Below are 72,089 nucleotides of genomic sequence, written 5' to 3' on the forward strand. Positions count from 1 at the left end.
AAAAGAACAAGATCATGTCTTTGGTGGGAGCTAAATGATAAGAACTTATGTACACAAAGAAGGAAACAACAGACACTGGGGTTTACTTGAGGGAAGACAGTGGGAGGAGGGAGAAGAGCAGAAATGATAACTATTGGGTACTGGCCTTAATACCTGAATGATGTAATAATATGTCCCATAAGCCCCAATGACACGTGCTTATCTATGTAACAAACCTTCACATGTACCACCCTGCAAACCTAAAATAAAATTTTTTTAAAAAAAGTGTAACTGACCCTCTACCTTCTTGGACCCCTATTTTTTCATTGCCCCAATTCAAACCCCTTACAAATCAAGTAGCTTATAATTCTTTGATATTCAGTTCAGATCAATTAGCTTCCATAGGGTCACTCTTAAAAGAAGGCCAAAGCAATTCTAGCCCTCTAGTTCCTCACTGATCATTGAAATGCAATATGACATTGACAATGATTTTTAGAAAGATGAAAAAATATAGACAAACAGCAGAGGTAGAGAGCCAGAAGTGATTACATTTGTCTGCAGAGGCCAGGATGGCTTCTGAAAAGAAGTAACACTTGAGCTGTGTTTTTATTTAAGTAAAAATTGTATTGACATTTAACCTATGTATATCAGCTTTGTTTTGAAATGCATTGAACAGGAAAAGAAGGGAGAAATTGCATAGCATCCAGAAAGAGGAGAGTATTGGAAAACATTGCAGTACATAACGGGTTGCTGTGCTGAGCCATTTAAGTAGTTTAGGATCACTGGACCATAAAGCATGAGAGAGAGTGTAGCAAGAGATGAGCCCAGGGAAGCAGCTAGGGCTTCAGATACTGTGCTAACATGCTGCTACTTACGTGTAAGCAGAAAAGTAAAACAATTATGCAGTATTTATCCTCTTAGAAAGAACATTCTAGCTGATGTGTGAAGAATGGATCTGAGTTTGGTGACAAGAGAGGCGAGGGGACCAATTAAGAGGCCATTGCAGATGACCAGGCAGTGCTGATTACCAAGACATTTCATTGCTCTCTCTAATCAGTAACAATGGTTAAAACATACTATTGTTGATATTCCATGCTGCTCTAGGCCAAACTGCAACTGCTAACCCTAGAGAAATGTAGAAATGGACTCGTTCCAAAGAAGGGGAATAAAAATGTTTTTCTCTGATAGAAGCCATTTTCTTCTTAGAGATAGAATTTGAAATTACCTTTAAGATGTCATCCTATAGTATTAATTTTCTGCTGTTTAAGGTAAGCTTGATATCCCCTCCATCTCTAACACCTCATACTTACAGCATCACTATAGTATATGGAACCAAATAAGATTCTGTTTCAGTTAAAGTCTTTGAATCATAAAGATCAGAAACGCTCAATCACTGGAGACAATTCAACAAGGACTGACATAAAAAGGTAAACTCAGTTAGGTTAGGAATAATCTACCTTGTGCTATGTGAGAAAAAGAACCGTATTTTGGAACAACAGTTGCTTGTACACAACATTTGTTAGTTAGGATGATGGTAAATGAATATACACTGTAACAACTTATCAGAATTCTCATATCTTCACTCTTTTAAAATTCAACTGAGAATGTACGTGTGTTATATCAAATTTTTCATAATTTGGATTTAATTTGTTTCAAAAATTTTGATTACTTGTATTGGAGTTGCAGCCTAAAAGTCAACTACCCTAATTTTCAATTAATCAAAAATTATTACAAATTACAGGTCACATATTATGTAACATGGTGACCATATACAGTTCATTAACAATATATTGTATTCTGGAAAAATGCTTTAAAAAAAAGTAGCTTTACAGAGTTCTTTCCACAAAAATGACAGCTATGTGAGGTAAGACATATGTTTATTAGCTCGATTTAGCTATTCCACAATGCATATACAGATTTCAAAACACCATGTTGTGTATAATAAATATACACAATTTTATAAATAAAATGTTTTCTGACATTAAAAAAATAAAGAACTCTAATCCACAGTGCTAGGAACTATAAAGTCTCTCTCTCTCCCTTTTTTTTTTTTTTTGGTTTTGGTCTTTTAAACATTTTATTTTTATGTAGAACTCAACAGATTTCAGCTTAATTTTTCACATTGCTTTGGCCATGGAAAGATCAACCTTCTACTAGCCTCTGGACAGTCCACTCATTTTTCACTAAGGTAGCTCCACCGTTGTTCTTTTTTTTAAATTTTTTAATAATCACAACTTTTATTTTAGATTCAGAGGGTACAAGTGCAGGTTTGTTACATGGGCATATTGTGTGATACTGAGGTTTGGGGTATGATTGATCTCATCACCCAGGTACTGAGCATAGCGCCCAATAGTTAGTTTTTGAACACTTGCCCTCCTCTCACCCTCCTCACTCTAGAAGTTGCCAGTGTCTATTGTTGCCATTTTTGTGTCCATGTGTTCCGAATGTTTACCTCCCACTCATAAATCAGAACATACAGTATTTGGTTTTCTATTCCTATGTTAATTCACTTAGGATGATAACCTCCAGCTGCAACCAAGTTGCTGCAGATGACATAATTTCATTTTTATGGCTGCACAGTATTCCATCGTGTATATATGCTATATTTTCTTGATCCAATATATTGTTGATAGTCATCTAGATTTATTACATGTCTTTGATATTGTGAACAGTGCTGCAATGAACAAGCAAGCACATGTGTCCTTTTATTAGAATGATTTATTTTCCTTTGGATATATACTCAGTAATGGGATTGCTGGGTCAAATGATACTTCTGCTTTAAGTTCTTTGATAACTCTCCAAAGTGCTTTTCTACAGTGGCTGAACTAATTTACATTCCCACCAACAGTATATAAGCATTCCTTTTGTCCGCAGCCTTGATAGCATCTGTTGTTTTTTGATGTTTTCACGATAGACATTCTGATTGATGTGAGATGATATCTCATTGTAGTTTTGATTTGCATTTCTTTGATGATTAATGATGTGGAGCATTTTTCCATATGTTTGTTGGCAACATGTATGTCCTCTTTTAAGAAATATCTCTAATATAAATCATTCTATTATACAGACACATGCACTTGTATGTTCATTGCAACACTATTCACAATAGCAAATACATGGAATCAACCTAAATGCCCATCACTGGATAAAGAAAATCTAGTACAGATACACCATGGAATACCAAGAACAAGATCATGTCCTTTGCAAGGGCATGAATAGAGCTGGAGGTCATTATTCTTAGCAAACTAGCACAGGAACAGAAAACCAAATACCACATGTTCTCACTTACAAGTGGGAGCTAAATAATGAGAACACATGGACACAGAGGGGGAACAATACACACTGGGGCTTTTGGAGGGTGGAGGATGGGAGGAGGGAGAGGATCAGAAAATGTAACTAATGGGTAGTAGGCTTAATACCTGGGTGATAAAATAATCTTTACAATAAAGCCCCATCACACAAGTTTACCTACATAAGAAACCTACATTTGTACCCCTGAACTCAAAATAAAAAGTCAAAACAAAACTGTCAGTTCATGTTTTTTGTCCACTTTCTAATAGGGTTATTTGTTTTTTGTTTGTTGAATTGTTTTTAAGTTCCTTGTAGATTCTGGATATTAGGACTTTGTTGGATGCATAGTTTGTGAGTATTTTCTCTCATTCCATAGGTTGTCTGTTTATTCTCTTGATAATGTCTTTTGTTGTGCAGGAGTTCTTTAGGTTAATTAGGTCTCATTTGTCTATTTTTGTTTCTATTGCATATGCTTTTGAGCATAGGTCTTACTTTTAAATCTTTATACCATCTTGAGTTAATTTTTGTATATGATGAAAGGTAAAAGGTCCAGTTTCATCCTTCTGCATATGGCTAGTCAGTTATCCCAGCACCAATAAGCATCACTTATTGAATAGGGAATCTTTTCCCCAATGCTTATTTTTGTTGACTTTGTCAAAGATTAAATGGTTGTATGTGTGTGGTTTTACTTCTGGGTTTTCCGTTCTGTTCCACTGGCCCATAGTACCGGTACAAAAACAGACACATAGACCACATGCAGAACTATTCACAATATCAAAAAACATGTAATAAATCTAGGTTTTCATCAACAATTGATTGGATAAAGAAAATGTGGTCTATCTGCCTGTTTTATATCAATACTATGCTGTTTTGGTTACTGTAGCCTTGTAGTATAGTAGTCAAGTAGCGTGATGCTTCCAGCTTTGTTCTTTTTATGCTTAAGATTGCTTTTGCTATGTGGGCACCTTTTTGGTTCCATATAAATTTTACAACAGTTTTTTTTCTAGTTCTGTTACAAATGACATTGGTAAGCTTGATATAAACAGCATTGAATCTGTGAATTGCTTTGAAGAGTATGGCCATTTTAACAATATTGGTTCTTCTAATTCATGAGTATGAAATGTTTTTCCATTTGTTCATGTCATTTCTGATTACTTTCAGCAGTGTTTTGTAGTTCTCCTTGTAGAAATCTTTCACCTCCTTGGTTAGATGCAGTCCTAGGTAGTTTTGTGTCTATTTTAAATAAGATTGCCCCTTGATTTGGCTCTCAGCATGAATGTTATTGGTGTATAGAAGTGCTACTGATTCTTACATGCTGATTTTGTATCCTGAAACTTTACTGAAATTGTTTATCAGTTCCAGAGCCTTTTGGCATAGTCTTTGGGGTTTTCTAAGTAGAACTATATTATCAGTGAAGACAGACGATTGAACTTATTTTCCTGTTCACGTTTTTTTTATTTCTTTCTCTTGCCTGATTGCTCTAGCTAAGATTTCCAGTACTATTTTGTTTTTTGTTGTTGTTGTTATTGCTGTTCTTGTTGTTGTTTATTTCAATAGGTTTTTGGGGAATTATTTTCGTTGTTGTTGTTGTTGTTTATTTCAATAGGTTTTTGGGGAATAGGTGGTGTCTGATTACATGAATAAGTTCTCTAGTGGTGATTTCTGAGATTTTGGTGCACCCATCACCTGAACCATACTATTTTGAATAGGAATGGTGAGAGTGGACCTCCTTGTCTTGTTCCTGTTCTTAGGGAGAATGTTCCAGATTTTGCCAATTCAGTATGGTGTTGGCTGAGAGTTCGTCATAGAGGGCTCTTATTATTTTGAGGTATTGTTCTTTCAATTTCCATTCTCTTGAGACTTTTATCATGAAAGAATGTTGGCTTTTATTGAAAGCTTTTTCTGTGTCTACTGAGATGATCATATAATTTTATTTTTAATGCTGTTTATATGGTGAATCACATTTGTTGATTTGCATATGCTGAACCAACTTTCCATCCCAGGAATAAAGCCTATTGATCACAGTTAATGATATAGTTTGTATCCATGTTCCCACTCAAATGTCTTGTTGAAATAAAATCCCCAATGCTGGAGGTGGGACCTGGTGGGAGGTGATTATATCACGGTGATGGTTTCTAATGGTTTAGCACCAACTCCCTAGTGTTGTTCTTGTGATAGAGTTTTTATGAGATCTGGTTGTTTAAAGTGTGTAGCACCTCCCCTCTCTCTCTCCTCCTGCTCTGGCCATGTAAGATGTGACTGCTTCCCCTTTACTTTCTGCCATGATTGTAGGTTTCCTGAGGCTTCCCCAGAAGTTGAGCAGATGCAGCCATGCTTCCTGCATAGTCTGCAGAATCATGAGCCAATTAAATCTCTTTTCTTTATAAATTACTCAGTCTCAGGTATTTATTTGTAGCAATACAAAAAAGGGACTAAAACAGTTAATTAGCTTTTAGCTTTTTGATGCACTACTGGATTTGGTTTCCCAGTATTTTGTTAAGGATTTTTGCATCTATATTTATCAGAGATGTTAGTCTGTTGTTTTTCTTTTTTTGTTGTGTCTTTGACAAGTTTGGGTATCAGGGTAATGCTAGCTTCGTTGAATAAGTTAGGGAGGAGTCCCTACTCCTCAATTGTTTTCTGAATAACTTTAGTAGAATTGGTACCAGCTCTTCTTTGTACATCTGTTAGAATTCGGCTGTGAATCCATCTGATCCAGGGCTTTTTTGAATTCGGCTGTGAATCCATCTAATCCAGGGCTTTTTTGATTGGCAGGTTTTTTTTAATTACTGATTCAATTTCAGAAGTCAATATTGGTCTGTTCAGGGTTTCAATTTCTTTTTGATTCAGTCTTGGGAGGTTATGTGCTTCCAGAAATTTATTCATTTTCTCTAGAATTTCTAGTTTGTGTGCATTTAGGTATTCATAATAGTCTGTGAGGATCTTCTGTATTTCTGTGCGATCAGTTGTAATGTCCCCTTTGTCATTTCTTATGTGTTCATTTGAATTTTTTCTCTACTTTGCTTTGATAATCTAGCTAGCTGTCTATCAATCTTGTTTATCCTTCCAAATAGCCAAATGTTGGTGTTATTGATTCTGTATATGAATTTTTGGGTCTCAATTTTGTTCAGTTCTGCCTTGATATTAGTTATTTCTTTTCTTCTGCTAGCTTTGTGATTACTTTATTCTTAATTTTCTAGTTCCTCTAGGTGTGATGTTACATCATTAATTTGAGATCTTTCTAACTTTTTGAGATAGGCATATAGCACTATAAGCTTTTCTCATAAAACTGCCTTTGCATATGAACAGACACTTCTCAAAAGAAGACATTTATGCGGCCAACAGACACATGAGAAAATGCTCATCATCACTGATCATCAGAGAAATGCAAATCAAAACCACAATGAGATACCATCTTACACCAGTTAGAATGGCAATCATTAAAAAGTCAGGAAACAACAGATGCTGTAGAGCATGTGGAGAAATACGAATGCTTTTACACTGTTGGTGGGAGTGCAAATTAGTTCAAACATTGTGGAAGACAGTGTGGTGATTACTCAAGGATCTAGAACTAGAAATACCATTAGACCCAGTGATCCCATTACTGGGTATATACCCAAGGGATTATAAATCATGCTACTATAAGGACACATACACACGTATGTTTATTGTGGCACTATTCACAATAGCAAAGACTTGGAACCATGCCAAATGTCCATCGATGATAGACTGGATTAAGAAAATGTGACACATGTAGACCATGGAATACTATACAGTCATAAAAAGAATGAGTTCATGTCCTTTGCAGGGACGCGGATGAAACTGGAAACCGTCATCCTCAGCAAACTATCACAAGGACAGAAAACCAAACACCACATGTTCTCACTCACAGGTGGGAATTGAACAAGGAGAACACTTGGACACAGGGCAGGGAACATCACACACCAGGGCCTATCAGGAGGTTGGGGCCTGGGGGAGGGATAGCATTAGGAAAAATATCTAATATAAATGGCGAGTTGATGGGTGCAGCAAACCAACATAGCACATGTATATCTATGTAACAAACCTGCACGTTATGCACATGTACCCTAGAACTTAAAGTATAATTTAAAAAAACTGCCTTTTCTGCATTCCAGAGATTTTGTTACATTGTGTTTCCATTTTCACTTCTTAAAAACAAATTTTTGATGTATGCTTTAATTTTGTTGTTTACCCAAAAGTCATTCAGGAGCAAGTTGTTTAATTTCTATATAATTGTGTGTTTTTAAGAGATCTTATTGGTATTGATTTATATTTTTATTCCACTGTCGTCAAAGGGTATGGTTGGTATAATTTTTTTAGAATTTATTGAGACTTGCTTTATGGTTGAACATGTGGTTCATCTTAGAGTATGTTCTGTGTGCAGATGAGAAGAATGTATATTGTGTGGTTGATGGGTGTAGCATTCTGTAGATATCTGTTAGGTCCAATTGGTCAAATGTCAAATTTAAGTGCAGAATTTCTTTGCTAATTTTCTGCTGCAATCATCTATGTAATGCTATCAGAGGGATGCTTAGGTCTTCCACTATTACTGTGTGGCTGTCTAAGTCTTTTCATTGCTCTAGAAGTACTTACTTTATGAATCTTGGTGTTCCAATGTGGGAGTGTATATATATTTAGAATAGTTAAGACTTCTTGTTGAATTGAACCCTTTATCATTATGTAATTCCCTTTCTCTGTCCTTTTTCTCTGTTGTTGGTTTAATGTCCATTTTATCTGACATAATAGTGACCTCTGCTTTTTTTGTTGTTTCCTATTTGAGTGATGGATCTTTCTCCACCTCTTTATTTTGACCATATAGGTGTCATTAAATGTGAGATGGATCACTTGAATCAAGACCCAGACAGATGGGTCTTGATTTTTATTCAACTTGCAACTCTGTGCCATTTAACTGGGATATTTAGGGCATTTATATTCAAAGTTAATATTGATATGTGAGGTTCTGAACCTCTCATGAAGTTGTTAGCTGGTTGCTTTGTAATTTCTATTTGTGGTTATTTTATAGGGTCACTGGACTATTTACTTAAGTGTGTTCTTGTGGTGGCAGGTATTATTATTTTGTTTCCATATTTAGAATGTATTTAAGGATCTCTTGTAAGACTGGTCACTGGTAACAAATTCCTTTAGCACTGGCTTGTCTGGAAAAAAACCTTATTTCTCCTTCACTAATGAAGCTTATCTTGGTGAGATATGAAATCCTTGGTTGAAATTTCTTTTCTTTACGAATACTGAAAATAGGTCCCCAATCTCTCCTGGCTTGTAAGGTTTCTGCTGAGAAGCCCACTATTAGCCTGATGGGGTAATAGCCCCTTGTAGATGAGTTCACCTTTTTCTCAAATTCCTTTAATATTTTTTCTTTAGCATTGACTTTGAACTATCTGATGACTATATACCTTGGTAGTGTTTGTTTTGTATAGTACCTTTCCAGAGTTCTCTGGATTTCTTGTATCTGGATATCTGCATCAGAGCTTTAGTATCTCAAAGAGCAATAAGAGTTCTTGGAGAACTTGTAATCTGTTTGGCAAAACAAGGAAGGAAAACATAACAGTCTATCAATGTTTCTTTAATCTAAACCAAAAATGAGTTAAGAAACAACACGTGATAGACTACAACACAGTAATATAAATTTTTGCATGGTTGACTTAGATAAAAATTGCATTTGGAGGAGAATGAGAAAAACAGGGATGGAGTGATTGATTCATAAGAGTTGGCATATAATGGTAAACTCTAATCTGTCCTTTTGATGTCCAAAAGGCATATTCAATGCTTTTTTTAAAACCTACAAATAATATTCTAATTTCAAGTTTCTGTCTAAAGGACCAGTAGCTGTTTGAAACTTAATATTTTTGGCTCACAGGTAATGAGTGCCCTCCCTGAGACTGACTGATTCCTCTCTAGAGGCAGTCTGGGTTGCAAGCCTTCAACTAAATCCTTCCATCTTGGTCACATAGGGCCTTGGGCTATGCTCACAGTCTGTTCATGTGGTGCTTCATCTGCCCACTTCCTCTTTCCATCTGCCTTCCTTTGGTTCTCCATAAAGCAATTATAATATTATACTTGGAGAAAAGCACTGATTGATCTAAATATAGCAATTCTAATCCCTAGAGCCACAAACAGTTTTTGTTAAAGTAATACAAGCAAATGTCCCTTAAAAAATTTCAACCCAAAGGCATTGCATGCCTAACAAAACCCTTTTCTAGCTCTGGTTGATGGATCACATCAATTAAGCAATGCTGCACAAATACAGGAACTGCACATCAACTGCTATAGAATAGTAAAACCATGTTCTTGTCTTGAATCATTTTCCATGGTTTCTACCACCACTTGTTAACCCGTATTTAAACTTTGATAATGCCACAGTATGCTATTTTCATCCTATTTGTTCTACAAATTTTACAATTGTATAATAGTTGCTTGGTATGACTTCTCTTTAGTACTTTATTTTATTCTTTCACTCTCTAATAAGTAATGTCTCTCATGACATTTTTTATATTAATCCTCATAGACACATCACAATAAAAAGTCACTCAGGTCTCTATAATTGACGTACCGTTGGGTGAGGAAAGGTTGTATATGTATTATTATCACTTCTTCTGAAAGTTTCAACACAGCTATGAATGTTCCTGAATAGAACAAACTGTTATAGCACCTTTATGTTCTCCAAATATATTAAGGCACTTTCCCCAAGGTGTCCCATATTTCCAAATCAATATCCACAGATTAGAGGAATTAGTCTATTCAGGCACTAAATCAGGGGTTTTACGTACATTATCTATTTTAATCTCTGTAATAACCCTGAAAGATAGCTATTATTATTTCTGTGTTAACAACTAGAAAATGGAGGCTCAAGAAGCTTATGTTTCTCTCTCCCCCAAGGTCTGATGAAAAAATTTAGTTGGTTCTTGGCTGAAGTCTTTCTTCCCCAAGAACATGTCCTTCCTACTGTTTTCCACAATCTCTTCTTCTTGCATGTTGACAATGTATCATTATGCTGGCATTCAACATATCAATAAATTCTAAACTTTCCTTGATATTCCAGAATTTTTTTCAGAAAAATTTACTTTAAAAACACAGGTAATTGGTCAAGTCTAACAGAATATGATGGATAATAAAAGAACTCAAAATTAATATATCTGAGAGTTTATGAAAATTCATTTATTTTAGTCTATTTAACTTTTGATTTCTCTGGAATTTATAGAAGCCAGACTGCAAATCATTTAGAGAGATAGTATTACAATCAGCTGTATCCACATCTACAACCACCCTCAGCCACTTCTCACTTCTGTACTCATGAGCAAACAGCTTAACCACTCAAAGCCTATTTTCTAGGCTGAAAATAGGCTAATACTGCCTTAGAATTACATAAAAATCACAGTCTGGGGCACAGTAAATACTCAATAAAAGAATCTCTGCTATAAGGATGATAATTATCATCATTCAAACCGTATGGAAATGCATCTTTCTAAAGTACAAATTTAGTCATTTTACTCTCCGACCTAAATGTTCCAAGGTGAAGTTCTAATTTCTTGGTGTGGCATGTAGGACTTATCACGGCCTAACCACTGCTCTCTGAGCAGGTCCATCTCTCAGCCTTCTGCACTCTGTGCTCTTTGTACCAATTGTTGGGCAAGTCCACAAGTTTTTTCTTAATTCCTGTGTATTCTGCCCAGAATTCACGCATCCTTCAAGTCAGGCACTAACTCCTCCAATATGGTTATCTAAGCCCATGCTCTACCTATATATTCCTCAGTCCAGATGTACAGCCTCCTCCTTCTCCCATTATACAATGTGCAGGCCTCTAGCACAGCAATGATCAGTCATCCTCTGGAGTTGCAATCACTGATTATTTGATGATCTCCGACTTAAAAGTTCAGTATTAAATGATTAAAAAGTGTACTCTTCATTATGTAGGAAATTTCCCCCTGGAATTAAACTAATTTCACCTATTTTTGTCTCACTTCAGCTCCTAAACACTAGACCATAAATACATTTAAAGTGCTAATATTAAATTTATTCTTTAAAAAACAAATTGAGACATTATAAGTTACCAAGAAAAAATAATTTTATCTTGAATGTTATGAAAAATGCCTTCACTGTTTTGTTTCAATACTTAAGTAGAAAAATGTCTAAAATTTTTTCATCAGAATCAAAAATGAGTAAGGAATACCAAAATAACTTTAATTAAACACAAATTTTTTAAAATTTGTTTTAGTCTCTATAACACTCATTCATTTTTTATTAACCACTGTGGATAAAGATATACTGTTCTGCATAAAAATAGTTGCTGACAATTTCTAAACACACAATTTATTGTAAAGTAATGGCTAAGCACAGAGATGGTACAATATTGGGCTCTGAGTTTTTGTTCCTTAAGAGAGTCTTTTCATGTCCACTAACAGGTGAAGTTAAAATTTTTAGAATATCTGAGGGAATGGCTTACATGCCACAGACAGAACTGTCATGGGTTGCTTCATTCAATCACTACTATCAATAACAAAACAAAATCATTAAAGTTTGGACAGTGGAAGGTACAAGAATTGATCAGTTAACTCAGTCATACAACTTGAGTGGGAAGAAAATGATACATCTCTTAATTTTAGGATTCTCTCTTAAAATATCCCAGGAAAGTTTTCTGCTAAGAGTAGAACAGACGCTGAGTGAAATGCCTTCCTCTTGTGATAAGGGATTTCTATTTATCCTATTGAGTTTTCCCAGAGAGTCTCTGATCCACCAAGGAAAAAAAATGTGTTTCTTTTTATATTGAAAGTAAAAATTAACTACAAGAGCAGACAATCATATCTTAAAAACCATTTAACTGGTTACATGTATGTGAGTATCATATTTATTTTTAAATGTTTTAGTGTATTGAATATTACCGAGATTACAAAACAGATTACATGTGTGTTTTGGGGGAGGGGTTGTTTTTTGGGGGAGTTTTGTTTACTATTTTTAACTTTTAGGTTCAAGGATACATGTGCAGGTTTTTTATATAAGTAAATTGCATGTCATGGGGGTTTGGTATACAGATTATTTTGTCACCCAAGAAATAAGCATACTACTTGACAGTTTTTCAATCCTCCCTCTTCCGACCCTCCACCCTCAAGTAGGCCCCTATGTCTGTTGTTTCCTTCTTTGTTTCCATGTGTACTCAGTGTTTAGTTCCCACTTATAAGGAAGAACATGTGGTATTTGGTTTTCCATTTCTGTGTTAATTTGCTTAGGAAAATGGCCTCCAGCTCCATTCACAAAGCTGCAAAGGATATGATCTCATTTTTTACGGCTAAATATTATTCCGTGGTGTGGGCCAGGCATGATGGCTCACACCTGTAATCCCAGCACTTTGGGAGGCCAAGGCAGGCAGATCACCTGAGGTCAGGAGTTCAAGACCAGCCTGGCCAACATGGTGAAACACCATCTCTAAAAAAAAAAACAAAAAAAAAAGTATTCCATGGTGTGTATATACCACATTTTCTTTATCCAGTCCATCACTGCTGGGCATCTAGGTTGATTCCCTGTCTTTGCTATTGTGAGTAGTGCTGCAGGGAACATACATGTGCATGTGTCTTTATGGTAGAATGATTTATAATCCTTCAGATAAATACCCAGTAATGAGATTACTGGGTCAAATGGTAATTCTGTTTTCAGGTCTTTGAGGAATTGTCACACTGCTTTCCACAATGGCTGAACTAATTTATACTCCCATCAGCAGTGTATAAGCATTCCCTTTTCTCCTCAACCATGTCGTCATCTGTTATTTTTTTAGTTTTTAATAATATCCATTCTGATGGATATGAGATGGCATCTCATGTGGTTTTGATTTGCATTTCTCTAATGATTAGTAATGTGAAGCATTTTTTCATACACTTATTGGCCATGCATATGTCTGCTATTGAAAAGTGTCTGTTCATGTCTTTGCCCACTTTTTAATGAGACTGTTTGTTTTTTGCTTATTGAATTAACTTCTTTATAACTCTGAATATTAAACCTTTGTCAGATGCATAGTTTGCAGATAATTTTTCCCATTCTATGGGCTGTCCACTCTATTGATAGTTTCTTTTGTAGTATAGAAGGTCTTTAGTGAAACTAGGTCCCTTTTGTCCATTTTTGTTTTCGTTGCAATTGCTTTTGGTGTCTTCATCATGAAATTTTTGCTGGGGTCTATGTCTAGAATGGAATTTCTTGGATTATCTTCCAGAGTTTTTGTAGTTTTAGGATTTACATTTAAGTCTCTAATCTACCTTGAGTTGATTTTTACATATAGTGTAAGGAAGAGGTCCAATTTCAATCTTCTGCATATGGCTAGCCAGTTATCCCACTACCATTTATTGAGTAGAGAGTCCTTGCCTTATTGCTTGTTATTGTCAGATTTGTCGAAGATCAGATGGTTTTAGGTGTGCAGCATTATTTCTGGACTCTCTATTCTGTTCCAATGGTCTATGTGCCTGGTTCTGTACCACTATCCTGTTTTTGTTACTATAGCTTTACAGTATAGTTTGAAGCCAGGTAACATGATGCCTCCAGCTTTGTTCTTTTTGCTCAGAATTGCTTTGGCTATTGAGGCTCCTTTTTGGTTCCCTACGAATTTTTAAATAGTTTTTTTCTAATTCTATGAAGAATGTCATTGGTAGTTTAATAGGAATAGCATTGAATCTGTAGATTGCTTTGGGCAGTATGGCCATTTTAATGATATTGATTCTTCCTATCCATGAGCATAGAATGTTTCCCCATTTGTTTGTGTCATCTCTGATTTCTTTGAGCAGTGTTGTAATTCTCATTGTGGAGATCTTTAATCTCTCAGGTTGTCTGTATTCTTAGGTATTTTTGTGGCTATTGTGAATGGTATTGCATTCTTGATTTGGCTCTTAGCTTAGATGTTGTAGGTGTATGGAAATGCTACTGATCTTTATTAATTAATTTTGTATCCAGAAACTGCTAAAGTTGTTTACTAGGTATATAGGAACTTTGGCACCTAGACTACGGGGTTTTCTAGGTATAGAATTATCATCCACAAAGAAAGATAGTTTGACTTCCTCTCTGCTATCTGAATGCCTTTTATTTCCTTCTCTTCTCTGACCACTCTGGCTAGTCAAACTAGGTCTTCTAGTACTATGCTGAGTAGGAGTGGCAAGCATGAGTATCCTTGTTTTGTTCCAGTTCTCAAGAGAAATGTTTCTAACTTTTGCTTATTCAGTATGATGTTGGCTGTGAGTTTGTCATAGATGGCTCTTATTATTTTGAGGTGTGTTTTTCAATGCCTAGTCTCTTGAGGGTTTTTATCATGAAGAGATATTGAATTTTATGGAAAACCTTTTCTGTGCCTTTTGAAATGATCATGTAGTTTTTGTTTTTATTTCTGTTAATGTGATAAATCACATTTATTGATTTGAGTATGTTGAAACAACCTTACTTCCCAGAAATAAAGCCTACTTGGTGGATTAGCTTTTCGACATGCTACTGGATTCTGTTTGCTAATATTTTGTTGAAGATTTTTGCATTCCTGTTCATCAAGGAAATTGGCCTGAAGTTTTTCTTTTTTGTTGTGTCTCTGCCAAGTGTTGGTATCAGGATGATGTTGGCCTCTTATAATGAATTAGGGAGGAATCCTTTCTCCTCAATGTTTTGGAATAATTATAGTAGTAATAGTATCCACTCTTTATATATCTAGTAGAATTTGGCTATGAATCCATTTGGTCCTGAACTCTTTGGGTTGGCAGGATATTATTACTGATTCCATTATAGAACTTGTTATTGGTCTTTTCAGGGATTCAATTTCTTCCTGGTTCAATCTTGGAAAGTTGTATGTTTCCAGGAAGTTGTATGTTTCATCTCTTCTAGATTTTCTAGTTTGTGTGTATAGTGGTGTTCATAGTCATCTGTGTGGGGTCTTTGTATTTCTGTGGGGTCAGTGGTAATGTCCCCTTTGTCATTTCTGATTGTGCTTATTTGCATCTTCCCTCTTTTTTTCTGTATTAGTCTGGCTAGCCATTTATCAATCTTATTCATTCTTTCAAAAAACCAACTCCAGGATTCATTGATTTTTTTTTTTTTTTTTTTTTTTTTTTTTTTTTTTTTTTTTTTTTTTGAGATGGAGTCTCGCTCTGTCGCCCAGGCTGGAGTGCAGTGGCGCAATCTCGGCTCACTGCAAGCTCCGCCTCCTGGGTTCACGCCATTCTCCTGCCTCAGCCTCTCCGAGTAGCTGGGACTACAGGCGCCCGCCACCACGCCCGGCTAATTTTTTGTATTTTTTTAGTAGAGACGGGGTTTCACCGTGGTCTCGATCTCCTGACCTCGTGATCCGCCCGCCTCGGCCTCCCAAAGTGCTGGGATTACAAGCGTGAGCCACCGCGCCCGGCCTCATTGATCTTTTGTGTGGTTTTTCACATCTCGATTTCCTTCAGCTCTAATTTTGATCATTTCTTGTCTTCTGCTAGCTTTGGGGTTGGTTTGCTCTTGTTTCTCTAGTTGCTTTGGGTGTGGCATTAGGTTTTTAATGTGATATCTTTCTAACTTTTTGATGTGGGTGCTTAGGGCTATAAACTTCCCTTTTAAAACTACTTTAGCTGTGTCCCAGAGATTCTGGTATGTTGTATCTGTGTTCTCATTAGTTTAAAAATTTTTTTTTATTTCTGCATTAATTTTGTTTACCCAAAGTTATTCAGGAGCAGGTTGTTTAATTTCCACATAATAATATAGCTTTAGGTGATTTTCTTAGTGTTGATTTCTATTTTTATTGTGCTGTGGTCCAAGAGTGTGGTAGGTATGCTTTCAGTTTTTTTTTTTTTAATTTGCTAAGGATTGTTTTATGGCAGATTGTGTGGTCAATTTTAGAGTATGTGCCTTGTGAAGATGAGAAAAATGTATATTTTATTGGTTTGGGGTGGAAATTTATGTACATATCTATTAGGCCCATTTGATCAAATGTCATGTTCAGGTCCTGAATATCTTTGTTAGTTTTCTGCCTCAATGATGTGTCTAATACTGTCAGTGAGGTGTTGTTGTCTCCTACTAAGAACTTGCTTTATAAACCTCGGTGCTTCTATATTGGGAGCATGTACATTTAGGATAGTTAAGTCTTGTTGAATTGAACCCTTTACCATTATGTAGTGCCCTTCTTTGTCTTTTTTGATCTTTGTTGGCTTAAAGACTGTTTTGTCTGAAATTAGGATTGCAACTCCTGATTTTTTCTGTTTTCCATTTGCTTGGTAGACTTTTCTCTATTCCTTTATTTTGAGCCTATGAATGTCATTACATGTGAGATGGGTCTCTTGAAGACATTGGGTCTTGCTTCTTTATCCAGTTTGCCACTCTGTGCCTTTTAATTGGGGCATTTAGCTCATATACATTCAAGGTTAGTATTGATACATGTGGATTTGATCCTGTCATAGTATCCTTAATGGATTATTACACTGACTTGTTTGTATCACTGCTTTATATTGGCACTGGTGCTAGGTGTGGTGGCTCATGCCTGTAATCCCAGCATTTTGGGAGGCCAAGGAGGGAGGATTGCTTGAGCCCAGGAGTTCAAGACCAGCATGGGCAATATAGTGAGACCCTGTCTCTACAAACTTGTTTTTAATTAGCCAGGCATGACGGTGTGTATCTGTAGTTTTAACTACTTAAGAGGCTGAGGTGGGAGGATGACTTGAGCCCAGGAGGTCAAGGCTGCAGTAGGCCATGTTTGCACCACTGCTCTCCAGCCTGGCCAACAAAGTGAGACCTTGCCTAATTCCTATCCATATTCTGAATTCTATTTCTGTCATTTCAGCCTGGTTAAGAATTCTTGCTGGGGAACTAGTATAGTCATTTGGAGGAAAGAAAGTACTCTGGCTTTTTGAGTTGACAGAGTTTTTGTTCTGCTTCTTTCTCATCTGTGTGAGTTGATGTTCCTTCAAGTGTGGTTACATTGAGTACAGTCAGACTTCTGAATGTTTTCAGAGGGCCATGGCTTTGTGCAGCGTCTTTACTTGTAGCTGATTTTTTGTCCTTGATGTTACAGGGAGGGTATATTAGCAAAGTATTTTTGGTGTTGAAGTTTGGACTGTGATCCAGTAGATGGCACTTAAGCATCACAGCCAGTAGTTAGGTTCCTGCTCAGCCATGTGACTCCTCTGTATTTCCTCACATTTGCATCTGTGCTCCCTCTCAGTGCTCTGAGAGTGTGGGCTCCTCTCCCACTCAAATGCTAGCTACAGATCTCAGCTTGACACTCCCAGGCTGCACACCACAGCCTTGGGGCGAGTTCAGTCTTCATGCTCCCTCCCCAGCTTGGAGGCAGCGGGAGAAAGGATCTTGGCAGTGGCTGTGGCAGAGGGCCTTTCACTTGTCTCTTAGGTCTCCACCCCTGAGAAATGCAGAGCCTCTACCAATCGGTGTGATCAGTCCAGATTGAGGCAGCTGCCTTCTGGGCCCAAGGTGGATGACAAGCAGCGGGTTTGGAGGGGGGAGCTCCCAAGGGAGACAGGCCACCCTCTTCTCCTTAGGGCACCTGCTTTTTGGATATGTGGGTAAAGCCCTCAGGCTCTTTGTTCCTTCTCTAGTCTGGCAGCTGCAGTGGCAGTAGCAGAGGTGCCTGCAGTGGCCTCTGTGAGCTCCACCCCAGGGAAACACAGAGCACTACTAGTGGGAGTGCTTAGCCCCAGATAGAGCAGCTGTTCTGTGGTCTGGAGCCAGGGGGCCCTGGCTGGTAAAGAGTTGGGAGTAAGGGCTCCTCTCTGTATGTTGGCTGCAGCGGGCTGGAGGTGCCAACATATTGACTAGATCCTTTGTTTTTTCTCCAGCCCGAGGGCAGTAAGGGCGGTACCACTGCAGCTGCAATGGCAGAGGGGCTGTGGCTGGTATCTAGGATTTCCTCCCCAGAGAAAGGCAGAGGCGCCACCCACTGAAGTCCTCAGGCAGGGCAGGATGGTTGTGCTGGGGTCCCAGGTCAAGAGACCCTGCCTAGTGAGGAGTAAGAGGGGCAGGGACCCACGTGGAAAACTTTCTGTCTGCTTTTCTGTAAGGCAACTGAGCTGTTCTGGACACCCACTTTCCTCCTTAATCTCTCCTCTCCCTCCGAAGCTTGAGGGCAAGAGGAGTGAGGGCAACGGAGCAGCAAACATTGCTGCCCTCTGGGAGCTCTGTCCCAGGGAAAGGCAGAGCTACCACCGGCCGGAGAGCCCAGGCGGTTGCTGGGGTCCCAGGTCGGGAGGCCCTGCCCAGTAAGAAGTAGCTGGGGCAGGAACCCTCATGGAAAACAGTCTGGCCGCTTTTGGGTGAGACAGCTGCGCTATGCTGGAGACTCGCTTTAGTCCTTAATCTCTTCACTCCCTCCGGAGCCTGAGGTGAGCAAGACCGAGGGCGACGGAGCAGCGAAACTAGTGGGCCCATCTGCTACCTCTGGGAGCCCCATCCCAGGGAAGTGCGGGGTTGCCACTCACCTAGAGCTCGGGCGTGGCTGGGGTAGCATGCTAAGGCTCCAGGCCAATGGGCCTCGCCTGGCGAGGCGCGGTGGAGACAAGGCTGCGGATGTGGCCCCTTTCCTAGGGGCATGCGAGGGAATCTGGCCTTCCTTGTTGCTGGAACTGGTGCCTGGGGACCCCAGGCACCTCCGCACGTGCCTGGCCAGAGGCTCTGCCCGGACTCCACATAGCTCCCCATGTCAGGCTGAAGTCCCCATTCCTGGTTGGGGGCTGGAGGGTGATCTCCTGAGCCCAAGGTTGCAAAGGTCCATGGGTTCCCAGTGTGGGTCCCCAGGACTCTCACTCACTGTTTCCGGTGGTGGGAACTTCCCCTGGCTCCACTCCCTCCCGGGTTGGGGGTTGTCCTGTCCGGCTATTCTCTGTTCTCTGTGGGTCGTGTTCCTTCCTTCATGAATCCCAACGTGTCCACCCGGATGATCTGGCCACGCTTTTCTCCATGAGAACGTGCACACTGGCTCCTTCTAGTCAGCCATCTTCTCTCAATCTAAAATATGTATTTTGATATCTTATAATTTAGAAGAGTCACACATGACCTGTGAAATGAATCTTCAATTTAAAAAAAAAAATAGCTATATATTTTGGGGCTGATCTTTTTAACATATTGGAAGCCAGCATCTAAGTGACCTCACTCTTCTTAAAATAAATCTGTATTTCTTCCTCTCTGTGACTATATCTTCTGTTAGATGTAAATACACTGATTAGTTAATCATCTCTAAGGCAAAATGAGGCTCACCTTTATATCATAGTTTAAATATCCACTTTAATGTCTTTGTTACAATTACTGAATTAAACTTAATATTGTTTTATATTGTGAAAATTTCCCCAACCTGAGCTTTAACAAACCTTTCCAGACAAAAAAAATAGCTCAAGCAACTCAAGAAAATTTATGACAATGATGATATTGATTTTTTAAAAATCTGCCAATACATCCATTTCTCTTCATCTCCACCAGCACCTCTCTAACACCTCTCTAATTCCGATGGCTTACATGGACTCTTGAAATTAAGCCTCTGCATGACCAACTACCACATCCTCCGGCTTCCTCCAATAGTTTTCACACTGCAGCCCAATTGACCTTTTCACCATGCAAAACTGGTGACACACACACACCCTTTCCAGTCCCATCTCCTTAAACATCTCAGCAGTTTTCCATCACTCTGTGAATAAAAACCAAAATCCTTAAGATAATCTGTTAAGCTTTATCTAACACTTGCCTTCCCTCACTGTCCATGTTCCAGCCACATTGGCCTTCTTGCAGTCTTTCTCATTTCTCTTTGCTCTCTCCCAGCACTAATTCAAACATTTATGCAACTCTCACCTTGGCTTAGATGCACACTCTGTGACTAATGGAGATGGAGGAAGGAGGGGAAGAGCAGATCTTAACGTCTATACTGGATATGAGAAGCCACCACTGTGGACTGGGAGAAATCACATGGTTGTTGTGAGCTGGACAGGGAATTCTAAAGGTAGGTACTAGACTATGCTACTTTTAAAAAAATATGTTCTCCCCTAGTATCATCTATGATGGCTTAAGGTTTAAAAGTCCGAATGGAATCTAAAGCATGTTAACCTACCATGCCCCATGTACATCCTCAACTCAACATGACCATAGCAAGGCATTGTCAGAAAATGGGAAAATATGTCAGAGTCATGTGGAGCCCATAAAACAATAGAAAGGGTGAATGGTTCAAAGTAAACTTTGAGCTGTTGAGAATATTAAAGCATTTCCCAGAAGGGATATGTGGCAAATTTCAAAGCATGTTCCATGGTCAAGAGTGAACCATTTTTCAACACAGACCCAACTCTAGAAGCTGCTCTTCACCAAAAAGAATGGACTCATGAGACTCCATAATCGTGGTCGGTGGGAGGACAGATAGCTCAAGAACAGAGAGTAGTCAGAAGGCAAAGAGTGTTTTTAAGCACTTGCTTATGAATTGAGGCTTTTGATCTACAATGAGTGATAAAATGAATTTTGTGGGTCCAAATTATGTTTTTTAATAAAATAGATGAGACTAGAATAGAAAAATAAATGAGTGCATTGTACATCATAATGATGAAAATATTACCTCATCAACTTACTCTTGTTACATGAATATATTACATACATTAAATAAGAGATCACAATGCAAAATGTGATTTTGGGCATGATTCATAATTAAAAAGATGTTTGGAAAAAATGCTGTTTTAGAAAACAAAGAAAGAACAAAGGCCATTAGTAATTAATAGAAGGCATTTAACAAAATGCTTTCTTACAAACACCCCATATAGAGACAGAATATTTAAAGTAAATTGTGAGTAATTGCATATGCAGAACTGATCACTTTTCTACTACTTCCACAAAAGGTTTCTGTTATGGGATAAATTTTGTCCCCACAAAATTCAAATGTTGAAGTCCTAACCTAACCCTATTACCTCAGAATGTGACTATATTTGAGGATAAGGCTTTTATAAAGATAATTAAGGTAATTCAGGTTAATTGAGGTGGGTCCTAACCAAATATGACTGGTGCCCTTATAGATATAGGAAATTAACCATCCAATAGGCCTGGGAGCAATGATAGAACAAAAAAGGAGAGAAAGTGATTTCTCACTCTCTCTCTCATAGAGCTAGGATATTCCCCTCCTGCCCTTAGGCATCAGAACTCCACATTCTCTGTCTGGCTTTGTGACTCTGGAATTTATACCAGTAGCCCCCTACATTCTCTGGCCTTCAGCCTCAGACAGAATTACACCATCAGCTTCCCTGGTTCTGAGGCTTTCTGGCATGAACTAAGCTACTCTACCAGCATCCTAGGGTCTCCAGCTTGCAAGTGGCCTGTCATGGGGCAATATGGTTTGGATATGTGTCCCTGCCCAAATCTCATGTTGAACTGGAGGAGAGACATGGTGGGAAGTGATTAGATCATGGGACGGATTTCCCCTTGCTGTTCTAATGAGAGTGAGTTCTCATGAAATCTGATGGCTTTGAAGTATGTGGCACTCCCCCTTCTCTCTCTCTCTCTCTCTCTCTCTCTCTCTCTGTCTCTCTCTCTCTCTCCTGCTCCACCATGATAAGATGTGCTTGCTTCTACTTTGCCTTCTGCTATGATAGTAAGTTTCCTGCGACCTCCCAGCCATGCTTCCTATACAGCCTATGGAACTGTGAGTCAATTAAACCTCTTTTCTTCATAAATTACCCAGTCTCAGGTAGTTTTTTACAGCAGTGTGAGAATGAACTAATATATGGGCTTCTTAGCCTCTGTAATCACAAATCCTGTATTTGAAGCTAGGTTAGTTTTTCTGCTGGCTCCATTGACTTCACAGTCTTTCCACTGCAGTAGAATCGAAAAAAAAAAAAAAACAGTGGCTTTGTGGATGTTGTGTACCAGAATGAGGTGAACTGGCAGTTGCAAGGATGAACAGTTTCAAAAAGATCAAGCTTCACATGTAGGTATTTGTAAGATTGACAAATAAAGTTTATAAAACCAATACTTTATGAAGTGAATGGCTTGAATGGCTCAAAACTAGAAGGTAATGTATTAGGAACTAGTAAGAATTCCCAAAAGACTTAGTTAATATAGGCTTAGTTAGCTAAATGGACAATGGTTTCAATAAGCCAAAGATTACCTTACCACCATTATCAGCAAGCCAAAAAGGAATTTCATTTTGAAGTAGTCACTGGTTTTTGTAAATATCCCTGTAATCTCAGACCCACTTCCTTAGCCATCCATATGGCTGAGTCTTTACATAGCTGGCTCTGTGTCATCACAGATTCATCCTGTCCTTTTCATGGTCATTAGAGATAAATGTCAGAGACCAAAAAAAAATGATGCAGCAAACCCACTCAGATTCAAGAGTTCCTGTTAAGTTTCATTAGTTCTTTTTCTCCAATTCAATAATTCTTATCATGCTAAAAATGGCAGAAGCTTTTTTGGTTTTATTCTTACTCAGTTTTACTGTCATTTCTACAGGTCTATCCCAAAAAGGAAATTCTTAGTCTTATCAAATAATTAAACATTAGCCCTGGAAGGGATATTAAAGAAGAGTCCAATGATGGCCTTATTTGACAGATGGGGGAAACTGAGTCCCAGAGATGTATATTCTAGCACAGCCATGAATCAGTTGATGGTAGAACTCAGAAAAGACCTGAGCTTTTGAACTCCCCAAACTATAAAAATCTAAGCTTTTCCCATAATATCACATAGTTTGAAAATCACATGTGAACTTTTTGCAGTTTAAAAGTCTCTGCAATGTGATATTACTATGACACATACTGACAGAGAAAGTTTAATCTTAGCTGAGATGTTGCTATTCAAGGCATTTAGAAACTCATTTGTCTATGGCTTGGTTGATTTGGACTTTTTTCTCATGATTCCAAGGTACACTGACTTGCCCTCTGTGACCTGTCACTTCTCCATGTTCCCTGGCCACAAGTCATCCCTTACCAAGTCATTTGGCTGCATGCCACTATCCACCATGGGAACCAAGAAGAAGAATGGTAATAGATTACCATGTCCACTGGAAAACTACTGAAAGTTTCTGTTGATAAATTAGGGCCATCATCTTTATGTAAGTATACCAAAGGACTCATGGGGTAAGGTCTGTGTTTATCCTAATATAGGTTCTAAAATATAAAGTAGTGACTTGCATATAAGATAAATACAAACATGTAGTAAATGAAAGAGAAGCAACATTACTGTCATATGAGTGCTGACATTTTCCTTATTTTCCTTTCTTTTTTTGCAACATGTTTTGGGAAACAATTTTTCTCATGATAATAATCCAAATACATGCATATATTCTGAGATCCTCTATTTGGATGATTCTGAGTGGATTTAGTTTTGACTTAGTGAGAAGGCGTATCTTGCCACTTCCCCACCTAAAGCCTTCCAATGGCTTCTTAATAAATTTAGACTGAAATCCAAACTTCTTATCATGAGCTAGCTACAAGGCCTACACAGTCTTGCTTTTGCCTACTTCTCTGGTTGAAAGTTCTCTCATCATTACTCTGTAGTCACCCTGGCCATCTTGTTGGGCCTTGGTTACACCAAGCTTGCTTCCGCTTCGGAGCATTTACATTTGCTACTCCCTCTGCCTTGAAGATCTTCCCCATGACTAACTCATTGACATTAAGGTCTCTATTAAAAGGCTACTTCACTTCTGAAAAAGAAAAAAAAGCCATCTTTGGCCATCTTATCTAGCACCTGCTCTATGAGTCATTATCTACCCTGCTCTATGTCCTAACTATGTCCTTCTCTGAGAGTGTATTGTATGTTTCTTGCCTGTCTCCCTTTCTAAAATGTAAGCCCCACACAGACAGGGATTTTCTTGTTTACTCTTGTATTCTCAGGTTTAGAACAGTGTCAGAAACAAAGTGCTTGATAAATATTTGGAAATAGAGAAAGAGAAAAAGAGGAAATTAGGACACAGATACACACAGAGGGAAGACCGTGTGAAAATACAGAGAAGACAGCCATCTACAAGTCAAGGAGAGAAGCTTCAGAAGAAACCAGCCCTTCTGACATCTTGACCATGGACTTCTAGCCTTCACAGTTGTGAGAAATAAATTTATGTTTTTTAAGCCACTCAGTCTGCATTACTTTGTTACGTCAGCCCTGGGCTCTAATATAACCTAGTCTCTAATATGAGGAAGTGGAAACTTAGTTCAGTATGGCACATGTTGGAAACTGCATGGAACATAAGAAAAATACAGAACATCTTGACAGTACAAAAATAAAAAGAATCAGAAACAGATTTGAATAAACTGGCTAAAAGTGTTTGGGGAGTTTTTTGTTTGTTTTGTTTTGTTTTAGTTGGTGTATTGTCTAACATTTCTTTGGGACAGAAGACTTGGAATTACGCTGCAGTGGAAAAGTTATTATTCAATTAACTACATAAAAACAGTTCTCATCCAACAGTGAGAATTTAGGTATTGTCCAAAAGGCTTTTCTATTTCCCCATAACTTTCCCAGTTAAAAATATCCCCAAATATAGCCACAGATAGAGAGCTAAAATGAAGATTCTTCCTGACTCTTGCAGTCAGAACTCAGATAAGCTGTCAGAGTAGACAAACTGGGCACTGAGCCTTGGTTACAGAGCACTGCATATTCAGACATTTTCTATTTATGTATGCTACATAAGCTAAACATGCACAAGACACAAGAAAATTTGCTTACCTGCTCTTCACAGCTCAGAAAATTCATGCCGTCAGCCACAGAAAGCCAGGAAAATAAATAATACGCCTGTCTGTTTTATCACCATCATTTCAGATGTCACACTGAATCATCCACACATCCAAAAGTTACATTTTAAAATTTTTATAGAATTTTATGCACTTCCCAAAACATTTCTTATTATCAGATTGCCTTTATATTCCTTCTGACCATTATATAAATGAACAGGTTATGGCTTTGCAGAAGTGATTTGAATTCTAACTTACAAGGCCAATAAGGCAACTTAGATTTTCATATAAATTAGAAAAACTGCTTCTGCTGTCCTCTTTGTAGCCAAGACATTTTTTAAAAGCTGTGTTCTACACTTTCAACCTGTTTAAAAATCAAACTATTTTCTTATGTTCCTATTTTGCAGATATTTTTGTGTATCTACATGAAGCAAAAATGACTTAAATTTTGAGTCTCCAAACAAAATTTTAAAAAGATTTTCTCTACAGCTCTTGACCTGCAAAAACACACTTCCTATGCATTGTGAGACAAATTCACATTTCTCAGCCATCTGTCTCCAGCCAGGAGTGGTCCAGCTTTCGACACCATCAGATATTCAACAAGAATAATCAGAACAACTGCTGACTTCACTTTCTTTTCTTTCTTTTCTTTTTTTTTTTGACGCAGTTTCAAAAAAACTGTGAACTCCCATTCACAATTGCTATGAAGAGAATAAAATACCTAGGAATACAACTTACAGGAGATGTGAAGGACCTCTTCAAGGAAAATTACAAACTACTGCTCAAGGAAATAAGAGAGGACACAAACAAATGGAACAACATTCCATGCTCATGGATAGGAAGAATCAATATTGTGAAAATGGCCATACTGCCCAAAGTAATTTATAGGTTCAATGCTATACCCATCAAGCTACCATTGACTTTCTTCATAGAATTAGAAAAAAACTACTTTAAATTTCACATGGAACCAAAAAAGAGCCCATATAGCCAGGACAATCCTAAGCAAAAAGAACAAAGCTAGAGGCATCACGCTACCTGACTTCAAACTATACTACAAGGCTAGAGTAACCAAAACAGCATGGTACTGGTATCTATCTGGGGAACCAGCCCCCAATATTTCAAGGTAGGTTCTTTCTATTTTCCCTAAGTGTTGGCTGGTCTGAGAAATAAAGAGAAAGAGTACAAAGAGAGGAATTTTACAGCTGGGCCTCCAGGGGTGACATCACACATCAGTAGGTCTGTGATGTTCCCTGAGCCGCAAAACCAGCAAGTTTTTATTAGGGATTTTAAAAGGGGAGGGGGTGTATGAACAGGCAGTAGGTCACAAAGATCACATGCTTCAAAGGGCAATAAAGATCACAAGGCAAAGGCAAAATTAGAATTACTGATGAGCGTCTATATCCCACTGTGCACGTATCGTCTTGATAAACAACTTAACAGAAAACAGGTTTGAGAGCAGAGAACCGATCTGACCTCAATTTCACCAGAGTGGGGTTTTTTCCCCATCCTAGTGAGCCTGAGGGTACTGCAGGAGACCAGGGCATATTTCAGTCATTATCTTAACTGCATAACTCAGACACTCCCAGAGCAGCCGTTTATAGACCTCCCCCCAGGAATGCAATTCTTTTCCTAGGGTCTTAATTCTTAATTCCTTGCTAGGAGAAGAATTTAGCAATATCTCTCCTACTTGCACGTCTGTTTATAGGCTTTCCGCAAGAAGAAAAATATGGCTGTATTCCGCCCGACCCCGCAGGCAGTTAGACCTTATGGTTGTCTTCCCTTGTTCCCTGAAAATTGCTGTTAGTCTGTTCTTTTTCAAGGTGTGCTAATTTCATATTGTTCAAACACACATGTTTTACAATTAGTTTGTACAGTAGTGGTCCTAAGGTGACGTACATTCTCAGCTTATGAAGATAACGGGATTAAAAGATTAAAGTAAAGACAGGCATAAGAAATTATAAGAGTATTATTAGGGAAGTGATAAATGTCCATGAAATCTTCATGTGGTGTATAGATATAGATATATGATGGAATACTACTCAGCCATAAAAAGGAATGAAATAATGGCATTCACAGTAAACTGGATGGAGCTGGAGACCATTATTCTAAGTGAAGTAACTCAAGAATGGAAAACGAAACATTGTATGTTCTCACATAAGTCAAGTCGGAGTTAAGCTATGAGGATGCAAAGGCATTAGAATGATATAATGGACAAAGGTGACTTGGGGGGAAGGTTGGGAGTGGGGTGAGGAATAAAATACTACGCATGGGTATAGTGTACACTGCTCAGGTGATGGGTGTACCAAATTCTCAGAAATCACCCCTAAAGAACTTAACCATGTAACCAAACACCACCTGTTCCCCAGAACCTATTGAAATAATAATAATAATAATTTTAAACAAGAAAAAAAGAGGGAGAGAGAAAAACCTTTCTGCCTGTATTTAATACTCAAAGTGAGGGAAAAATTTACATAACTACATGCTAAATGTATAAACACCAAGCATTACTTTGCTTATTTGCCTTCAAAAATTCACCTCTTAAGAAAGTCAGCAAGTTTCTATTTTTACTGCAAATGATCCATCAGTAAAGTGTTGAAACATTCACTGGCACATATCTGCACTGGGGCTATATGTCATAAAGAGATTAGTGGTTCCTAACAGATGGTCCAGACTTCAAACAGCTTAGTTGCTTTACTTTTTGTTTCCCTTGTAGCATTGCTGAGATAAATGGTCTACATGATTATTCATGGCTTGGAGAATACTCTTGTTCAATAAGGTTTGTAGATGAAGCAGTGAGGCCAGTTCTTTGTCAACCTTTCATGTGCAGTCCATTTCTCTTCATCAAAAGTTTATTTTATACTGTTATATGCAAATTTGTAACCTCTGTTAAACAGTTTCTATTTCAAAACCTTGGGTGAGAAAATTCAAAGCATGTATAGTGACTGCAGAGAAGTAGCAAGAAAATTAATTGTTAATTCTATTCTCTTGAAATCTCTGTAAAGATGTCAGTGGACACTGGAAAAGAAAGATAATCAAATTTCATTATACTGCTGAAGGATGGAAACCAAGTAACCAAGCACAATAGATGACAAGTATTACTTTCATCATCTTTATTTACAGTTGAAGCAAGTCCAAAATTTTTAAATGACCATGAGTAATTTAATAGCCACTTAGAAAAATTATAGCAAAATGCAGAATAGGCACACTCCACTTCTTAATTTCCTTATATAGAAGCTCACCACCAATAACAGTTTTCATTATAAATATAATTTTCTCATTTAAAATTTGGATTGAAGACCCACAGTCTGAATGAACTTTTGGTGTTGCCACTTATTTATACAAATGCAACTGAAAATTATAACTTCGTTTTCAAATCTTTGTTGCTTTCAGAGACTGGATGCTGTTGACAAATAATTATCATTATTTGCAATGCAATGCAAGTTAACTGACCACATTTTTTAAAAGATTAAGCTAGGTTGTGCTCTATATTATTTGAGAACAATAAGTTATGGGCAGATATTCTGACAAAAGAAAATTTGACTTCACTACTCTTTTATTTTTTTCTGTCTTAATTAGTTGATTAATTAATGCAAGTTTTTGCCATTGTTTCTGAGAGAGTCTCACTCTATCACCCAGGCTGGAGTGCAGTGACACCAATCATGGCTCACTGTAGCTTCAAACTCCTGGGCTCAAGTGATCCTCCAACTTCAGCCTCCCAAGTAGCTAGGACCACAGGCATGTGCCACCATGCCTAGCTAATTTGTTAATTTACTTTTTTTTAGAGACAGGGGCTCCTTCTGTTGCCCATACTGGTCTCAAACTCCTGGCTTCAAAAAATCCTCCCACCTCAGTATACCAAAATGCTGAGATTACAGTGTGAGCCACCACACGAGGCCGATGCCAGTTTTGAAAGTCCTTTTCACTACTGTTTTTGGTTTGTGCTTCTGGAGCTAAGACTAAATGTTTGATTCCCATAAGTTTGATTCCCATAAGATTAAAAGTTTGATTCCCATAAACATCACCTTAAGTAAATGCTTATATCTGATATAGAGATAGTACGTAAACAAAAGTGCTTACTTAGAAAATGCTGCTGCTTTTTGTAGAATTTCCTAAAGAATATTGTTATAATTGAGCTTGGCAGAAAAAAGAAATATATATATATTATAGAGTATTCAGACATAGAATATTTTGCTCTTAGATTCTCATTTTATTTCTGACAAGAAAGCTGTTGAGTCAATAATAATTAGACTTCACTTCTGTGAACTACCACAAGAAATAAATTTGATAATCAACTACTTCTAATAGATCAACCGCAGGGAAGCTAAAACAATGAGGAAATCTGCTTCTGATTGATAGATGGGAAACACTATCACAGTATAGAACCTAGGCACAAGGTTGGTCTTATTTGATTGACATTTTCTTCCTATTCAGATGATGGCCTATGAACTGACCCAATCCTCACAACCATCTATGACCAGTAGCTTGGGCAGAGGCTCCTCACAGCCCAGTTATGATTAAGAGGAGCCACATCTGCTCCCAGCTACATGCCATAAACTGTGAGACTGTCTTGTCTTGAAACAGGAGAGAAATTCGCTAACAGCACTTATTTCTTTATCTTCTTTACCCAATAAATGGGGGGTTTTGCCCAGCTCACCATTTCAAAAAATATATAAGTGTCAGAGAATTTATTTTGACAGCTACTTGTAGGTGGTTTTGGAGATCAAAAAAAAAAAAGACTTTCCCCCTTTGTCATCACTCTGATTCACTTAGAGGTCTTCTAGAACCATCAAGGGAAATGAATTTTTAAATGGAAATAAAGTCAAAATCCAGCATTGCTACTAGGGAAACAACTCATAGCAAGTGTCCCACTTACATTCTCATGGTTAATTGGATTGTTGATTGAATTAAATTACTTAATCCCCGTAGAGTACTTAAATAAATAAGCACATAATAAATGTGAGCTGTTAGCATTAACAACGGTGGTTAACATTTCAGTCACATATTAAAAGATACTCTCAAGCTTAGCACTCCATCAAATTTTCAGTTAACTTTAGAGGTAACTCATACTTTCCACATTTTGCAGATTTTTTTAAAAAGTCTTGCCAGGGTAAGTAACATAAATTATGTACGACCACACACACACACTTTAAATTGTTTCATTTATCATCTTTAGGATAAAGTTTAGTCCCTTTAGCATGGCATAAAAGGCAATTCACAATCTAACTCCATCAACTTTCCCAGGGACACTCTTGTCGTGGCTTTACACATGCCTTTCACCACATCACACCCTTTTCTTCCAATGTATCATACCCCATGTCTTTGTATAGGTGGTTTCTTCATAAAACACCTTTCCTGTAGTCTAACTCTTGTCCACTTGATAGACTCCTACACATTTTTCCAGACTCAGTTTAAGCATCCCACCTCCTAAAAGAAACTGTCCCTGATTGTTCCTTCCTCACCTTCTCCAAAGACAGGTTGCCTCCTTCTGTGCTCACTCCATAAATTTATATCACATGACATTAAATTTATTCCTCCATAGAGATGCTGAGTGAGCACCAATAACAATTTCTCATTCATCTCTTTATTCCCAGCATTTTACAATGTCTGACATACGATATGAACTCTGTATACATTGGTAAAATGAAAGGCAAAATAAAGGAATGAATAAATGAAAAAATGTACACAGATGATGAGCAGCAGGCAAGAAACTAAACCCAAAATTTCTGAATCCAAGTTCGTTACTTAGCAGACTTTTTTTTTTTTTTAATTTTTTTGAGACGGAGTCTCGCTCTGTCCCCAGGCTGGAGTGCAGTGGCACGATCTTGGCTCACTGCAAGCTCCGCCTCCCAGGTTCACGCCATTCTCCTGCCTCAGCCTCCTGGGTAGCTGGGACTACAGGTGCCCGCCACCACGCCCGGCTAATTTTTTTATTTTTAGTAAAGATGGGGTTTCACCATGTTAGCCAGGATGGTCTCTATCTCCTGACCTCATGATCCTCCCACCACTACCTCCCAAACTGCTAGGATTACAGGCATGAGCCACCGCGCCCAGCCACCCACTACTATTTTCTAAGTTCGCTAAAAACAGTGGAGACAGAGGGTTGAAGAAGGCATGATTCATACCCTGCAAGACAAATATACACACACACTGTTAGGACTCAAGAAAGTCAATTATTATAAAGCTATTAGAGACATTATTTGAAATACTGTCTTCCTAGCTCAATACAATTGCTCAAAGTTCTCCACACACAGGAGCCAGCCATTGTCTTTCTGACTTAAGCATTTAGCTGCACAACTGGCGATAATATCTTAAACTTTTCTTCGCCTTAGCTAAACTATTAGATAGGCAAAGATACACAAAAGAAAATCACAGTTTTTCAGAATATGTGTTTGGTGATCGTGATTTCCAAACTTTTTTAATTCTTTAAAACTTGATTAGGTAAGCAAAAGTCTCAGTATTACCCTAGATTGAAATTTTTATAGTGCTGTTTAGATGACTATCACCAATTAAAACATTCTATGAAGTCACAGAAATAATCACGTTTTCTTTTTTTTTTTTTTTTTTTTGAACCGTGTCTCACTCTTTCACCCAGGCTGGAGTGCAGTGGCACGATCTCCGCTCACTGCAAGCTCTGCCTCCCGAGTTCATGCCATTCTCCTGCCTCAGCCTCCCACGTAGCTGGGACTACAGGCGCCCGCCACCTCGCCCGGCTAATTTTTTGTATTTTTAGTAGAGACGGGGTTTCACCGTGTTAGCCAGGATGGTCTCGATCTCCTGACCTCGTGATCCGCCCGCCTCGGCCTCCCAAAGTGCTGGGATTACAGACGTGAGCCACTGCGCCCAGCCAATAATCATGTTTTCTAACAATACTCTTCATGTCATCAGTCCAATTCAGTAATTGTTTGGAGTTTCTTCAGAAGGAAAAACAAATGTTTTACTTGATTACAGTGATTACAGTCATCCCTCAGTATCTATGGGAGAATTGGTTCTAGAACCCACATGGATACCAAAATCCGTGGATGCTCATCTCTTGTATAAAATGGCGTAGTATTTGCATAGAGCCTATGCACATCCTCCCTAGATAACTTATAATACCTAATACAATGTAAATGCTACCTTAATAGTTGTTATAATGTATTGTTTAGGAAATAACAAATCTGTACATGTTCAGTACAGAGGTAACTATCCTTTTCTTTCAATATTCTCAATTCAAGTTTGGTTGAATCCACTGATGCAGAATCTGTGGATATGGAGGTCTGATTGTACTGAATTAAATATAAAGTATTAGAACTAAAAGCTATTAAATATTACGTAAAGAAAGCAAAATAGAACTCACAGTTCCTCCTATTGTTCAAGTTCAGTTTCAAAATTGGGATTGATCCTCACAGAAGCTTCATGCTGAGTTTTTGAAGCATGATTTTGTTAGATGGGATCTTTTATGAAAATCTTTGCATGTTCATAAGGAAGAGGCCTGCTTGGAGTGATGTGAGTGATGCCAGCAGGCCCATCAGGTTAACAACACTTCCATGTGGGCCAGGCATGACACTGCTTTCCCCAGGGTTTGAAATATTCACCACTGCCATTTACCTGTTAAACACAGGAACAAACACTTGGAAAGAAGCCTGTTGCATGTATTTGGGTTAATTGAAGAGAGCCCTCTGGTGTTCTACTATTTAAAACAGCATAAAAAGTTTGGAGAAATGCAAGAAAGAAAAGGGATCAGTAAGAAAGATGATTTGAAAAGAAGGCAATCTCAATTTTCAGACCTGTCTTACCACAAGAAGAAAAAAAGGAAAGAAAATACAACCTTTCTCAATCTTCTGTTTTAAGTGCCTCTGGAAATAGAGAATAAATCTTCCATTTCAGTTTATTTTTACATGATTCCTTCTCTAGTTATAATAAACGTATTTTTATACTTGGTCTACACTACATCTTAAGAATATTGCATTCTTAAATATGCTGCCTTAAATTGTTTTTATGCTCATTTTAGGAATTCATGTCAGGCCAGGAGCCATGTCTAATTTTAATGAACATTAATTAAGTGCCTGCTATGGTCAAGACACTGTGTGTTAAGGGCTGTGGAAAATACAAAGATGAACTTATGCAAGAGTGAGATTGAGAAGAAAGAGGCAGATAAAGAGGAAATATTCAATGTGGGGTTGGATATGTGATTAAGATAATGCTAATTTCAGTGGCTTAACCCAATAGAAATTTATTTCTTACTATTACAAGTCTAATGCATGTCTAAAAAAGATGTCCTCCATGTGATGATTCAGAAATCTAGGCACTTTTTCATCTTATGACTCCACTATCCCTTAGGGTCCAGACAGAAAAGAACAGATAGAGAAAGCAAATTCATTCCTCAATTATGTTGGGACAAAAGCAACAGACATCACTTCCATTTATCTTACATTAACAAGAAACAGTCATACAAGGGGTTCTACCTTGGATGGAAGAGGGGCTGAGAAATGTATGGTATTGCCTGGTTTTGGTATTTGCCTGCTGCCTTGGCCTGGGCAGCAACCTCTTGCTAACACCGGGAGCAGGAGTCTTTAGTGCCATCCCTGCCAGCCATCCCTGCCTCAGAAGAGATGTGGCATCAATGGTTTAAATTTCAACAAAGATGCTAAATTTTTACAATTCTAGTTGAACAATGTGGTTAAAAATAGGGCCCTAATCTCATTGCCAAGACAATCTTAAGCCAAAAGAACAAAGCTGGAGACATCACGCTACCTGACTTCAAACTATACTACAAGGCTACAGTAACCAAAACAGCATGGTACTGGTACCAAAACAGAGATGTAGACCAATGGAACAGAACAGAGCCCTCAGAAATAATACTACACTTCTACAACCATCTGATCTTTGACAAACCTGACAAAAACAAGAAATAGGGAAAGGATTCCCTATTTAATAAATGGTGCTGGGAAAACTGGCTAGCCATAAGTAGAAAGCTGAAACTGGATCCCTTCCTTATACCTTACACAAAAATTAATTAAAGATGGATTAAAGACTTACCTGTTAGACCTAAAACCATAAAAACCCTAGAAGAAAACCTAGGCAATACCATTCAGGACATAGGCATGGGCAAGGACTTCATGTCTAAAACACCAAAAGCAATGGCAACAAAAGCCAAAATTGATGAACCGGATCTAATTAAACTAAGGAGCTTCTGCACAGTGAAAGAAACTATCATCAGAGTGAACAGGCAACCTACAGAATGGGAGAAAATTTTTGCAACCTACTCATCTGACAAAGGGCTAATATCCAGAATCTACAAAGAACTCAAACAAATTTACAAGAAAAAAACAAGCAACCCCATCAAAAAGTAGGCAAAGGATATGAATAGACACTTCTCAAAAGAAGACATTTATGCAGCCAACAGACACATGAAAAAATGCTCATCATCACTGGCCATCAGAACCACGATAAGATACCATCTCACACCAGTTAGAATGGCGATTGTCAAAAAGTCAGGAAACAACAGGTGCTGGAGAGGATGTGGAGAAATAGGAACACTTTTACACTGTTGGTGGGACTGTAAACTAGTTCAACCATTGTGGAAGACAGTGTGGCGATTCCTCAAGGATCAAGAACTAGAAATACCATTTGACCCAGCCATCCCATTACTGGGTATATACCCAAAGGACTATAAATCATGCTGTATAAAGACACATGCACACGTATGTTTATTGCGGCACTATTCACAATAGCAAAGACTTGGAACCAACTCGAATGTCCAACGATGATAGACTGGATTAAGAAAATGTGCCACAAATACACCATGGAATACTATGCAGCCATAAAAAGGATGAGTTCATGTCCTTTGTAGGGATATGGATGAAGCTGGAAACCATCATTCTCAGCAAACTATTGCAAGGACAAAAAACCAAATATCGCATGTTCTCACTCATAGGTGGGAATTGAACAATGAGAACACTTGGACACAGGATGGGGAACATCACACACCAGGGCCTGTTGTGGTGTAGGGAAGCGGGGAAGGAAAGCATTAGGAGATATACCTAATGTAAATGACGAGTTAATGGGTGCACATACATATGTAACAAACCTGCACATTGTGCATATGTACCTTAGAACTTAAAGTATAATAAAATAAAAAATAAAAAGGTTAAAAAAAAAGTAAAGAAGGCTTTGTCTTAAGGATATTTATGTAAGAGACTATGAGTTGTGTAGTGGACACATTCAAAAGCTATTTAACAAAAAATCACCACAACAAACCTCCACAAATGTTTTTTTTTTTAAATTTCAGGTCTTTGTGAAAGCTGAGGATAGAAAGTTAAATTTTCATCCTTTAAAAGAAATTCAGATGAAGGGCAAGGCATGGTGATATGATCTAAGTATGCTGCATTCTGATGATTTGGCTTTAATGCATAAAGTTCCAAGAAGTTTACAAGATGACTGCGTAACTTGTCCCTTACTATCCCTCCTAAGGATCAGTTATCCCAGCTAGGCTGTCAAAAAAAGTTGGTATTAGATGATGATTAGAACTGTAGAAACTAATGATTCCTGAAGAGTCAGCATTCTATGATATTGATTCAAAGAACATTCATTGCTCGGCTTTGGACAGCTGGAGTAGACAGAACAAAGATGTTGCTTTACAAGGGCCATCGCTGGGTCTGATGTACAGTCTTAATTCATTGCAGATCTAAAAGAAAGTACCCACAAGTTGGATTCAAGCCTTTTTCCAAGCTCCAGTGCTGATCAAATGTCTCACAGTGTATTTAACTGAATATCACTTTATAAAATATGGATAAAATGGCAGTGGCCTAGAAAATTTTGAAAACGGAAGTTACCACTTTTACAATTGTGGAACTTTGACCTACTCAAACAAAAACAATTTTGAACAGTATTGAATCCAAGTCTCACAAGATACTAATCAAATGGACTCCCAATTTATCAAATAAAATCTTCTGTTGCATAATATTATAACATATAATATAAAATGTAACCTTCCTCTATGTGAAAGCATCTGCCCAAAATGTTGATTTTGGTTTTAAAACAATTAATATTTAGATGTTCTTCCTGAAAACGCTAAGCTAATTCTTGAAATTGTTAGTGTAATATGAAAGGCAGTTCATGTCATCAGCATAGGAAACACTTGAAATCCTATTTGCAGGAAGTTTTTTTATCTAAGATTGTTCAGAAACAAGTTTAGAAGAATGGGGCAAGATACAGCACTGTTTTACTGTATTCAAAGTGAGAGTTTTCTTTAGCAGAGGTCATTCCTGCCTGGTTTGACCCTGGAACTATTTTTGCTCGAGTCTCTGAAAAAAAATCTGAAAAGTCTTAATACATATAGAGATCATATAATTCAATCCATAAACAATTTTTGTCTATGAAATCAAATGTCAATAAAAAGTCAGCAAAAGCTATTAAAAGTATATTGATTCTTACTGAGGTGAAGCAGAACACTAAAACTATGATGAGTTATGGAACTGTGGTTAAAACTAAATCGTACCTGTTGCCCTGGCAAGAAGACAAATTATAAAAATCAACACCTTCCTCAGAAAAAGTTGTTGCGAACATCTGAGAAGCTGTTCAGAATCCTGATGTACATTTAATGTTGGAGGTGGGTGATTAGCATGTTTTAAGACAAGAAAGACCATTCTTTGTATTCTGTTTGTAGAGTCTATACTGAAGACATAAATTGTAATAGAATAATTGATATTGAAAGAATTTGAACTCATGGTAAGAAAAGTGTTTCAAAATCTCTTACATAAAATGCTCTTTCCTGGATATGTTGGCCTTTTTATTAGCCAACTGGAGCTGAACATCAGATTCATCTGTAGAGCTTTTCAAACTACACTGACCTGGGCATCATCTCTAGAAAGGGCCTGGATCCTCAGCCTTTACTTAGGAGAGCATAATCCATCAATAAGGATCAACTCCTAGGGAATAAAAAATAAGCTTCTATCATGTTTGAGTTTATACATTTGGAAGTTATTGGTGAAGCAGCTAGCACTATTAACCTATCCACATAGCTAGAAGAATATATGTGTAGAAGGAAAATCAGAGTACAGTTTTAGGAACTCTCTGACCTGCAGGCTTCCCATCCTTCCTCAGGAGTCTGACACATCAGCTATTAATCCAGAGAGATGGTCCTCTAGGATGAACAAGCTGCTAGGAAGGGTTCTTACATGCTTTTCCCTAGATAACAGAGACATAAAGCCATCAGCTAATACATACACCCCTACACTTCACCACATTCAGCTCATTTCATACTTTTTCCTTTGCCTCATGCTTGAGTATATAGTCTAATGAGATTGAACAGAGCTACCTTAACATTTGGCTTATTCTCAGGATACATCTGATCCAGTTTCAACAATGCAGAACAACCTTTCTAGTCACCTAGCACTCACTACTTCCTGACCACGACTTTATTACACACCCCTATTATTTCTTCTAGGAACCACATCATAAAATCCCAAGAACCAAATTTGGTATTCTCTCTCTCTCACTCACTCATTTCTGATATCAGTCTGCTTAGTTTTTTAGCAGGTAAAAAGTAAAGAAGTATCACATAAAAAGCAGCCATAGCAAAGGATAGAGTATTCCTTGGACTGTAGGGTTTAGCTGACAAAGCCAAAGGCACCCACTCTCTCTGAGCTTCCTGAACCTCCCACCACAGCATTCTAATTCTGCACGCTGTCAAACCCAAAGGGCTTAATACTGAGGGGTGATTTATTGGGATGAAAGGAGAAGCCATCACTTTCAACCAGTGATCTGGAGTGTCAAATATAATAAACAATTAATAATAAATAAGACTTTTTTTCTTGTAAATTTGTTTGAGTTCATTGTAGATTCTGGGTATTAGCCCTTTGTCAGATGAGTAGGTTGCAAAAATTTTCTCCCATTCTGTAGGTTGCCTGTTCACTCTGATGGTAGTTTCTTTTGCTGTGCAGAAGCTCTTTAGTTTAATTAGATCCCATTTGTCAATTTTGGCTTTTGTTGCCATTGCTTTTGGTGTTTTAGACGTGAAGTCCTTGCCCACGCCTATGTTCTGAATGGTATTGCCTAGGTTTTCTTCTAGGGTTTTTATGGTTTTAGGTCTAACATGTAAGTCTTTAATCCATCTTGAATTAATTTTTGTATAAGGTATAAGGAAGGGATCCAGTTTCAGCTTTCTACAAAAAAACAACCCCATCAAAAAGTGGGCGAAGGACATGAACAGACACTTCTCAAAAGAAGACATTTATGCAGCCAAAAAACACATGAAAAAATGCTCATCCTCACTGGCCATCAGAGAAATGCAAATCAAAACCACAATGAGATACCATCTCACACCAGTTAGAATGGCCATCATTAAAAAGTCAGGAAACAACAGGTGCTGGAGAGGATATGGAGAAATAGGAACACTTTTACACTGTTGGTGGGACTATAAACTAGTTCAACCATTGTGGAAGTCAGTGTGGCGATTCCTCAGGGATCTAGAACTAGAAATACCATTTGACCCAGCCATCCCATTACTGGGTATATACCCAAAGGACTATAAATCATGCTGTATAAAGACACATGCACACATATGTTTATTGCGGCACTATTCACAATAGCAAAGACTTGGAACCAACCCAAATGTCCAACAACAATAGACTGGATTAGGAAAATGTGGCACATATACACCATGGAATACTATGCAGCCATAAAAAATGATGAGTTCGTGTCCTTTGTAGGGACATGGATGAAACTGGAAACCATCATTCTCAGTAAACTATCGCAAGGACAAAAACCAAACACCGCATGTTCTCACTCATAGGTGGGAATTGAACAATGAGAACACATGGACACAGGAAGGGGAACATCACACTCCAGGGATTGTTGTGGGTTGGGGGAGGGGTGAGGGACAGCATTAGGAGATATACCTAATGCTAAATGACGAGTTAATGGGTGCAGCAAAACAACATGGCACATGGATACATATGTAACAAACCTGCACATTGTGCACATGTACCCTAAAACCTAAAGTATAATAATAAAAAAATAAAAATAAAAATAAATAAATAAATAAATAAGACTGATACCCTTGAGTCATTGACTTCATTGTCTGATGGCAAAATCATGGAGGAGAAAACTAAGATATTGAACAAAAGGTAATTTATTCTTTAAAATTTAGGTTACTTGTAAGGAGAGCATGTTTACTCCCCTGGGAAGGGAAGGGGGAAATTTCAGGTGAGCACCAGTTTGTTTACTTGCCTTGCCAAATTTCAAGATAAAATTCGTTTTTTGTTATTTCCAGAAACATCCTGAGCTGACAGAATCAGGGAATATGCAGCTGTTTGCCTTTTGTAAGTTAAAGTTGAATGTGTCTACAGTTTCCGATTTGCCAACTCTGACAGGGCTTGACAAGCTTGGTGAATAGAGTGCACCTGACCAATTTCTCGAGCTGGGAGAATTTATAGACTCTCTCAGCTAACGTAGCCAAGGCTTCTGAGAGAAGTTATCAAGCTCCCAGGCTGAGAGTATACTAACATTGATGAGAATGAAACTGGATATGCATGGGGCTAAACACTGGGCTCTGGGATAAAATGAAAACTTGAAAGGGGATCACATTTAGGTTAAAAAAAAAAGAGTAGTGTGGCAAACAGAGAATTCAACTAGGTGAGATTCTCAATTGTGGGGAGACGAGGGTGTCTGCACATTAGAACTCAAATGAACAACACAAGTAAGTTCAAGCAGAAAAGAAGTTGGGAAATTATGACTGTGGAAAGGTTATTAGTATAAATGATTATACATTTGCCCATTGTGTATATGTTTTGTATGTATGTGCATGTTTTGCTTAACCAAAGAACCTGTTCAATTTTTCTGCAGGTAACCAAAGGAGGTTTTCAGAAAAACTTTTTTTACTAGTTGTGATAATTAGAGGATTTTTCTTTCAATAAAAGGCTGCATTTATCCGGAGTGAGGGAGTAAATTAGGTTTCCTGATTTCAAGACATTGTGGATCCCAGAACGGGATGTAAAGCCTCCGGTGCTGAAACTGCAGAGAGAGAAAATGCCAGCCCTAATCAGCTTCTCTTTATTAATTTATGTTTCCTAGGATATACCAACCTAGGGGAAAGGGAGAGGAAGGAAGAGCAATAGGCAAATCACAATATCCCTCCCTGCCTCCCTCCAGACCTGAACTGTAAACATTCATTCCTCCTCAAATTATCCTCAAACATTTCTGAACATCCCAGTGGCATCAATCAGACATTTCATGGCAGAGGATGGGCATCGTCTCAGCTGTTCCTGGCATTCTCTATTTCCTGTTGCTGCCTGTTTCTCAGGCCTGGTATTGCAGGCACCTCTGCTGCTCTGCTCACTCCTGTCAGTGTCCTTAACACCCATGCAGGTGCTGTCCACCCCTGTGCTGACAATGTGAATCTGCTAATTGTGCTGTGTCACAGAGGTGCCATCTGCCATCCCTGCAGAGACACAGATGCTGTCTGCTGTCACTGTAAAAGCTATTGGTGTCAATGCAGCTGATATTTGATTTATAGTTCCTTTAGGTTTCACTCAAGTTTAATTGAATGTCTCTTACCCCCCAGAGCCCAGTCCAATAGAGGCTGCATCAGAACACAACATGAATGATAACATTTTGAATTCTCAAAAGTCCCTTCTCTTTTTAGACACTGGTCCACACACTCCTTTTACCAAAGTTAAAGTATGTCTGATGTTTTCTTTCCTTGGATTGAGTCCTTCCAAAGAGGTTTCTCCTTCCCTGTAGTGGGTAAGGTAGGCCTCTCTTTATCCTATGCTGAATGAGGTAGGTCTGTCTCCAGTCTTCTAGACATGCCCTACCTTGTCTGAATCCAAAGCACCGCTAGGTTACTAAAATTCACTCATTTATTCATACAACAAATAGTGTTATTGAACACCTATTTACCAGGGATTCTGCTAGATGCTAGGGATGCAATGGTTTTTATAAACATTAATATTATTCATGCCTTCATGAAGCTTTCATTGTACTAGGGAAAATAAAATAATAATAAAATAAATGAGACTAGGTTTATATAATTGGAAGAGAGTTGACTCTATCAAAACATGAGGAAATGTTTGAATCTATGCTTTGAAGAAATGAAAATCAATTTGCTCAAGTTCATTCTGGAAGTCGGTCAACATAATAAAAGGTTCCAATGATTATGACCTTCTCAACAAGAGTTTTGGAGAAATGTTCAAAACTACCTGGATAATCTCCAGCATCAGTTCTAGGAAACTGAATTATAGATCTCCCCTAGGTAAAGTTTCACTGTTACTTCCTTCTCTGTCTGTGATCAGGAGCACTCAGTATAATTGGCCACAGCCAGCAGTCATGAATTTCAGAACACAAATCACCCATGAGGGTTCTGAAGTATCCTGGAAATAAGATAGCAGCATTGTTCCAATTCATTCAGAACCATCTTTGAGGTTAGTCTCACAGCTCCCCTTCAGAATTAATTTGACAACTGGCTCTCCTAAGTTTCCCGAATAGAAAAGACCCCAAGACAAGGGTATCTAAATCTGCCTATGAAGCCACTGCAATTTCCTCTTTCACTGCCACCATCTACATAGTCATCACTACTTTTGTGCTGAGTTCTGGGGCAGGTGGTCTTTGGGAGATGGAAGGTGGAGAGCAAAGGCTCAGGGAGCACTTCCTAACACAGAGCCAATAGGTGGAGAGGCAGTAGAGAATCCTCCTCACTCCCCAGCCAATGAGGTGCCAGGAATCTGAAAAATAATAAATATTTTTAGAAGGAATAAAAAACAGTCCCAGGCCATGTTAGAACAGAGCAGGTCATTAGCTGCCACTCAGGTGCAGACAAGCACAAAACCATTTGCAATATCTCAAGCACAGATGCCACAATGCAGGGCCCAGGGCTAGTGAAAGACCCATGGGCACAAAGGTAGCGATGATGATGACATAGTTGGCAATGGTGGTAGGTATAAAAGTGGAATTGCAGTAGAAGCAGCATTTTGTTGTCATAAAACTTCCCCCCTTATCCTTCCAAGATCACTCAAACCTTTTGGATGACAGATCATCCAAGTCCCTGGCCTCCATTCCTGAATCTCAACTCTCTTCTCAACAGTCACTCCTGACGGCTACTAGCCTCATGCCCTGGGTGTTCCTCCCTGCACTCTGCTCTCCCCAACCCCTAACCTCAATGTCCAAATATTGCCACAGCTCTGCCCATTGGACAAGTCTGGATTATGCATCAGGGTATCCTCTTATTATCCCCAGACCTTATCCCTCAATTGGAACAGATTCCTTCTGTCGAGACACTTTAATATCTCAATATCTACAGCTGATTTCCTACAGAAACCTCTAGAACACTGGTGTGGAGCCCAGAAAGACAATCCATGTTATTGCTCCTCCACAAATATCTATTTTGCTTCATTATGTAAAAGGTTGAACTTACTATTAGAATTTCAAAGCTGCAATCAACCTCTGCCTTCTAGACTTTATGATCTCTCACACTCACCTGTGAAATTTAAACCTTAACACATGCTATGTGCTATGTGCTATTGGGAGAATTGGTCAAAGGGTACTAATTTTCAATAGGGTAGAATGAAGAAGTTGTGGAAATCTAATGTATAGCATGGTGACTATAGCTATTAGGTTGGTGCAAAAACAATGAAAAGTAATGGCTAAAACTGCAATTGCTTTTGCACCAACCTAATGCTAATACTGTGTTGTATACTTCAGATTTTCTGAGAGTAGATCTTAAATGTACTTACCACAAAAAAATGTAATTATGTGAGATGATGGATAGGTTAATTAGCTTGATTGGGGTAATGATTTCACAATATACACTTATATCAAAATACCATATCATATACAGTAAATATATACAAGTTTTATTTTTCAATTATAACTGAATAGTGAAGAGGGAACAAAAGAGAAAGAAAAAGAGAATAAACTTTTCTAAGAGGTAAATGAATGAATGAATAATGCATAGATAAATAAACAAAATGTTCACATTATGTCATGGTTCACTAGTTCAAAGTTATGGATTTAGAAACTCAATAAAATAAACATTTAATGTTTGCATTGATTTGGAGCTGTTAGTCATGAGAAGGAGACATTCTACTGATAAGGACAGAACTAGTCAAATATCCTCCGGCCTGAGGGAAAGTCAACTGCATGGTATGCAACCTGTGCAGTCTCACAAGGTCGTGCACTTGAAAAGGCCTCACACTTGGTTTAATGCTTTGCTATCATGATCTTGAAATTCTCAATATTTTTTGAACAGGGGTCCTGAATTTTTATTCTGCACTGGGCCCTACAAATTAAGTAGCTAGTCCTGTATGAATGGGTTAAGATTATGCAGTCCACATATTAGTGGAGTCTTAATTCAGAAGAATTGGCAGGAAGCTTCCAAATAAAACTCAAATAAAATTACAGAAAAGAAAATACAAATCAATTAACATCAACTATTGACTTAGCCTAAGGGATTCAAAAGTAAAAGAAAAATCAGCCATCCAACCTACCTCACAATCAGGGCAAAATTCCTCTTTAGTATAAGCGCTTCAATCTGTTCTTACTTTATGCTTTTAATCCCTTATATAAGGAAAGTCTCAGAATTTCGACAAGGAAAGATCTAGGGTAATCAGAGGGAATATCATGGAAGAGTTAGGGCTTGACAACCTCTTTGTTTACGTGGGTAAATGTGGCATTTATATGGAGACTATGTCTACATGGAGAATATAGGAGGTTTTTCCAAAAAAGAGACACAGAGTTGGTATAGCATATGCTAAGGTTAGGTGCAGTATAGGGTGTATATGGAACAGCAGGGAAAATGTAGTTGGATAGGGATTGAAGGAAAGAGGCGGATTCAGAGGGAACTAGCAAAGAGGTCCAAAACCGGATAATAGAGAAGCAAGATAGACTCCTGGACAAGACAATAAAGTAACAAGTGTGGTTTTCTCTGAAGCCTTACTTGACAAATATTTGCCTCTTGTTCTGGGGTGAGAAAATATGAAATAAAGACGGCCAATAGGGAGAATGTTACAATCATCTACAATGATGCCAGTAAGCACCGGAATTAAAGGAAGAAAGTAAGAGGTGATTTTTTTCTAATGGTCTCCAGAATTTTTGGTGGTCAATGGGGAATCCAGATTAAAAAGAGAAAAGTTGAGGACTTAGTGCAAACCCTTGGGCAAGGTTTATATTCAGCACCAGGGAAAATTATTGAAAGCAGAAGACATACAGGAAGAAAGGTAAGAGAGACAGAGAGACAGAAAAATGAAGAGGGAAATACTTTAAAACACTTTATATGGGGAGGTATTTCTAAGATATTCAATAAGCAGAAAAAATAACTAGGTAGAGGACCCCTGGATTGGGCAACAAGCAATTTAATATTGTTTAAGGTTTAATATAGCACTTTTCAAAAAGTGAAACATTGATACTTTTATTTTGTAATTTTACATTTAAGTCCCTGAGATAATGCTCCTGAGAACATGACCATGCATTCTGCTTGCCATCATACCCCTAGCACCTAGTACAATGTGATGAGAAATCAACCCTTCGTAATCAACAGAACCTCATATTATGTCTTCTAAAAGGGAAAGATCTCAACTAACAAGACGATATCATGTCTCACTTCTCTTGACACATGGTAATGGTATAACCCCTTTACAGATCCTAAATATGATATTGGACAAGTGCAGTGACTTTTTTTTCAATATTGCCATCAAGTGTTTTTGAAGAGCATTTTCAAAGGATGACAACATAACAACAAAACGCACTTTGCCGTCCCCTGCTGAGCATCTTGATGTATCCCTGAGTGTCCTGAAGGCTCCTTCTCCCATGCTGACCACAAAGCAAATCTTGGAGGTTGTTTTAACTATCCTCAAGTATCAAAGACAGCCTATCATTTTTTCAATTAAAGAGCTATTAAATATTTGAGGTGATAGATGTGTTTGCCTCGTGTGATGGTCCCCAAATGATGAGCTCCCTCCTCCTCCTTGCAATGCAGCTGTGTAAACAGGGAAGTCTTGTTGGTGAATTTTGTGGCATCTGTTTTCTACAACAAATGCTAGGAATATAAAAGGCACTCCAAAAAATTTGATGAATGGAAGAATAGCAATGCATCCTCTACATTATGACTTCTACATAGTCGTCCATCCCCACATTATGACACTGACTTTGCTTGGTTTGAAGCATTAAAAAGAAATAGTTCTTTATTTGTCCATTATACCTCAATAAAGCTGGAAAAGAATTAAAATCAGAACTGGTTCGTGGTGAGAGTACAAAGTCTCAAATAGATGGAATACATTGTTGTTGTCATTGTTTTACTTTGAGATATATTGCACATTGTGGTGAATGTAGTAAATAATAACCCATCACTCATTTCAAAATTGCTATGACAGTACATTTCAAATGTTCTCACCAAAAAAATAAGTATTTGAGGTGATAGATGTGTTTGCTTGATTTAATTATTCCATATTGTATTGATAACTCATAACATCACTTTGTTCCCCATAGATATCTATAATTATAATTTGTCCATTTATAATTAAAAATAAAAATTGAAAAAAAAAGAAATGAGTCAGTCTGGAGGGAGCTCATCAGTTAGGGACCATCACACAAAGCAAACAGATTCACTGGGCTACAAATATTCTGATTCCCAAAATCAGAATAACGAAAAGACAAAGCAAGAAGACAATACAAAAGCTAACATATGTGCTCCTGTTAATAAAGAAAAAGTAACAGCATCCCGTACAAACACACTTTTTAGGCTGGGCGCAGTGGCTCACACCTGTAATCCCAGCACTTTGGGAGGCCGAGGCAGGTGGATCACCTGAGGTCAGGAGTTCAAAACCAGCCTGGCCAACATGGTGAAACCCCGTCTCTACTAAAAATACAATATGAGCCGGGCGTAGTGGCGGGTGCCTGTTATCCCAGCTACTCAGGAGGCTGAGGCAGGAGAATCACTTGAACCCAGGAGGCGGAGGTTGCAGTGAGCCAAGATAACACCACTGCAGTCCAGCCTGGGTGACAGAGTGAAACTCCATCTCAAAAAAAAACAAAGTGAGGGCAGGGGAATACCTACATGGGAATGCTCCACAGCATCCCTAGGTGGGACCAGTTGAGATTCCAAAGCAAGAGACACTAACTGCCAGGGCAATCAGTGCAAAGCACTTATTAGGGAAGTTTACCATTGCTGCAGCAATCATTGTGACAATGAAAGAAAAAAGGTGTTTTACCTACAGGTATGTCCACAGTGTGTGGGGGGCAGAGTATAGAGTTTATGAGGATTTAAGGAATTTGGCTTAGGGCTGGGGCCCATTTCTTTCAGTGTTTTGGGCAACAACATAGATACCTTTATCAGTGCTAGGAATGTTCAAGGCCCTAGTTTGGGTTCAAGCCTGCTGGGAAAAACTTGCAGCTGGCAGGTCACAGAGCAGTCTATGCAGTCTCTGATTCTCAGTCAGGACACAGAAAGAAAGGGGGAAGAATTAGGGGACCCTACAATATGAGAATGAGTGAAATTATTAGAAAGAAGCAACGATTATTAAATGGAAAAAAATACTGCAGGCAAGCAAAAATCTTCAGAGGAAATAACCAAAGAAACTGGAATAAAATGGTCACCCAGAAAATGGCTACATATTTCTGATGTTTTATTTCTAAGATGTCACTGCCAAAAATGTTACTAGCTAAAAAGGCTCCTAACAATATATCTGGAGCCATTGTGAGTATTGACTAATATCAACAAAACAGTACATAGTCATTGGAGTACATGTCATGCATAAGTAAATAAGAGTATCACAGGCAGAAAAACATACAGGTGCAAAACACAAAGGACCAAGGACATCTCTCTAAGATGCTGTGATGGGGGAAAACATCCATAAACTATGCACAGATATAGAGGTGAAGGCAATTAACTGCACATAGACAAGGATGTGATTTAAATTATGCTAGTGTCATGCTAGATAAACCAATAAAAGATCTTAATCGCTGCAACAAAAGCCCAAGGTTAATAGTGACAAACTCCACCAATAGCAGCACAGCAATAATGTAAGAAAAGATGACTTTGGACAGAAGCTGTACAGGGGCTATTCTCCGCACCTGGAGAAGTTCAATAGAACTGCACAAAAGAAATCAGATACAAATCTGTCCAAAAGAGAGAGGAAAAAACTCCTAGATAGACAGATGGTATTTCATAAATCATAATGAAACCAGCTTCAGAGAAATCTTTGACACGGAAGTGAGGCAAGAAAACAAGCACTATTAGCATAACGGGCCCCAGAGTTCAAGTACAATGCAATGAATGCAAAATGTACAATAGATGTAAAGGGACCCACTAACAGCCGCAATCCACCAAAAAGCGTGGTCTCTCAGAGTTGCCAAGAAAAATAAGAAAGGTTCTCATTAACTTTCTGCTTCCAAGTGACCTCTTCAAGTGCAGAAGTTTCCCTGGAAAACTCATGACCAGGAAATCAATCTCAATGGACAAAGAGAATCTGCCCTCTGCCTAATTATCCTCAACTTTGGAACCAGGTTGGAAAAAGGGGGAGAAAAGTGGCATGAAAACGGCCTTTAACTCTTTAACCATTGTTATGTAAAGAGGAAAATAATATATTAACATTAAAACCATCAAAAAATGCACAGATATGACAGAGGCTAGGGAACATGCTGTGTCCCTGTTTAAGTCTAAGAAAGCGATTTTTTCATAAGGTATATAAGCTGAACTCTGGGGACTTTGGTACTTTCACCAAGCACATTCCTCTTCCAATGAAACTCTGTACTCTCTGTATCCATTGTGTGTGGGGTGGGGGGTGAGACGGGGAAGCAGCAGAGAACATTAGGAGAGACAGTTTGCTCCTAAACATGTGCCCTTTGCCCAAGGTGACATCATTCCTTTCACATCCAAATCAGCCAGTACCTATCACCTTGCCCACAGTAAGCTTGGTTAACAGAAGTCTGTGCTGGGGCCCTCAGTCTGAATAGACATAGCTAAACCAGTTAGCTGGGAAAGACAGAACAAAAGGCAGTCTTTCTGCAGATACCTCTTTCAATACCTTTCTGATGTTTCCTATAGTAGTAATGGGGTGGGGTCAAGTCTGAACGACTTTCTTCCCTCTGAGTTTGTTGCTAATTCTATTTGGCTAACCTCCACATGATTAATAAGTATTATAATTCAGTCATTCTCAACAAACTCTAAGTGCTCTGACACTGCACCCTTTCTTCTAGGTTTGCCCTCTCTTCCAGACCTGCCCTCTCTTCCTCTGCCTTCCTTCATCTTCCTTCTTAACACATCCTAGTTCTTTCTGCTGTCAACTGAAAAATTACAAATGTATGCATTTAACAAGGAGACTTTATGTGATACAAAGAGTTACAGCCTGCAGGGTGGCCATCCTGACAGACTGGGATATGTAGCCTCCAGTAGAGCCCAGAAGCAGGCACTTCAAGGGAGTGGAGAGTGAAATAGGGATTTACACTGAATGAGTTGGCCAAGGATACATAGTCAACAGGTTATAGGCAGAGCTATGAATATTGACGAAGAAGAGACATGTGCATGCATGAAAAGCAAACTTGCATGCTACATGCATCCTATGTTCACTGTGAAGTGGAGGCTTAACTTTTAAATGTACTACAGTTAAGCCCCATATATCAAAATGTGAAGCAGGGACACAAAGGCATACAAATGCACAGATTCTGTAAACTGGCCAGAACCAGCCCATACTCAGTGTTCTTTTTTTCAGAAGAAAGTTACTGAAATCAGTCTCTTGTTCAATCAAAGATGTGGTTATGACAGGTGGAGCAGGAGGATCCGTTTGTTGGCATCTGGTGGTGGATGAGCCATCCTTATTTTAATATTGCTTGTCTCTGCCCAGTGCTTGTCTAGCTGCTAGAGGAAATGAAAAACCTTGTGACAGTCAGAAAACAGCTTATTCTTTAAGTGTCAGAGTGCCTGATTTATCCCTTGCCTGGCATGGTCTTGCATCCTGTTTATAAGTTGGTATCTTATCGCTACAAAGATTTCATTCTGTCAGTCTTATGATCTCTATTTTAACATTAATGCTGGTCAGTTGTTGTGTCTATATTGCAAAAGAGAGGGTGGATAATGAGCTGTGTCTGACTTCCAGACCCATTATGGCTGGGAACTTAATATTTTAAGGTTTCTCTAGGGTCCACCTGGCCAACAGGGCTCCACTGAGTTGGCTGGAGAGCTTAGAATTTTGTTTTTAGTTATAATTTCCTTGCTTCTCTCTATCCCACTTTCTTTCTATCCATCATTTTTTTCTAGGACTTCCTCCTCCTTCTCTCCACCTTTCTATCTTCCTCAGTTTGGGCTCCCTTTGCCAAGCTCCTTCCTTTATCACTTCCTATTTAAGCCTCCCCACTCTTTTCTTTCCAGCCACCATATTGAATCTCTGAACCTTGCTGACATTGAGATTCAAGATTTTTTAGCGTAGTAAAAGCTCTGTAATTTATCACAATTGGGAGAAAAAAGGTCATTTTCACTTAATGAAATTTTGAGGAAGAAAATGTTTCTTCCACAACAAAAAATCAGGCTTCAACAATGAGAACACATGGACACAGGGAAGGGAATAGCACACACACCGGGGCCTCTTGGGGGTGAGGGGCATGGGGAGGGAGAGCATCAGGACAAATACCTAATGCATGTGGGGCTTAAAACCTAGATGATGGGTTGATAGGTGCAGCAAACCACCATGGCACATGTATATCTATGTAACAAACTTGCACATTCTGCACATGTATCCCATAATTTAAAGTAAAATTAAAAAAAAGAAGAAAAAATCAGACTTCAAAACACTCTAGGAAAAAGCAGTGAAACCACTGTTGCAGAAGGCAAGCTGTGAAGGTGTTTTAACTGACAGCATTATTTATAATTAGTACAGCCATTGTATGAGTACAAATGTTTCAGCTGAAGGCCTTCACTCTTAATCAGCATAACATTTTCCTTGTTTACTCTATTAATTTACTTACAACCCCTTTTTCTTTTTTTTTTTTTTGAGGCGGAGTCTCGCTCTGCCGCCCAGGCTGGAGTGCAGTGGCGCGATCTCGGCTCACTGCAAGCTCCGCCTCCCGGGTTCACGCCATTCTCCTGCCTCAGCCTCTCCGAGTAGCTGGGACTACAGGCGCCCGCCACCACGCCCGGCTGATTTTTTTATATTTTTAGTAGAGACAGGGTTTCACCGTGGTCTCGATCTCCTGACCTCGTGATCCGCCCGCCTCGGCCTCCCAAAGTGCTGGGATTACAAGCGTGAGCCACCGCGCCCGGCCGCAACCCCTTTTTCATGGAAGCAGGTTAAACAAAGATTCTGAGTAACAAAGCTCTAGGTCCCAGCAGATGGCCCACAGGAACAGCCTTGTTGGTCTAGTCAAAACAAATTTTGCACAACAAACACTTGCTCTGTTCCACAGCCTTGTCACAGTCACACTCCATGTCAGAATCATTCTCTGTGGAGGAAAACAACTTTAATTGGTGACTGTTTGGTGTTTGCCTTGTAAGCAGTCAGAGTTGGCCTTGGGTATGAATATGGAAATAGTCTAAGTTTGTCAGCTAAGTCCTGCCCTCTTGTTTTCTTGTCCTTCTCCCTTCTTCTATGCTACTGGAGATCTTGGTCTCACGAACAAGTAGTTCATTTTTCTGCCCCCCATGGCAAGGCCTCCTTCTTCCAATGATCAGTCCCCATTCCACTGGAAAATTTAAGTCACTAATAATACTATTCAAAAGAAAAGACACCCAGCATTGTGCCATGTATATAGTCGGGATTAAATACATATTTGTGGCTGGGAAAGGTGGCTCACACCTGTAATCTCAGCACTTTGGGAGGGCGAGGCAAGTGGATCACTTGAGGTCAGGAATTCAAGACCAGCCTGGCCAACATGGTGAAACCCCATCTCTACTAAAAATACAAATATTAGCTGGGCATGGCATGTGCCTGTAATCCCAGCTACTCCGGAGGCTGAGGCAGGAGAATCACTTCAACCTGGGAGGCAAAGGTTGCAGTGAGCTGAAATTGCACCACTGCACTCCAGCTTGAGCAACAGAGCAAAACTCTGTCTCAAAATAAGTGAATAAATACACACAAACATACATACATATTTGTTGAATAAACTAAAAAAAGTAATGTCATATCAAGAACCCTTTTATTATTTTGCCAATCAACTCTGTTTTTGTGAGATTTAACCTGTCTAAAAAATGCTGAATTTTAAAGAATAATATCTTTTTCTAGATCGAAGACACACACAACTTTGAATCTGATGAACATGAGATCTCAAGGTACTTACCTTGCTGACAGCCCTTTCTATGAAATCTACCCTTCACCCACAACCCAGCCTGCTCCCCATTTTGAGAGAGTGCACAGCCACACGTCCTGCTGAGAGGCTGTCTTTGGAACTGCTGACTACTACACAACTCAGAAACTTCACTGGGCAAAGTGGATTGAACTAGAACACCTTATCCAAGCTGAAAGAATCAATGCTTTTTCCAGAGAAACTGGGAATAGAACCAAGAGACTCCAGTCATTTGGAATCTAAGGGCTTATACATTTATGCAGACCTAAAGGCTGAGATAGGACCAGTTTGGGAGTGACCATGGTATCTCCCCATTGCAAAAACTGGCCTAAAATAAGTTGATCACTTACAACTATTGGTTCTTTCATTGAAGGCAGAGGCAACAATATTTTGGCATCACAATTCAGAGAAAATTCTTATCACAACTGAATGACAGAATCCATAAACAGAGCCAAACTGAGTCTTAAGACAAGAAATGCCCTTCCAAAAATGTAATCTTACATCTTTTCTAGGAGAGAAGAGTTGCACATGTATTTCTAGCCAATCCCATTCTTGAACATCACGCATTTCACTAATGAAAAGTCATTTCTAATGCACTTCATGCTAATTTTAAACTATCTAAAGCCGATCTGAGGTTGGCTTAAACTTGTGGTAACTGTCTTCAGAATGTAGATTTCTCCTTATTTCAAACGCTAAGAAGCGAGTATATATTGCCAATTACCACCTCCCCAAGAGGAGCCCCTGACTAGATATTTCAAATCTTAACTAATGATCCTTCAGGTACAAATCAACTATGTATATATAGATGTATGTATACATATACATACCTATATATGTATGTGTGTATATATGTGTGTATCTACATATCCGTATATGTATACATATATACATACCATCTTCACTAAAGTGTTTTAATATAATTTACAGATATTATAATAGGCATGTGCTAGCAGAGCCCAAGTACCCAGTCTGCAGAAAGAAGGATGAAACTAATGCAAGCACAAGCAGAAGGAGGACACAGGGGACTCCAGAAAGAGAACTCTCAAGATAGCTGCGATTTGGTGATTTGCCTCATACTGGCTTCAATTCTTCTTAAGACCTAGTTGTACTTTCTACTTTGGGGTTTACTAGATACCCCTATATTATTATATTAAATTTCTTCTTTACCCTAAACTCACTTGAATATATTCTGGTACTTGCCTCTAAACAATCCTAGGCTAAGAGATTAATGCTATTGTTACAGAGTTAATATAATATAAATACAAACAAAAATAAAGAAACTGGACATTTTAGTTAGCTTCCCAACCTCATTACAGGGAAAGGTATGATTTTCATTAGGCATACTAAAATACAGAAAGTAGTTCAAGGACCACACTTACCATCTTTCAGACTCCTAGGGACCTCTAGTTCAGAACCACCAAACAGAGGTATGAATGCTCAACTGCTTTTCTCTAAGCCTTTCTCAATGTGTGTTCGTTTTAAAAGAGGATACTTTTTAAACTCAGCCAACATTTGTTGGGTACTTAATATGTGCTGATAACTGACTTAATTGCAGTCTAGACTTTGAAACATTGGCCAGTATCAAACAGACACAGTCGAAGGGAAATGGTCATTCAGACAAGGCCTGCATCAGACCCAGACTTATAAAGGACACTGCAGAGGATCAAAGGATGAACCAATGAGGACTTCAGTAAGACCAGGACAAAGACGATTCTTGGAGCTGTTTCTAAATAATAGTGCTGCTGAATTCTTGTGCACAAGAGAGTGGAGTAAATCTCTTTCCGTAATTAAGTTAACTTTTCAGTAAGATATATATGGTTTGTTATATAATGTGAATTCTGTCAATTTATACAAAAATATCTGTTCAGGCCGGGCGTGGTAGCTCACACCTGTAATCCCAGCACTTTGGGAGGCAAAGGCGGGTGGATCACGAGGTCAGGAGTTCAAGACCAGCCTGGCCAACATAGTGAAACCTTATCTCTACTAAAAATGCAAAAGTTAGCCAGGTGTAGTGGCACGTGCCTGTAGTCCCAGCTACTTGGGAGGCTAAGGCAGGAGAATCGCTTGAACCCAGGAGGCAGAGGTTCCAGTGAGCCGAGACCATGCCATTACAGTTCACCCTGGGTGACAGAGGAAGACTCTGTCTCAAAAAAAAAAAGTCTATTCAAAGCACCCTCTTTCACCCTAGCCCCTGTTAGAAAGTGTCGAAATGAATATTTGAACCAGGTATATCCTAATTAACAATGGTAATTAAGATTCTGTGGTCTTGAGGGGGCAAATCAGGCAATTCCCATTATCCAATTCTTGTTAAGGCCTCCTGGCTAGATGTGTTACACTGCTTTTGTGAAAGCAGCCATTTCAGTCCTTTGTGTAGTAGTACAGATGCCCAAATGTTTGTTCTGCTTTCTTTGTTAACCTTGAGACTCTTCCACAATTTTATTCTCTGTTCTCCAAAAGCCCTGCTCATGTGGGAACTCATCAGCCCAGATTCCCTCTGGCTTTCCAGCAGGACCCTTTGGAGGACCATGGTATCCTTTCTCACCAGCAGGTCAAGGCTACCTGGCCCACCACACTAGTGTCCTCTAGATCAGTATCATGGAAAACAAGGGCTGTGATTCTCCTTTCTCCTCTTGAAGGCTTTGGCCTTCTTATACACAGTGATCTAACTTCTAACCATTAAGGAGCTCTGCTTAGAAGAGGTCTTGGGGGAATACTTCTTAGCCCTCTCCTAGGACAATGGGGATCTATTTGCCATTTATTTGCATAACTAAGAAGCCATTCAAATGACTCTCCATTTCAAAGGTCTTATTAAGGTGACTGTGGCCTAAACCTCTAGAAGGCACTTCATTCACTCACTCAAATATATCTTGAGTCCCTACAGAGGCTATATGCACTTCAAATGTTTACTTCACACCCTACCACCCACTCAGCTCACCTAGTCTCTAAAAGGCACTGATTTGCATATTCATTTCCCCCTGGAATCTGACATCACCATGCATTTTCTGCCAATACACTTGATTTTCTTTCCTTTGTGCTCAGTGAATTATGCTTCAAAAGAAAAGCAATCAAAGGCAGTGGTTAAGAGAACAGACTCCATATCATCACTTCCTGAGTTTGTGCCAGCCCTGGCAATTATTAGTGTGAATTTGGGTAAATTATGCACCTCTGGGTCCCTCATTTTCTCATTTATAAGATGGGAAAAGTGATAGCTCCCATTGACCTCCTGCAGCTGTTGTGAGGATTGAAGTTGATTTGTTAAGGTGCTTCTTAGAAAAACAGAAGAGTTCTTGGCATATTACATAATCACTACATAAGTGTCAGCTATTATTATGCAAACTCCACTGCTAACATGTTTCAATTCTCAGTTGTCCCTCACTGGTCCCTTAGTCTTGACCTTCCCCAGTGGCCTAAGCCTGTGGTGCTCAATACTATCACAATCAACACCCTCTTTATTAATAATTTCTCTCTTGAAATAAAATCCACAGGTGACAAAACCTACCTATGTACAGAATTGCAAAATAATTTATATAATGCTTTAACTATAATAAGTGAAATATATTACAAATTGTTAAAAAAAAAAAAAAAAAGGTATTTCACAACATAAATAATTGGGCAGGCCACAAACTTTAAAGTTTTGGAGGCCTGGATAAAAAAGCATGATGAAGTAATCAGCCCCGTAAAGGAAATAGCCAAAAACATACTAATGCAGGCATATTGTGTTGGTAACTCAAGTACTATGAGTGGCAATGCTGCTAGTGGTTTTCTGTAATAGAAAATTTCAAGCCAAACAGAGTTCCATCTTTCCTCAACTTACCCACTAGTTGTATTGGTAGAAAATTCAGGGTACAGTAAAAATGTAAAAAAAATTACTTTGTGATTATATGTAAAACAGAATTGAGTTCCAGGCTCAGATAATGATAAAGAATACTACACCTACATGAATTTGAGGGTAACAGCCAAAAGAAATACAATATGGGGGACAATTCTTCAGTGGGTCCATTAACGCCTCCATGTCTCTCTCAGTCATTTGATAACTAAAACAATCAAAAAAATTTCCAAACTAGCTTTTGGAGATGATATTATCTAAGAACCACTGGTTTCTTGAATGTGGGGTTGGGGAGAGGGAAGATATGTGTTGTACACAGAAGGGATGATGCCAAGAGAGTTAGTTCAATAATTGAAAGAGATCTAGTGGCAGGACTATCCTCACAATTGAACAGTCAAAATATCCTTCAGCAAGTATCTATCACATTTATAACGAAAATATTAAGAAATAAAGGATCATTCTCAAAATCAAGTATGATCAGCAAAACCCAGATTCTGGGAAAATGTCTGAATAAAAAAGTATCTTCATGGGGGGCAGTTCCAAGATGGCCGAATAGGAACAGCTCCAGTCTACAGCTCCCAGCATAAGCGACGCAGAAGACAGGTGATTTCTGCATTTCCAACTGAGGTACCAGATTCATCTCACTGGGGCTTGTTGGACAGTGGGTGCAGGACAGTGGGTGCAGCCCATCGAGCATGAGCCGAAGCAGGGCAAGACATCACCTCACCTAGGAAGTGCAAGGGGTCAGGGAATTCCTTTTCCTAGCCAAGGGAAGCAGTGACGGACAGCACCTGGAAAATCGGGTCATTCCCACCCTAATACTGTGCTTTTCCAATGGTCTTAGCAAACGTCACACCAGGAGATTATATCCCGTGCCTGGCGAGGAGGGTCCCGTGCCTGGCAAGGAGGGTCCCGCGCCTGGTGAGGAGGGTCCCATGCCCATGGAGCCTCACTCATTGCTAGCAAAGCAGTCTGAGATCCATCTGCAAGGCAGCAGCAAGACTGGGGGAGGGGCGCCTGCCATTGCTGATGCTTGAGTAGGTAAACAAAGTGGCCAGGAAGCTCCAACTGGGTGGAGCCCACCACAGCTCAAGGAGGCCTGCCTGCCTCTGTAGACTCCACCTCTGGGGGCAGGGCATAGCCAAACAAAAGGCAGCAGAAACAACTGCAGACTTAAATGTCCCTGTCTGACAGTTTTGAAGAGAGTAGTGGTACTCCTAGCACAGAGTTTGAGATCTGAGAACGGACAGTCTGCCCCCTCAAGTGAGTCCCTGACCCCCAAGTAGCCTAACTGGGATGCACCCTCCAGTAGGGGCAGACAGACAGCTCACAGGGCTGGGTACCCCTCTGAGACGAAGCTTCCAGGGAAACAATCCAGCAGCAACATTTGCTGTTCAGCAATATTGGCTGTTCTGCAGCCTCCGCTGCTGATACCCAGGCAAACAGGGTCTGGAATGGACCTCCAGCAAACTCCAACAGACCTGCAGCTGAGGGTCCTGACTGTTAGAAGGAAAATTAACAAAGAGAAAGGATATCCACACCAAAACCATCTGTACATCACCATCGTCAAAGACCAAAGGTAGATAAAACCACAAAGATAGGGAAAAAACAGAGCAGAAAAGCTGAAAATTCTAAAAATCATAGCACCTCTCCTGCTCCAAAGGAATGCAGCTCCTCGCCAGAAATGGAACAAAGATGTATGGAGAATGACTTTGACGAGTTGAGAAAAGAAGGCTTCAGACGATCAAACTTCTCCAAGCTAAAGGAGGAAGTTTGAACCCATCGCAAAGAAGCTAAAAACCTTGAAAAAAGATTAGATGAATGGCTAACTAGAATAACCAATGTAGAGAAGTCCTTAAATGACCTGATGGAGCTGAAAAACATGGCACAAGAACTACATGACAAATGCACAAGCTTCAGTAGCCGATTTCATCAACTGGAAGAACTGGGTATCAGTGACTGAAGATCAAATGAATGAAATGAAGTGAGAAGAGAAGTTTAGAGAAAAAAGAGTAAAAAGAAATGAATAAAGCCTCCAAGAAATATGGGATTATGTGAAAAGACCAAACTCCATCTGATTGGTGTACCTGAAAGTGACGGGGAGCATGGAACCAAGTTGGAAAACACTCTGCAGGGTATTATCCAGGAGAACTTCCCCAACCTAGCAAGGCAGGCCAACATTCAAATGCAGGAAATACAGAGAATGCCACAAAGATACTCCTCGAGAAGAGCAACTCCAAGACACATAATTGTCAGATTCACCAAAGTTGAAATGAGGGAAAAAATGTTAAAGGCAGCTGGAGACAAAAGTCGGGTTACCCACAAAGGAAAGCCCATCAGACTAACAGTGGAAGAAACTCTACAAGCCAGAAGAGAGTGGGGGCCAATATTCAACATTCTTAAAGAAAAGAATTTTCAACCAGAATTTCATATCCAGCCAAACTAAGCTTCATAAGTGAAGAAGAAATGAAATCCGTTACAGACAAGCAAATGCTGAGAGATTTTGTCACCACCAGGCCTGCCCTACAAGGGCTCTTGAAGGAAGCATTAAACATGGAAAGGAACAACCAGTACCAGCCACTGCAAAAACATGCCAAATTGTACAGACCATCAAGGCTAGGAAGAAACTGCATCAACTAACAGGCAAAATAACCAGCTAACATCATAATGACAGGATCAAATTCACACATAAAAATATTAACCTTAAATGTAAATGGGCTAACTGCTCCAATTAAAAGACACAGACTGGCAAATTGGATAAATAGTCAAGATCCCTCAGTGTGCTGTATTCAGGCAACCCATCTCACATGCAGAGACACACAAGGCTCAAAATAAAGGGATGGAGGAAGATCTACCAAGCAAATGGGAAACAAAAAAAGGCAGGGGTTGCAATCCTAGTCTCTGATAAAACAGACTTTAAACCAACAAAGATCCAAAGAGACAAAGAAGGCCATTACATAATGGTAAAGGGACCAATTCAACAAGAAGAGCTAATTATCCTAAATATATATGCACCAAATACAGGAGGACCCACATTCATAAACCAAGTCCTGAGTGACCTACAAAGAGACTGTCAACATTAGACAGATCCATGAGACAGAAAGTTAACAAGCATGTCCAGGAATTGAACTCAGCTCTGCACCAAGTGGACCTAATAGACATCTACAGAACTCTCCACCCCAAATCAACAAAATATACATTCTTCTCAGCACCACATCACACTTATTCCAAAATTGACCACACAGTTGGAAGTAAAGCACTCCTCAGCAAATGTAAAAGAACAGAAATTATAACAAACTGTCTCTCAGACCACAGTGCAATCAAACTAGAACTCAGGATTAAGAAACTCACTCAAAACCGCTCAACTACATGGAAACTGAACAACCTGCTCCTGAATGACTAGTGGGTACATAACGAAATGAAGGCAGAAATAAAGATGTTCTTTGAAACCAACAAGAACAAAGACACAACATACCAGAATCTCTGGGACACATTCAAAGCAGTGTGAAGAGGGAAATTTATAGCACTAAATGCCCACGAGAGAAAGCAGGAAAGACCTAGAATTAACACCCTCACATCACAATTAAAAGAACTAGAGAAGCAAGAGCAAACACATTCAAAAGCTAGCACAAGGCAAGAAATAACTAAGATCAGAGCAGAACTGAAGGAGATACAACACAAAAAAATCCTTCAAAAAATCAATGAATCCAGGAGCTGGTTTTTTTAAAAGATCAACAAAATTGATAGACCGCTAGCAAGACTAATAAAGAAGAAAAGAGAGAAGAATCAAATAGACACAATAAAAAATGATAAAGGGAATATCACCACCGATCCCACAGAAATACAAACTACCATCAGAGAATACTATAAACACCTCTATGCAAATAAACTAGAAAATCTAGAAGAAATGGATAAATTCCTCAACACATACAGCCTCCCATGACTCAACCAGGAAGAAGTTGAATCCCTGAATAGACCAATAACAGGCTCTGAAATAGAGGCAATAATTAATAGCCTACCCACCAAAAAAAGTCCAGGACCAGATGGATTCACAGCCGAATTCTACCAGAGGTACAAGGAGGAGCTGGTACCATTACTTCTGAAACTATTCCAATCAATAGAAAAAGAGGAACTCCTCCCTAACTCATTTTATGAGGCCAGCATCATCCTGATACCAAAGCCTGACAGAGACACAACAAAAAAAGAGAATTTTAGACCAATATCCCTGATGAACATTGATGCAAAAATCCTCAATAAAATACTGGCAAACCGAATCCAGCAGCACGTCAAAACACTTATCCACCATGATCAAGTGGGCTTCATCCCTGGGATGCAAGGCTGGTTCAACATACACAAATCAATAAATGTAATCCAGCATATAAACAGAACCAAAGACAAAAACCACATGATTACCTCAATAGGTGCAGAAAAGGCCTTTGACAAAATTCAACAGCCCTTCATGCTAAAAAAAAACTCTCAATGAATTAGGTATTGATGGGACATATCTCAAAATAATAAGAGCTATTTATGATAAACCCATAGCCAATATCATACTGAATGGGCAAAAACTGGAAGCATTCTCTTTGAAAACTGGCACAAGACAGGGATGCCCTCTCTCACCACTCCTATTCAACAAAGTGTTGGAAGTTCTGGCCAGGGCAATCAGGCAAGAGAAAGAAATAAAGGGTATTCAATTAGGAAAAGAGGAAGTCAAATCATCCCTGTTTGCAGATGACATGATTGTATATTTAGAAAACCCCATCATCTCAGCCCAAAATCTCCTTAAGCTGACAAGCAACTTCAGCAAAGTCTCAGGATACAAAATCAATATGCAAAAATCACAAGCATTCTTATACACCAATAGCAGACAAACAGAGAGCCAAATCATGAGTGAACTCCCATTCACAATTGCTTCAAAGAGAATAAAATACCTGGGAATCCAACTTAAAAGAGATGTGAAGGACCTCTTCAAGGAGAACTACAAACCACTGCTCAATGAAATAAAAGAAGACACGAACAAGTGGAAGAACATTCCATGCTCATGGATAGGAAGAATCAATATCGTGAAAATGGCCATACTGCCCAAGGTAATTTATAGATTCAATGCCATCCCCATCAAGCTACCAATGACTTTCTTCACAGAATTGGAAAAAACTACTTTAAAGTTCATACGGAACTAAAAAAGAGCCCACATTTCCAAGACTATCCTAAGCCAAAGGAACAAAGCTGGAGGCATCACTCTACCTGACTTCAAACTATACTACAAGGCTACAGTAACCAAAACAGCATGGTACTGGTACCAAAACAGAGACATAGACCAATGGAACAGAACAGAGCCCTCAGAAATAATACCACACATCTACAACCATCTGATCTTTGACAAACCTGTCAAAAACAGGAAATGGGGAAAGGTGCTGGAGAGGATGTGGAGAAATAGGAACACTTTTACACTGTTGGTGGGACTGTAAACTAGTTCAACCATTGTGGAAGTCAGTGTGGCGATTCCTCAAGGATCTAGAACTAGAAATACCATTTGACCCAGCCATCCCATTACTGGGTATATACCCAAAGGATTATAAATCATGCTGCTATAAAGACACATGCACACGTATGTTTATTGCGGCACTATTCACAATAGCAAAGACTTGGAACCAACCCAAATGTCCATCAATGATAGACTGGATTAAGAAAATGTGGCACATATACACCATGGAATACTATGCAGCCATAAAAAAAGGATGCATTCATGTCCTTTGTAGGGACGTGAATGAAGCTGGTAACCATCATTCTCAGTAAACTATCACAAGGACAAAAAACCAAACACCGCATGTTCTCACTTATAGGTGGGAATTGAACAATGAGAACACTTGAACACAGGATGGGGAACATCACACACTGGGGCCTGTCGTAGGGTGAGCGGAAGGGGGAGAGATAGCTTTAGGAGATATACCTGTAAGTGACGAGTTAATGGGTGCAGCACAGCAACATGGCACATGTATACGTAGGTAACAAACCTGCACGTTGTGCACAAGTACCCTAGAACTTAAAGTATATATTAAAAAAAAGTATCTTCACACATCAAATTGTAAGAAAAAGAGAGAGGAGATGAGAAGAGAGAGATTATAGATTAAAAGAGATGTAGATGATATATTATTCAGTTGGAATGTGTGGCTCTTATAAATAAGAACACTATATATTTGGTGATACTAAATAATTATTAATTTTTTGTGGTATTAGAATTCTGGTTTTTTAAAATAAGCCCATATCTCCTAGAAATACAAATGACAATATTTATAGATGAAAACATATAGGATTTTCTTGAAAATAATATGGGGTTGGGGAAAGCAAGTGGAGATATAGCTGAAACCAGATTGGCCATGAGTTCCATTTTATTTCTGGCTATGATTTACATATTCCACAATCTTTAAATGAAAAGAAAATCATTAAGATTGGCTGTAGAGAAAGAAGAACTAAGAAGGATCACAGTTTGGTAACATTCTAATTAACGCTATTCTTTATAGGGGGGAAACTATAGAAAAGGAAAAAGAATCACCCACAATTTCATCACAGCATCAGTTCTATTGTGATTTGGGGAATTTAGCAATAATTGACACAGATTGCTAGAAAGATTATATGAGTACCTTGGCAATTACATTTGTATAAATCTGGCCACCCAGCAGCTTACTCCCTTTTAATGGCATTCTTAGCCTAAGACCCTCTTATTTCCTTGGTTTTGCCATTAACAGAGAATTCTGTCACCCAGTTCCTAGGTTATCTGAATCCTGGCTGCAGAATGTTATCTTCCCCCAGTGTACATTTCATGCAAGGTATTAGGGGTGTGTAAGAGTGAGACTTCAAGAACAGGTGGTATAACTGTGTTTGTGCCACTTGCTATTTAATATTTATAAACACGTATAATCTGGTGTCAGACTTGCTTACCCTATAACTCATCTACTGGATATGAAGGTGGAATTGAGAGAGACTTACAGCCCTCACCTATATCCAAATAATAATAGCTCTTCCATCTACCAATAAAAATCTACTCATTGTCCACTGCCAACTTGGCTTAGATAATTCTGTAACAGATGTATTCTTGACACTTCCAATTTAATATAAAATGTTTTTTCCTGCAGAATCCACAAGTTCCTTATTTTAACATACATGCAGTTACATACATACATACAGGAGTCTGCAAACTACTGCTTAGAAGTCAAATATGGCTTGCTGCCTGTTTTTTTTACAGCCAGTGAGCTAAAATTGTTTCTACAGTTTTAAATAGTTGAAAAATTAAAAGAATATTTTGTGACATGTGAAAATTATATAAAATTTTAATTGCATAAGTAAATATATTGGAATACAATTATACTCATTTGTTCATGCACTGTCTATGGCTGCTTTCACACTGCAATAAGAGATGGACACTGTATGATACTCAAAGCCTGAAATACTTACCATCTGGCCCTTCACAGAAAAAGTTGGTCAGCCCCTCGTGTATATCATAGGTGTTCTTAAACCTAGAAAAAACAAATACCATCATATTATGAACAGATATCTAAGCTCCAAATAGCTAACTTAAAAAATATCAAAATTATGGGCCATCTGTAAGTTGGGAAAAGACTTTAAGAGGGATTTAGTACTTTCATTTTTAAAGTAAGATAAATGTTTATCACTCATGCATAAAAGTTAATAACCTTCGCTAGCCTTTGGATTGAGGCCAGGGCACAGCATCTGACCAAACACACTATAAACAAGGAATAGAAATGCCTTGCTCATAAGCAAAAGACAAAAATTAAAAATTAAAAAATTAAAAACCTTTAATAAGTTTGTCACTTCCATGCTGCCTCAATTTGAAATCCATTTCTATCTTTTTCTCTCTTTTTTAATCCTACAGATACATAAAAATGTTTTTTATTTAGCATCTGTGTATATTTCATGGCTTTTAATATGCCTGAAAGTTGAATGCATTAAAAGGATAATTGTAGCATGTTGAGTTCACAATAATAAACCAATGATGTTTTTGATGAAGTTTTTGGGGCAAGAGCAGCCAGTTTAAGTGTGCATGCCACTGCCTTCTGTCTAAGTCATTCTGGACTGATTTCTCAACAAATAGGCCAAGAACTGCCATGAGAAGTTACTTTAAAACAAAAGAAGCAGATACATTTTAATATACTAATCTACAGATTTATCTGGATTCTGTGTCTCTTCTATTTAACCTCAATAAGAGTCTCTCCAGGTTAAACAACCTGTCAAAACAGTAGCTGAGGAAGAAGTTTCCAGCTCATTAGAACTGTGCTCATCATGATCTTATCTCCTGGAAAAAAGAAAAGTGAAGCAGGGCAATTCAGATTCACATTTTAAAAATCCAGACAGGGATATTTTTAAGTTTATCTCTTTTATTCTTCATTGGCAAAGGCCACGTTGAGCATTTTTGGACCACTCTTAAATAGTGTTGTTAAAAGTGTATGTATTCCCACATGAAAACATCTCTTGATTTTCAAGATACAGCAATCTATATTTATGAGACACAACCAATGAAGAAGAAATTCAGTATATAATATTAACATATGGAAATATCTGTGGATAAACTCAGACTGGAAGAAAAATCAAGGCTATTTGCTGATCTGATTTTCAGATGCATGCTTAAGGAATTGTGAAAGAATTTAGTCAAAGTTTTTATTTAACCTTACACAGGGCCATGATGCTACATGCTTAATAAAAACTAAATGTTGAATGTATTACTGAATAACATTGCAGATTCCAGGGGCGGTTTGGCAGGCACCCTGCTATGTGTTCTAAACTATCAGTGAGTGATTCATCCTTTATTTCCTGGGGGAAATGAGGAGACCATGCAACCCTGGGGAAACTAGCCTTGACAGTCTTCTCAGCTCTACTCTTTCTACTTACTCAGAATGAGCATCGGGAGGCCATCTTGCCTTTACTTGGAACCCATGGAGACAGCCAGCAAGCCTCTCAGTCTCCCTTGCTAGTCCTGGTACAAGCCACTCTGCATGGCGATTCTGCATGGATCTGCATTTTTAAAACTGTTCACTCCCTAACTCTTAAGACGTGACTAGAATTCTGTCCTTGTTTTGCCTGATGTTTGGATGATAGGAAGAAGAAAAACAATGTTAAGAGTGTAGCTCTGGCCAGGCGCGGTGGCTCACGCCTTTAATCCCAGCACTTTGTGAGGCTGAGGTGTGTGGATCACAAGGTCAGGAGATCGAGACCACGGTAAAACTCCGTCTCTACTAAAAATATAAAAAATTAGCCGGGAGCGGTGGCGGGCGCCTGTAGTCCCAGCTACTCCGGAGGCTGAGGCAGGAGAATGGCAGGAACCCGGGAGGCGGAGCTTGCAGTGAGCCAAGATCGCGCCACTGCACTCCAGCCTGGGCGACAGAGCGAGACTTGGTCTCAAAAAAAAAAAAAAAAAAAGAAGAGTGTAGCTCTAAGATCCACAATGTTCAATCTAAACCCTGGCTCCCTACCTTACCAGCTATGCGACCTGGGCTAGTTGCTTGTTTCTTGATCTGAAAAATGGAGAAAGCTATAATTATCTGCATCAAGGGGCTGTCGTGAGGATAAATCAATAGTTCTCAAGCCAACACACTCTGTTACAAATATTTATTCACTTCCTCTTAAATATCTTGAAATGAAATTCATATATAATGCTACCAACCAAGACACTTTAATGTAATAACTGTAATATAAAGAAGAAATGAAAAGTAATTTATAGAAAAATAATGTGTGTTTCGATAAGTAAATGCTTAGACATGATTATTCTAGAAAATTCAATAATGGCTTCATTATGACACATGTACATGATATTACCACCGTTAATGCAGCAGCTATAACCACAAGTCATGAAGTGCAGACTTGATGTCTGCAATAGTGAAAAGTTCTTGATAAGGTTCCAAACAAAATGGAGTAAAATCTTCCTTCAATTTATGTGACAGATGTGCTCTTGAAAATGTCACTATCTTCAAACCATTCAAAAATTACTTTCTGTTTATATGCAAAACAAAAGTAGGCTCTAGGCTTGCAAAATTATAAACACAAGATTTTGCCTATAGGAATAGACACAGAACATTACAGACATGTACATGAGCTAGTTCTTCATTATGTAGGACTGTCCTTCACCTTGCAGGAAGTCTAGCATCCTTGGCCCTCACCCCCTAAATGGCAATGGTACTCTCAAATCCCTGTGAAACCAAAAATACCCCTGCAAATTGTCACAATGCCTCCAGGGGGCGATAACATCCCCATTAAGGACCACTGGATTAAATGACAGGAAGCACAAAAACAGGGTTCACCACATGGTCGATGCGCCACTTATAAAAGGTTTTGTTTCTTGTTTGTTTGTTTGAGGTTTTTTTCTTTTTAGGTTTTTTTTTCCAATTTTTATTTTAGGTTCATGAGGTACATATGCAGGTTGGTTACATGGGTAAATTGCATGTCATGGAAGTTTGGTGTACAAATTATTTCATCACACAGGTACTGAGCACAGTTCCCAATAGGTAGATTTTTCAATCACTCTCTTCCCACCCTGAACCCTCAAGTGGGCCCCAGTGTCTATTGTTCCCTTCCTTGTGTCCTGGTATCCTCAATGTTTAGCTTCCACTTGAAAGTGAAGACATGGTATTTGACTTTCTGTCCCTGCATTAAGTCACTTTGAATAATGGCCTAAAGTTCCATCCATGTGGCTGCAAAGGGCATGATTTCACTTTTTATAGTGATACTATTCCCTGTTGTATATATACCACATTTCTTCATCAAGCCCACTACTGATGGGTGTCTAGGTTGATTCCTTCTCTTTGCTATTGTGAATAGTGCTATGATGAACATATATGTGCATGTGTGTCTTTATTATTATTATTATACTTTAAGTTCTGAGATATGTGTGCAGAACATGCAGGTTTGTTACATAGGTATATACGTGTCATGGTGGTTTGCTGCACCCATCAACTGGTCATCGATATGAAGTACTTCTCCTAATGCTATCCTTCCCCTAGCCCCCCACCCCTTGACAGGCTCCAGCGTGTGATATTCCCCACATTGTGTCCATGTGGTCTCATTGTTCAAATCCCACTTGTGAGTGGGAACAGGTGGTGTTTGGTTTTCTGCTCCTGTGTTAGTTTGCTGAGAATGATGGTTTCCAGTTTCATCCATGTCCCTGCAAATGACGTGAACTCATCCTTTTTTACGGCTGCATAGTATTGCATGGTGAATATGTGCCACATTTTCTTTATCCAGTCTATCATTGGTGGGCATTTGGATTGGTTCCAAGTATTTGCTATTGTAAATAGTGCTACAATAAACATATGTGTGCATGTGTCTTTATGATAGAATGATTTATAATCCTTTGGGTATATACCCAGTAATGAGATTGCTGGGTGAAATGATATTTCTGGTCCAGATCCTTAAGGAATCGCCACACTGTCTTCCACAACGGTTGAACAAATTTACACTCCCACCAACAGTGTAAAAGCATTCCTATTTCTCCACATCCTCTCTGGCATCTGTTGTTTCCTGACTTTTTAATGATTGCCATTGTAACTGCTGTAAGGTGATATCTCATTGTGGTTTTGATTTGCATTTCTCTAATGACCTATGATGATGAGCATTTTTTCATATGTTGCTTGGCCACATAAATGTCTTTTTTTGAGAAGTGTCTATTCATTTCTTTTTTCCACTTTTTGATGAGGTTGTTTTTTTCTTGTAAATTTGTTTAAGTTCCTTGAAGATTCTGGATACTAGCCCTTTGTCAGTTGGATAGATTGCAAGAATTTTCTCCCATTCTGTAGGTTGCAAGTTCACTCTGGTAGTTTCTTTTACTGCACAGAAGCTCTTTAGTTTAATTAGATCCCATTTGTCAATTTTGGCTTTTGTTGCCATTGCTTTTGGTGTTTTAGTCATGAAGCCTTTGGCCATACCTATGTCCTGAATGGTATTGCCTAGGTTTTCTTCCAGGGGTTTTATGGCTTTAGGTTTTAGTTTAAGTCTCTAATCCATCTTGAGTTGATTTTTGTATTAGGTGTAAGGAAGGGGTCCAGTTTCAGTTTTCTGCATATGGCTAGACAGTTTTCCCAACACCCTTTATTAAATAGGGAATCTTTTCCCCATTACTTGTTTTTGTCAGGTTTATCAAAGATCAGATGGTTGTAGATGTGTGGTGTTATTTCTGAGGTTTCAATTCTGTTCCATTAGGATATCTGCTTTGGCACCAGTACCAATGTGGGATATCTGCTTTAGCACCAGTACCATGATGTTTTGGTTACTCTAGCTTGTATAGTTTGAAGTCAGGTAATGTGATGCCACCAGCTTTGCTCTTTTTGCTTAGGATTGTCTTGGGTATACGGGCTCTTTTTTGCTTCGTATGAAATTTAAAGTTTTTCCTGATTCTGTGAAGAAAGTCAATGGTAGCTTGATGGGGATAGCACTGAATCTATAAATTACTTTGGGCAGGATGGCCATTTTCACAATATTAATTCTTCCTATCCATGAGCATGGGATGTTTTTCCATTGATTGTGTCCTCTCTTATTTCCTTGAGCAATGGTTTGTACCTCTCTTTGAAGAGGTCCTTCACATCCCTTATAAGTTACATTCCTAGGTATTTTATTCCCTTTGTAGTAATTGTAAATGGGAGTTCACTCATGATTTGGCTCTCTATTATTGGTTATAGGAATGCTTGTGATATTTGCACATTGATTTTGTATCCTGAGACTTAGCTGAAGTTGCTTATCAGCTTAAGGAGATTTTGGGCTGAGATGATGGGATTTTCTAAATATACAGTCATGTCATCTGCAAACAGATGATTTGACTTCCTCTCTTTCTATTTGAATACCCTCTATTTCTTTCTCTTGCCTGATTGCCCTGGCCAGAACTTCCAATACTATGTTGAATAGGAGTGATGAGAGAGGGCATCCTTGTCTTGTGCCAGTTTTCAAGGGAATGCTTCCAGCTTTTGCCCATTCAGTATGATACTGGCTGTGGGTTTGTCATAAATAGTGCTTATTATTTTGAGATACGTTCCATCAATACCTAGTTTATTGAGAGTTTTTAGCATGAAGGGTTGTTGAATTTTGTCAAAGGCCTTTTCTGCATCTATTGAGGTAATCATGTGGTTTTTGTCTTTGGTTCTGTTTATGTGATGGATTACGTTTATTGATTTGCATATGTTGAATCAGCCTTGCATCCCAGGGATGAAGCCGTCTTGATCATGGTGGATAAGCTTTTTGATGTGCTGCTGGATTAGATTTGCCAGTATTTTATTGAAGACTATTGCATCAATGTTCAACAGGGATATTGGCCTGAAATTTTCTTTTTTTGTTGTGTCTCTGCCAGGTTTTGGTATCAGGATGATGCTGGCCTCATAAAATGAGTTAGGGAGGAGTCCTTCTTTTTCTACTGTTTGGAATAGTTTCAGAAGGAATGGTACCAGCTCCTCTTTGTACCTCTGCTAGAATTTGGCTGTGAATCCCTCTGTTCCTGGGCTTTTGTTTGTTTGTTTGTTTGTTTTTGGTTGGTTGGTAGGCTATTAATTACTGCCTCAATTTCAGAACTTGTTATTGGTCTATTCAGGGATTTGACTTCTTCCTGGTTTATTCTTGGGAGGATGTATGTGTCCAGGAATGTATCCATTTCTTCTAGATTTTCTAGTTCACTTGCATAGAGGTGTTTATATTATTCTCTGATGGTAGTTTGTATTTTTGCGGGATCAGTGGTAATATCCCCTTTATCATTTTTATTGTGTCTATTTGATTCTTCTATCTTTTCTTCTTGATTAGTCTGGTTAGCGTTCTATTTTGTTAGTCTTTAAAAAAAAACTAGCTCCTGAATTCATTGATTTTCTGACGGGTTTTTCTGTCTGTCTTTCCTTCAGTTCTGCAGTGATCTTAGTTATTTCTTGTCTTCTGCTAGTTTTTGAATTTGTTTGCTCTTGCTTCTCTAGTTTTTTTAACTGTGATGTTAGGGTTCGATTTTAGATATTTCCCACTTTCTCATGTGGGCATTTAGTGCTATAATTTTCCCCCTAAACAGTGCTTTAGCTGTATCCCAGAGATTCTGCTATATTGTGTCTTTGTTCTCATAGGTTTCAAAGAGCTTATTTATTCTGCCTTCATTTTGTTATTTACCCAGTCATTCAGAGCAGGTTGTTCAGTTTCCATGTAGTTGTGTGGTTTTGAGTGAGTTTCTTAATTTTGAGTTCTAATTAGATTGCACTGTGGTCTGAGAGACGGTTTCTTCTTATTTCTATTATTTTGCATTTGCTGAGGAGTGTTTTACTTCTGATTATTTGGTCAATTTTAGAATAAGTGTGATGTGGTGTTAAGAAGAATGTATCTTCTGTTGATTTGGGGTAGAGAGTTCTATAGATGTCTATTAAGTCCACTTGGTCCAGAGCTGTGTTCAAGCCCTGAATATCCTTGTTAATATTCTGTCTCGTTGATCTGTCTAATATTGACAGCGGGCTGTTAAAGTCTCTCACTATTATTGTGTGGGAGTCTTAAGTATCTTTGTAGGTCTCTAAGAACTTGCTTTATGAATCTGGGTGCTCCTTTATTTGGTGCATATATATTTAAGAGAGCTCCTTTTGTTGCATTGATCCCTTTACCATTATGTAATGCCCTTCTTTGTCTTTTGTGATCTTTGTTGGTTTAAAGTTTGTTTTATCAGAGACTAGGATTGCAACCCCTGCTTGGTTTTGCTTTCCATTTAGCCCATTTACATTTAAGGTTAATATTGGTATGTGTGAATTTGATCCTGTCATTACGATGCTAGCTGGTTATTTTGCCCATTAGTTGATATAGTTTCCTCATAGTGTCGATGGTCTTTGCAATTTGGTACATTTTTGCAGTGGCTGGTACCAGTTGTTCTTTTTGATGATTAACTCTTGTAAGGCAGGCCTGGGGGTGACAAAATCTCTTGGCATTTGCTTGTCTGTAAGAGATTTTATTTCTCCTTCACTTAAGAAGCTTAATTTGGCTGGATATGAAATTCTGGGTTGAAAATTCTTTTCTTTAAGAATGTTGAATATTGGGCCCCACTCTTTTCTGGCATGTAGGGTTTCTGCCGAGAGATCTGCTGTTAGACTGATGGGCTCCCTTTTGTGGGTAACCCGACCTTTCTATCTGGCTGCTCTTAATATTTTTTCCTTTATTTCAACCTTGGTAAATCAGATGATTATGTGTCTTGGGGTTGCTCTTTTCGAAGAGTATCTTTGTGGTGTTCTTTGTATTTCCTGAGTTTGAATGATGGCCTGTCTTGCTAAGTTGGGGTAGTTCTCCTGGATAAATTCTGAAGAGTATTTTCCAACTTGGTTCCATTCTCCCCGTCACTTTCACGTACACCAATCAAACGTAGGTTTGGTCTTTTCACATAGTCCCATGTTTCTTGGAGGCTTTGTTCGTTTCTTTTCATTCTTTTTCTGTAATCTTGTCTTTATGCTTTATTTCATTAAGTTGATCTTCAACCCATGATATCCTTTATTCTGCTTGATGGATTCAGCTATTGATACTTGTGTATTCTTTTTTTTTTTTTTTCCATAATTTTTTTTTATTATACTTTAGGGTTTTAGGGTACATGTGCACAACGTGCAGGTTTGTTACATATGTATTCATGTGCCATGTTGATTTCCTGCACCCATTAACTCGTCATTTAGCATTAGGTATATCTCCTAATGCTGTCCCTCCCCCCTACCCCCACCCCACAACAGTCCCCGGAGTGTGATGTTCCCCTTCCTGTGTCCATGAGTTCTCATTGTTCAATTCCCACCTATGAGTGAGAACATGCGGTGTTTGGTTTTTTGTCCTTGCGATAGTTTACTGAGAATGATGTTTTCCAGTTTCATCCATGTCCCTACAAAGGACACGAACTCATCATTTTTTATGGCTGCATAGTATTCCATGGTGTATATGTGCCACATTTTCTTAATCCAGTCTATCGTTGTTGGACATTTGGGTTGGTTCCAACTCTTTGCTATTGTGAATAGTGCTGCAATAAACATACGTGTGCATGTGTCTTTATAGCAGCATGATTTATAGTCCTTTGGGTATATACCCAGTAATGGGATGGCTGGGTCAAATGGTATTTCTAGTTCGAGATCCCTGAGGAATCGCCACACTGACTTCCACAATGGTTGAACTAGTTTACAGTCCCACCAACAGTGTAAAAGTGTTCCTATTTCTCCACATCCTCTCCAGCACCTGTTGTTTCCTGATTTTTTAATGATGGCCATTCTAATTGGTGTGAGATGGTATCTCACTGTGGTTTTGATTTGTATTTCTCTGATGGCCAGTGATGATGAGCATTTCTTCATGTGTTTTTTGGCTGCATAAATGTCTTCTTTTGAGAAGTGTCTGTTCATGTCCTCTGCCCACTTTTTGATGGGGTTGTTTGTTTTTTTCTTGTAAATTTGTTTGAGTTCATTGTAGATTCTGGATATTAGCCCTTTGTCAGATGAGTAGGTTGCAAAAATTTTCTCCCATTCTGTAGGTTGCCTGTTCACTCTGATGATAGTTTCTTTTGCTGTGCAGAAGCTCTTTAGTTTAATGAGATCCCATTTGTCGATTTTGGCTTTTGTTGCCATTGCTTTTGGTGTTTTAGACATGAAGTCCTTGCCCACGCCTATGTCCTGAATGGTATTGCCTAGGTTTTCTTGTAGGATTTTAATGGTTTTAGGTCTAACATATAAGTCTTTAATCCATCTTGAATTAATTTTTGTATAAGGTGTAAGGAAGGGATCCAGTTTCAGCTTTCTACATATGGCTAGCCAGTTTTCCCAGCACCATTTATTAAATAGGGAATCCTTTCCCCATTTCTTGTTTTTGTCAGGTTTGTCAAAGATCAGATAGTTGTAGCTATGCGGCGTCATTTCTGAGGGCTCTGTTCTGTTCCATTGATCTATGTCTCTGTTGTGGTACCAGTACCATGCTGTTTTGGTTACTGTAGCCTTGTAGTATAGTTTAAAGTCAGGTAGCGTGATGCCTCCAGCTTTATTATTTTGGCTTAGGATTGACTTGGCAATGCGGGCTCTTTTTTGGTTCCATATGAACTTTAAAGTAGTTTTTTCCAATTCTGTGAAGAAAGTCATTGG

Source organism: Hylobates moloch, unplaced genomic scaffold, assembly GCF_009828535.3.
Source record: "Hylobates moloch isolate HMO894 unplaced genomic scaffold, HMol_V3 SCAFFOLD_2, whole genome shotgun sequence".
In the NCBI taxonomy this organism is placed as follows: Eukaryota; Metazoa; Chordata; class Mammalia; order Primates; family Hylobatidae; genus Hylobates; species Hylobates moloch.